Source organism: Aptenodytes forsteri, unplaced genomic scaffold (assembly GCF_000699145.1).
Source record: "Aptenodytes forsteri isolate BGI_AS27 unplaced genomic scaffold, ASM69914v1 Scaffold49, whole genome shotgun sequence".
NCBI lineage: Eukaryota > Metazoa > Chordata > Aves > Sphenisciformes > Spheniscidae > Aptenodytes > Aptenodytes forsteri.
In genome coordinates this window covers 5,751,981-5,814,687 of record NW_008795125.1, presented here as the reverse complement: position 1 = coordinate 5,814,687, position 62,707 = coordinate 5,751,981, and the positions used below count along the sequence as shown (strand labels likewise).

Sequence of the window (62,707 nt, the reverse complement as noted above, 5' to 3'; positions counted from 1 at the left end):
CTCCAGCACCTCAATGTCTTTCTTGTAGTGAGGGGCCCAAAACTGAACACAGTATTCGAGGTGCGGCCTCACCAGTGCCGAGTACAAGGGGCACGATCACTTCCCTACTCCTGCTGGCCACACTAATTCTGATACAGGCCAGGATGCCATTGGCCTTCTTGGCCGCCTGGGCACACTGCCGGCTCATGTTCAGCCGGCTGTCGACCAACACCCCCAGGTCCTTCTCTGCTGGGCAGCTTTCCAGCCACTCTTCCCCAAGCCTGTAGTGCTGCATGGGGTTGTTGTGGCCGAAGTGCAGGACCCGGCACATAGTGAAGGCACTAATTCTGTTGACTCTGATGTAATCCACAAGCCATGTTTCTCTGTCACACAGAAATCCAGGTGCCTGTCTCTCCAGGGAAAGTTCTGCCTCTTTTTGGAGACAGACGAAGCACCATCCCGCTGCCCAGCCACATGGGCACACTGCTACCACAAATATCCTCTGCAAAAAGTGCAAAGCTCAGCTTCACTTAGTTCTTGCCTGTTACCGCCTTGGTCCTTTATTATTTCACTTACTTCACTAGACTGAAGATTCTAATTGCCTCCTCCATTTAGCCTCAGTTAAGGCCCATCAGCTTCAACCAATTCTGTGGTTACCTTCAGAGCAAAGACTCGCATGGTGGTAGCCAGCGATAATGTCCAGAGTAGCAGTGTTATCAGTCTACAGCTGCGCTCTGCTGTGTGTGGTGTTTCTTACCTGGCATAATGTTTCGTCTCCTTTTCACCTTTTTCAGTTCTCCCCACTCCACCTTTCAGAGGAGAATGTCTGTTTATAGGCACCCTTTTGATAAGCCCTTTGTGCCTTCTCTGCATCCAGCCTGCTTGACCTTGCCGTGGCATAATACCCGTGCCTCAGTTTTCCATCCTGCTGGCAAAAGAAGGAAGAAATAGACGGAGACGGACTCCATTCATTAGATACCAAGAGATGCCCCTATCTCATTGCCTGGATTATGTTACCCACAGGAGTACGGTCCTTAGGTCTTCTGCAGGCAGTCAGTCCTGTTATTTACAAAGCTGAAAAGTGCCATACAATCCTTAATTTTTGTTAATTATACAAACTTTTAAACTCCCAGTATATATACTAAGTCAACCAAATTGATGAGTGGGAGTAGCACATAGTTTTCCTACTGATACACTATTTGCATGTTTAGCTAGACCATTTGCATGCACGGCACGATATAGTATGACTCAATCTGCTGTTTGTTTTAAATCCTTAATGGGTTGCACCTTCTGGGCTGCTGTATTTCACTCATAACCAGTAAAAGCAGTAGGATTACCAGTCTGTATTTGAGCTTATGAGTGCCCTCCGACCTGACAGATTCCAGAGAAGCCCTGCAGTTGCTTTCTCTCCAACTTTAGTATTTCCTTTAATGTCAGTTGGGACAGCTTTATTCCCAAAAATATTATGAAAGAAGTGGGTAGTTGCCAGCTCAGTAAAGGCTTTGAAGATGCCTTTGTATGTTACCACAAAGCATTGAATTCTGGGTAAAATTCTTCATATTCACATTTGATTTTTACATTGCATGTATTCAAACAACATAATCAAAGCTGATAATTTATTTTTGTGCTTGAATGGTAGTGAGATCTTTGCAGGAAAATACTGTCTGTCAAACCATTTAAAACCTAGAATTATTACCGCACTTTTGGTAACACAGTGATTTTCTTTTGCTTACTGTTTAGATAATCACATAGATTCTTTTTTCCCCCTGATCTGCTATAAATTCAAGTGTACTTGTTTTCTTCTCTTATTTTTCTCTGGGTGTCCTACCTGAGGTCTAAAGCAGGACCTTGGCTGGCTGCCAGGTGCCCACCAAGCTGTTCTCTCAGTCCCCCTCCTCAAAAGGACAGGAGGAGAAAATAAGATGCAAAAGCTCGTGGGTTGAGGTAAAGACAGAGAGATTGTTCACCAGTTACTGTCATGGGCAAAACAGGCTTGACTTAGGGAATTTAATTTACTTTATTGCCAATTAAAAATGGAGTAGGATAGTAAGGAACAAAGACAAAATTAAAAATACCTTACTCCCCCCGCTTCTTCCCAGGCTCAACTTCACTCCTTCTTTTCCAACTTTTCTACCTCCTTCCCCTGAGCTCCTTCCTCCTCATGTTCTTACCCTGCTCCAGCCATGGGTCCCCCACAGGGTCACAGGTCCTGCAAGCAAACCTGCTCCTGCATGGGCTCCTCTCCAGGTGCCACCGTTCCTGCCAGGAGCTGCTCCAGTGCAGGCTTTCCACGGGCTGCAGCTTCCCTCAGGGCACATCCACCTGCTCCGGCATGGGGTCCTCCATGGGCTGCAGGTGGGTTTGTTCTCCAGCGTGGACCTCCATGGGCTGCAGGGGCACAACCTGCTTCCCTATGGTCTTCTCCACGGGCTGCAGGAGAATCTCTGCTGTAGCACCTGGAGCACCTCCTCCCCCTCCTTCCTTACTGACATTGGTGTCTGCAGGGCTGTTTCTCTCACATTTTTCTCATTCCTCTCTCACAGCTGCTGTGCAGTATTTTTTACACTTTCTTAAATATGTTACCACAGAGGCACCACCAGCGTCACTGATGGGGCTCAGCTTTCTCCAGCGGTGCGTCCATTTTGGAGTCAGCTGGCACTGGCTCTGTCCAGCATGGGGGCAACCCCTGGTGTCTTCTCACAGAGACTACCCCTGCAACCCCCCCACTACCAAAACCTTGGCACGTAAACCCAATAAAAGCAGTGAGTTTTTGTTCAAAATATTTTGTAGGAGCTGAGGGTCCTCAATGACATATTAAATACCACTAAACCTCATAAGATCCAATATAAACTCTTCAGAGGAGGCATCCTTCTTTCTAAAATGTTTGGAAAGCTTGTGTTGGGCACTACCGTAGCTATATGTTTTAAATCATTGTAATAACAATTAGATAAATGAGTGTGCATAATCTCAAGCTTATATTTTGAAATCCTGATTTTCCTTGGAGAAACGAGCCAGCTCCATGACCCAACAGATGTGATGTTAGATAGTGGGGATAATAAAGCACCATGTAATGATGTATGCCCCACACCCTACCAAAACCTTGGCACGTAAACCCAATAAAAGCAGTGAGTTTTTGTTCAAAATATTTTGTAGGAGCTGAGGGTCCTCAATGACATATTAAATACCACTAAACCTCATAAGATCCAATATAAACTCTTCAGAGGAGGCATCCTTCTTTCTAAAATGTTTGGAAAGCTTGTGTTGGGCACTACCGTAGCTATATGTTTTAAATCATTGTAATAACAATTAGATAAATGAGTGTGCATAATCTCAAGCTTATATTTTGAAATCCTGATTTTCCTTGGAGAAACGAGCCAGCTCCATGACCCAACAGATGTGATGTTAGATAGTGGGGATAATAAAGCACCATGTAATGATGAATATGCCCCACCTTGAAATTACTAATATTTAAATAATGTCAGAAGTTACTGATTAATCCAAGGTTGGGTAGGATTTAGCTGCTCTAGTAAAAGTTGACTGTTCCATCTGAATGCTTGTTTTATTGAAGAGCAGAAGAATTGCATCTTCCACACTCAAGCTAAGCAAAAATGGGCAGTTCACATGTAAGTAGTTACTTAATTTGGATTGTCAAGAACGCAACAATTTCCTGGTTTTATTTTTGTCCATTTTCACTTTAAATGACATTAATACAGCTGCAAATGAAGATTTAACCTCAAAATCTACTTTAAGTCTGGGTGGGACACTTGTATGTAACTGGTAACATTGCTTAATTGCAGTACATGAATAATGAAACTATTACTGTAACACAGTGTTTTAACGCTCATTGTGGCTTAGTTAAAAAGGGCAGCACTTTAATTTTGAGAAAAAGAAATGATGTGTAGGATGTCATGCGAAAACTAATTTTAGTTTAGCAAATTTGTGTTGGAACATTCTGAACACTAAAATAATTCCCTAAAGATGTATGAAAAACTTCCTGTCCCAAAGGCCAACACTTCCAAAATTCGGCTAAGTTTATCACTGAATAGTAGGGACAGGAGTAATCTCAAAGTGTGGTGCTCACAGAAGGGCCTGATTAAAATCCAGGTGTCAGGATTTACTACCTCAAATTACCATATGATTTTTGACGGAGACAATTTTGGCTAACATTTGGGTGTTTAATAATAAATATCTAAATTTGATAAAGATACTTAACCGCAAAACAACCTGATTGTCAAAAGTTTGTGTGTGGTAGCTGTGAATGATCAGTCCTTCTGAAAGTTAAGTAGCTTGTGCTGAAGAAGTTGGGGGTTTTTAGCTCCAATTTTAAAACTAATGGATAAAAGGCAATATTTATTCAGCAGCACATTTTCTCCTTGAATGCTGAAAACCTGCACTTTTACAGTATGTATCAATAGAAGATAGCCTGTTTGCTGATACAGGCTAATGTTACGTTAGTTTCTCTAAGATTTATATTCTTTTATTACGTGATTATTTTTTTAATTCAAATTCAGCAAGGCCTTTAGAGATGCCGAGCATCTGTTGCTTTTGGACCATCTCATCAGGACATTTTCTCTGCCAGACTGAGCAAGAGAGCCTGTACCATTTGCACAAAGCTCCAGCTACTAAGCCAAGGAGCTTTTTGTTTCCCTGTGAAAGGGTAGATGGTCCCATCTCCTCACCATCCTTTTGTGGCCTGGCTGCTTGCGTAGGGGGAGAGAAGTGAGCAGTTCAGCAATCTATCTTTGCATAGGAAAGAAGGCCAAGAAGGCTCCTGGTGCACAGCCCCGTGTGTCCGCATAAGCTCACATCACAGGGTTGTTGGCAGGGATCTCCTGAGGGTCCTGACCCTGGAGAGCCTTTCACTGGACACTGCACTGAATGCAGTGTAGAGCATAGCAACTAGCCAGTTGAGGTCTATCTATGGCAAGAGAGATCTCAGCACTGCATCTCAGGCAGGTTTAGCACTTTTATGAGATCCATGCTGGACTAGATAGCCTGGATGTAGGTGCAGTACACCGGAGTTGTGCTGTAGGCTTCAGTGGGAAGAGGTGTGAGCCCCTGTTGGAATAGAATCCCACGATTCTGCCCATGACTCATCTGGAAATTGCACCATTCTGTGTTTGTCCCTAGGAAATTACGGGTAATCTTGGAGAAATGCCTGCATCTGTATCAGAGAACCGCTTCTGGAACAGCCTGAAAATATTAACTTCTTAACAGAGCTTTTCAGCTGCAGTTTGTTCTTTCTCCTAATCTCGTGTTTTGCAACCATAGGTTCATGAGTGTCTTATGTATTGTGTTTTTTAAACCTCCAGAGCAAGTCTTACAGACTCGCAGAGGATATACGGAAAACAACCTTAGGGACTACCAGTTTGTCAGCAGATGAGCCAGTAAGCACTTTTTTTATGACGGATGAAAGGGGCACTGTGGTGTTGCAGCACATATTGCTGTGGTTTATGGTGGCTTCGGGAGGCACTGCAGTGCACAAAGGCAACTCCTCTTTCATGGTCAAGGCTGACACTGGAAAACTGGATAAAACTGGGTTGTTTCATTCTGTTGAGTACTGCATCTTTCCAAAATTCTGTCTGCTTTGAAATTTCAGAAGTGAAATTTTTTTGAATAGCCCAAATTCTGCTGGGAGAAATATCAACTTAATCATCTGTGTCAAATGAGGTATTTTATTTGGTTCAATGCATTTAGGTTTTAAAACTTTTTTAAAAAATGTCATTATTAAATGAACTTTTCACTGAAAGCTAAGCATTATTCAAAGAAAAGATTCCATTATGTGGATGTTAAAATGAAACTTTTCAGCTATAGCAAAATGTCTCATTTTAAAGTGGAGCTTTCATCAAAATTAATATCTTCCTGAGCATGTTAATATGAACAAAAGTATCAAATTTTACTGAAAAAAATGCTTTCAACAAAAAATTTCTAACCAGCTCTAAAGTGTACCTTTCTCTTAGAAACTGAGCTCTCGATTAAGAGCTGCACCTGATGCAACATTACAGTTCCAAATCTGCATATTTCCACACGCTTTTTGCTCTCTGAACTCAATCCGGTCCCTTTTTCTACAATCAAAGTTTTTGACTGCACAACCTTAGAGATTTAAAGTCTCTAATTATTTTCTCTGTTAGCAGTCTTGCATCAAGCTTGTCTGGGCTTCTGCTGTCTTCAAAATTACCACAAGTAGAATCAATCCACCTGAAAATCTGGGTAGCTGCTGTGCTGTAAGCAAGGTGCTTTGGGGACATTTTGGGAATAGCAGCAATGGTTTTGATGATATGATGGTTTGAAAAGTTTGATGGATTTTGACTTTTGTGAAATTGTGTAATTGCTTTTTAACCTTTGTCTCTCAAGAATCCAAGACGTCTCTTCATGCATTATTCTGTTGTTCTCTGTGATGTTTGTGACTTGAATTAATCTGGGGGGTGGGTGTGTTCTTTGCTTTTAATTTAAACCACTTTTTGGGATTCTCTGGAACTCCCTTGAGTTTCATCTTCTCATTTTAAAGCAGCCCAAACCTTCTGCCAGGGAGGACTATAACGTAAGAAGAGGGTGGCAGGTTGTCATGGGCCAGATGGTTTGAGAACTTGAAGGTAAAAAAGTAAGTATAACCTGGAGAACACATCTGCCTGAGGGGTCCTCTTGGAGATAAGCTCACAAACATCACAAGGGCCTCTGTGTTGCCTATGGATATTTCTATCCTTGTAGAAATGTTTCCTAAGTACAAGTATTACTTACCACAGCATGATTTTATTATCTCATCACAAAGCTCAACAATTGCTATTTGTTGCTTCCCCTGGCATATTCAGTGACAGTCGATTCTTGTTCAGTCCCTGGCCATAAGCCCACAGTCAGCAGGAGACAGAAATACGTTCTTGTTCAGCCACCCAACACTGGGGAAGAGCTGTGGCAGATTCTTTTTGTTTCCATGGTCCCCTTTTATCCAGGATATTTGGTGTTCCTTTTAGGTCTGAGGCTGTCCTGTGAGTGCAGCTGTGGTAGGTGTTAACAAGCATCTGCCCATGAAAACTTTATGATGCGTTTGTGGCAAAAAAAAAGAACCCATCTGAAGTATCAAAGGGTCATTACATTTATGTTTTACATAATGTAAACAGGTAAAAAAATTATGTTTTACAAAAACATAAAAAATTCCAAAATATCTGGACTCTAACATTCTTCTTTGTATACAACATTTTTAGTGTATTCTACCAAGTTCTGTTGTATAATTAAGCCATGTTAGCTTTCATGCTGGCATGCACAAGAATTTACTTCAGTTCCATCAATGTTAACTTACCAAAACTCATCAGAAGTCTTAGCTGAGGTAACAAGTGTGAATTTTTTAATAAGACTTAAGAACACTTGAGCTATCTCTGTATCAGTATGCAAGTCAGAGATTTGGTATCTCAGCTGAAAAAGAGGCAGAATATGCCAGTTTCCAATCACTTTAGTTATCATTATCCCTAATGGCCCAGCATTCAAAGTGTTTTCCAACTAGGCATTATGATCAATAAAATAAAAGTAGGCAAGTCCACCCCAGGGTAACAGAGAATTATAACAGACTTGGAATTCTAGATTTGTCCTAGTGAATAAAGCCATTTGTTTGCTTTTTTTTTGTGGCTTCCATTTGCAAGGTAAGTATTAAAAGGAAGTGATGTGAGGCATGACTCATGACTAAACACAGGCATGGTGTCTCTGCAGATTTCTAGCATCCTCTCCTGCCTCGGCTTCAGCTGCCACAGCAGGGGAGTCAGCCCCGTGTCACCTCTGCCAGCCCCACACAGGTGCCGGGTGCTCTGGCACATCTCAAAGGTGTCTGTATTTAAGCAGATGAATTGAGCCCTCTAGAAATAAAAGCTGCAGTTTTGCAACTTCGGCATTCCCACTGCGTGGTACCCTGCTAGCTAGCTGATTTTAAATGTAATCTGCGTTAAGAATTTTCACCAGCCACAAGAGGGTTTGGACATACTAAAACCAGACAATGTAAAATTCAGCCGTGAGACAACCCCCTCCAAACATTTTTTTCTCTTCATTGTGGACTTCTCTATCGTGGTGATGAGCATGAATAAATTGAGTGGATAAAAAATTAGCCATAAGCTATTATGAGATGATATATTAACAGATACTTAGAAACAGGAGGGACATTGTAGGAGAGAGATGGTTTTATTTTGCAGTTTAAATAACTGTCAGAGCAATTACTTTCACTGTTGCCACTTGTTTATAATAGGAAAAAGTAAATGTGACTAATTCTATTAGGATCTTCTTGTCACTGTAGTTTTAGTCTCAGATGTAGAAAATAAGGTTCTTTGCACCTCTCAGTTTGGAAAGAGTCACTGAGTCATTGCAAAGGCTGTTGAGTAATGAAGTCTAATCTACATGACTTACATATATTGTGTTATCCAATATAGACTTCATATAGAAATTGTGTTGTTCTTGATAGCAACAAACTGTCAGCAACAAGCTAGCCTGACAGTGCGTGTTGCTGTCGTACAGCTGTTAGACCTAAAACAGCCGTAAGGATTTGGGAGAGTGACAGCCTGCCTGGCAGATGGCGGATGGCATTCAGAGGCGCTGATACCATTCTCTGAGCAGTCAAGGAGGCAGATGGCAATTTTCCAGTTATGTATTGTAGTTGACTGAGAAAATTGCTCAAACAAACAAAAATGGCAGGTACGTTTTACAAAAGAGCAGAGGAAGAAACCTTGTGGTCAAAAGGACACCCGTAGTCCTTAAGGTAGTGCTTGCCAATTGACATACGTCAAAAAGGTGTTTATCAACCCCACCTTTTTATTACCATAGCACAAACCCTGGTGCTTGCTGATACTGCCCCCCTGCCAACATGCCGCAGCTGTTCGCTTCTGTTTGTTTTTAAATGTTAGCGCCCATCTACTCTCACCTGTGTGCTAAAAGCCTTTACATTTCACATAAATTCCTGCCAAATAATTGAGCCCAATTATTTGAATTTCACTGAAGAAGAACTTGCAAAAGAACATCTTTCTTTGATGCAAGGATGATAGGAGATTGTGAACCCACCATCCGCTAATGACCAGATATCCTCACCTCTGAACAGCCTTTCCTAGTCAGATGAGACCTGACCTTGCCTACCAGTAATTGCTCTTTGTTTCTTTTGCTTCTCCACTATATTAAAGAGCTCTAATATTTGGAAGTTTTTCTCATGGAAGTACCTATGCACAGAAATGAAATGGGCTTTATCTGCTTTTCTGCCCTTTCTGATTGATGGTCTGGAGCTTTCTGAGCAAGTCACCCTTTTATCCCCCAGGAATATTTGCAGCCCCGTGCCAGGCTGGCTGATGTGGCCAGGAACAGGGCTGTGCCGGTGTCCCAGGGCCTTGCTGCCGCAGAAAGCAGCCACAGGTTGCCAGGCCACGTTGCCCGCTTGCCCCAGGGCTCTCATACATCCCACAGCAAAGCCAGAGGCTCCCGGTGGAGGGATGAACCTCTGCCTGCTGGCTCCGAGAGCTCTCCCACCCACAGCTCTGAGATGTGTGATACATGTCTCCAGGCTCTTTGCCATGGGTGAGGGAGGTATGTCGCTTGTCAGGCAGGTTGGATGCTACTGCTGAAATGGCTTTTCCTCTCCTCTGTTGATGTTCATTCCAGTCTCAACTACATTTTTTAACTGACATAAGCAGGAAGATATATCTTCTATGAGGAATGCATAGGTTTAAAATAGGGTGACATTATTATATAAGAATAATACACCTTATATAGTGGTAGGAGGCTGTGACTATTCCTGTTATATTCATACCTTCTGCTATGATCCAAAAATTGACCCAGTTCAAAGGGGCCTAAGGTAGCATTACAATAGGTTGAAAAACATTTTTATGACTGGAAATGTCTGTTTTAGTAAATCAGACTATTGATGAAGTACAAACGTAGCATCATGTTTTCAGTCTGTCTTTGGAAGTAGATCAGAATCAAAATACAGCAGCCTACTCCCATGTTTGTTCTTGTGTTTTATTCTTAACACACGGAAATGCTTGAAAATGAGTGATGAGATTTGGGCTGTTTGTCACTAAGACTGTCCCTTTGGGTGGGAGTTCAGAGTTTGTTCTGCTAACAAGATGTTATCCTGACAATGTGTGATGTACTAGAAGACTAAAACCACAAGATCTAAGACAACATGCCCCCTTTTTTTTTTCTTATCCAGTACTGTTAGTCTAGTTAACCTTGGATTCCAGTTGCATTACAGCGTGTTAAAGGTTTCTGCCAGGATAAATAATTAATCTTGAGTATATGTGTGTTGATAAAAAATTAATCATGTAGGTGCTGATTTGCCAAAAGCTTTCTCCCATGATCATAGTATATTAGATACAATTTAACTCATGAGATGAACACCCCAGTCCTGTTGTTTATTATGCTAACGAGGTGACTAGATGGTTTGGGACATTTCTTGGTAGACAGAGAAAATAAATTTTCCTCTCCACACAAAAGAGGAATACAGAAAATCATAGAATTGGAAGGCACCTTGAGATGTCAGCTCACTTACCCATTGCCTACAGCAAGATCAGCTCTGCCCAAACCAGTCCTGACAGCTCTAGCAGTGCTGACCTGGAGGAGAACTGGTTCATTAGTCGGAGACAAGGCTCCCTGAAGGTCTTTGAACTGGTGACTCAGTGACTGTGCATGGTGAGAACTGAGAAATCTCAACAGGTTCCACAGTTTCCGATCTCTGATGGGTTTTCAATTGTTTTGGCTTGTCTGTTTGTTTTTCTGGCATTCCTGTGCTCACCTTCAGGACATTATGGATCGTTTGGGGCTTGGCTTGGCAATGTGTATATATCTGTTATCCCAGTTAAAAATATTTGAACCCACTGGATACTTTTTAGATGAATTTACCAGCAGGGTGTTAAGTCTCAAAGCTACTAGGCGTCTGTTACGTTTCTTGAAAATCTTGAGAAGAGACTGTTAGATATCCCCTGAACAAAAGACTGAGGCATGAGCTCAACCCTTATTAGACACTAGAGAATCCACACAGTCATGGGCCATTATGCCTGTACCCATCACAGGAATCACTTCAGCTGCAGTAGGCAGTAGAGGCACTGAAATCAGCCATCCAGGAGATGTAAATCTGTGGGAAACCAGGCAGAGGGGTTTCTGGTGCTCACCTGCTTGGTAGAAAGGAAAGCTCAGATTGTTGTATATGGAACTGGTTTATGTAAATTCTTTTTAAAATGTTGGTTTTCTCCAATGCATTTTTAGAGCATAATTAAACGTATGTGAAGAATAACAAAACTAGTGAAATAGCTGGGGCTTGATTCTGTTGCCCATCTCCAATAACCACTGGAGATACCTCAGGTATGTCAGACATCCGCACCAGGTTGACAGATGCAGGTCCCACAGGAGACCACTCATTTCTGACAGGCAGCAGGCAGCTTACCCTGGAGCATCTCTAAAGGCACCAGATACCTACGTTTAGATAACTGAATACTGCCCTAAATTTTATTCCAGACCCCACTCAGGTGCAGTAGTCAGTGCCGTAAAGAGCTTGTCTGCCCTTTGTATGTGCTGCCATTTTGAGATTTAATTTTTATTTCTGTTAAGCCAAAGAAAAATGAAAACAGCAACCAAAGAGAAGCTCAAAATTAGACATCCACTAAATAAAGCACATAAAATGAACCTGGCAAAAATGAAGGCTGGGGTAAGGACTCACCATCCCTGGATCAATCCAGCCCTTTTTAGAGCTCTGCCCATCGCTATTAGACCTGCATCTCAACTGCTCTGGTCAGCAACCACATTCCTGCTGGCTCTTCCTAGCGATTTGCTTGTAAGGATCTGTGTTTGCATTTATCCATGCACATCATCAGCATTGATCTGTGTTAGGGCTGCAGCGGGTGAGCACTGTCAGCAGCATCCCGAGCAGCTACCTTTTCTGTTGTTTTGACGTTACTCCTCCATAAACGGCTGTTCCTGAGCATGGTTGTGGCATCTGCTTGAGATGATGGAAATGGAAAAATAGCTGTGATTGCTCAGCTGTATTATCAGCTATTTTCAGGTAGGGTACATTGTCTCTCTTTTGCAATACAGGAAGCTACCTGGCGTGCTCATGGTAGTGTTTCTTCTGTTCTTGTCTTCTGAGAGATGAGCACTTTGTATCTACTGCAAGCTTAATTGTCTTTAGCTCAAGGAAGATACTAGATTTTGTCTTCAGAAATGTCTGCAATGTATTGCAACATCCCACCAATTCTAACTACTGATGCCTTGAATCCACCAGAGCTCTTATTCCCCCTCCCATGTCTTTCTTGGTTTTGCTGACCTTTTTGTTAAACTGTTTATTTGTGCACCATAAGGGCTCCACATGCTGAAATATCAAAGAACAGTCTCCAAATGCTTCTCTAAGCATTGCAGACCATCTTCAACTATTAACTCATCTTACTTCTCCTTAAAGTCAAATGTAATTTACAGTCGGAAAAACTACTTGGTGTGGTTTATAACAAGGTAGAAGTGTTAGTTTTAGATCAGTTATAATCTATCCAGTTTAATAGAAATAAATCTGTCGCAATTCTAGCCAAAGTTGCAAGGGAAAATGATTGTTATCTTAAAATATGCTTGCGTGAGGCAAAAACTGTTTAAGCTAAGGAACACTGTTGGCAGAAAAAACAAGTGGACACAGGCCATGAATACAGCTAGGCTGGAAGTGAAAAGAGGATTTCTTACCACCAGAACTCTGGTTACACTAATTAATATAGAAGTATTGGAGAGAAATGTAGAAGAAAATGAAGTAACAGAGCAGATGGAGCTGGACCAATTTATGAGAGCAAGTTCCCTTACACCCTATGTCCAGCTGCAAAATTTGTATGCAGTCTCTCCACCTGATATTTCAGATTCCACATCATGCTATCACCAAAATTGCTGTAACCTTTGTAAGTCATTAACTACTCTAATCTAAGATACTAACTCTAAAACAAGAACTATATTGAAGTGACTCTGCCCATATTACAAATGTTACAAATGGTATTCAACATCAATTTCTTTTGCCATTTGTCCCTTGCAGGAAAATCCACCTGTCAAAATCCACAGGGTAGGAAGCAGTACAGTTCTGAAACAGCTCTCCCTCTCCTGCGTGGGAAGGCTGCGTCAGTGGGCAAGAACAAGGCTGGGACCCAGCAGGTAGTGAATTTTAACCAGGGCTTTCCAGATGACTCAGGAGTTGGCCTTGACAGTAACTTACCCAGAGTATCAGATTTCCTATCTATAAAGCTGATGCTAGTATTACACACAGTACTATAAAAATTGTATCTCCCAGGCGCATCCTTTAATGTTTTACAGTGATTTATCTGAAGATGGAGACTTCCTCTGGTGCTTTAAAACAAACATGTCCTGAACATCATTAACAAACAGACCTTCCTTCCCTTCCGCATGATTTTCCCCTTGAAAAGAAATATGTTTCTTTATTTATGTCTTTATGAATCCGCATAAATCCACAATGTTATTTCAGTTGTTGGTGCTACCATTTTCCTATCTGTTGGAACTGTGCTACACATGAACACAAATTGCACCTAGGAGTTAGGCACTCGCTAAAACCTGAGCATAACTGACCAGCCATCAAGGCATAAAAGAGCAAACCACTTTTCCAAAGTCCTGTAATGACATTACCAGGACCAGGTGCATCTGGACAGGGTTGGGGCAGTGGGAGCTGCGGAGGCGGCAGCATTAGCATGATAAGGGCAATACCCACAGCCCAGCACTGCTGGTGGGTAAGGCAAAGCAAAGTACAAACCAGCTCCTTGCCTTTGGGTGTTTGTGTAGGTGTTTCTGTCCGGGCTGAATGACTGAAAAGTGGGAGCGAATGCCAGATGAAGCCTTTTTCCTCTCACTTCTCACCAGTGCATCTTCTGTCCCAGGTCAGGAGGAAGTAAACGTGGAGCAACAGTTCTCAACTCATGTTGTTGGAGTGAATTTGGGGGTCTATAAATTAGAATAGCACTTGGATACTACTACAAAGTAGTCAAATCTATGCATTTGATATGTTAGCACTTTTCTCTGTATTTTGTGCTCCAGAATTGTCCCCTTTTTTGCTGATTTTTCAGCTGTTTCCCTGGTCCTTACCCTCACAAAGAAATGCTTTGCAAACAACTCTAGAATAACTTCAGTAGTGGCTGCCTAACACAGACAGCAGGATCAACTGTATGAGTGGCATGAACATCATCTGAAAAGCATACTAACACTATAGAGTCAAAATAATGATAGCTTAATGTCACCATCATTTACTCCATTCAGATATTGTACCCTGTTCCTATGAAAAGCTTTCCACATGGTGCACGGGAAAGGCAGGGTGCATGATACAGATATACTGTCTCTCCAGCTTACAGTGTCCCTTGGGATTGTTCCAGGGTGCATGATACAGATGCAAGAAGTAATCAGGAGCACCTTACCCAACATAGTGGTAACTCTGACAATACTGCCAATCATATGTTAAAGTATGGACTGAAGTCTTTAAAAACAATTTGCATGTTAAACTTGGTATTATGGAGAGGGGAAAACCATACTAGCACCACACACTGCTGTCTACGGGGCACGCTCAATTGAACAGGCAGCAGAGCATCCTTCTCCATGCTACACCATGATGCTCATTGAATCTGCCACGCATTGAGGAGCACCTGGACCATATTCCTTGTGTCAACACTGTGCCTGTATGACTCTCCAGCAGAGAGGCCCATTGTGCATGCAGAATTGGCATCCTGGGTCTGTATATCCAGAATAGACCTTCATTGTATTGTGGGATCCTGTTATTCTGTTCCCCCAAATTCATTACCCACTGAGTCTGGTTAGCTGTCATTGTTTGTTTTGGTATTACAGAGAACAAAGGTGAATTTTATTCTCACAAGAATGGGAATGAGGGGGCAGCAATCAGAAAAGAAGAAAGAAATTAGATCTGCTTAATTTTCAAGCATGTTGTGCAAAAAGATATCTTTTGTACATGATTCCATCAAAGGAGAAGCACGTACACCCTATCTTAATAGAAAAATGTGAATGCAATTCATTTTGGATAAAGACCGTGATCAGTGCATCTGTTTTCTAACTTTGTGCTTATCCCTTTCCTTTTTGACAAAATTTCTGAGAATTTTGACGACTGTTAAATAAAATCTCTTGCTAGAAAATATTAGTTACTTATATGCATCTATTTCCACCTTATTTGAAAGGTTTAGAGAAGTGTGTGTGTGTCAGAACATACAATAGGATACATGTTTACAAGCAACATTTGTGATAATGATGTGGCAATGAAAGTGTTACCTTGTGCTGTGGAGGCTGAGAGAAATTATTGCATTGTTATTGTACCTTACCACTTTCTATTGTTGTAAAAATAACTTTCCATTTCAGTGAGATGGCTGCACTGCAGCAGCTACCATCAGCAGTAAGTTGTATCCTAGCTGCTGACTGCATTAGAAAAGCCAGGTACCTAAATGGTCTTTAGTCTATCACAAAGGTACATTGATAAAGCAGTGTAGGGACTGGATTTGGGTTTTCTCCTTGAAAAAAGACCCTTTGTCTTTTGACAGAGGACTTCTGTATCCAGAGCTGTAGCTCTTCCACCAGAGCTAGTAGATCACAGCATGAAACTTTTGAAGATTACCAACTAACAGACTTCCAGGCTATATCTATACTTGTAAATAAAACAGTTCATTCTCTGGCCAGATGGGTATGTGGCAGAGCATGGCCCACAGCCATATGGCTAAATTCTCTTTATCCCACAAGCAGAATGATCTTGTGCCTAACGTCTTTCAGGAATCGTCTCTGCCCTGTGCTGTCCCCAAAGACAAGGAGAGTAATCAGCCATTTAGTCTCTTCTGCTCTTCAGTAGGGTGGCGGCATTTTCAGAAGGGCTTAAAAGCAGACTGCCATGCCCTGGGGTGTCATAACCCTTAATTTAGTGGAGAGCAGAGTGCCATGCCCTGGGGTATCATAACCCTTAATTAACAGTGGTGGTGCCAGTGCCTGGCAGCCCTGCAAAGCAAGTAGCCTGATCCACTTGTTGCTATTTGAATGGAAATGCCAAAGCACTTGCAATGCCCACTTAGACCCGCCACCCCGAGTACGTGGTATGCATTAAGTTCTAATTGATTTGGGAGCCTAGGACCTATTTTCCAGTATTATTTTAGAGTTTAGGCATTTAAAAGATCTGATTCATGATATTACAGGGGTTAAAACATTGCTGACCTCCTGGTCTCAGATATTTCTACCCTTGTCTGAGAAACAGCAGAATAGAAGAATAGAGGGTGTACCAGCATTTCAGCCCTTGTGATTCATGGCTTGTCAGATTAGTAGGAACAGGCATGGTTTTCTGTTTACGTTGATATGTAAGGCTGTAAACTGCTGCTGCGGCTGTGGACTTTGAGTTATTATCCCAGATAGATTTAGCTCAAGGTAACCAGATGTAATATTTTGCCAAAAAAAAAAAAAAAAAGCCAAACCACCAGCTTTATCATGTTATTTATCTCCAATTATCTTGTTTGCATGAATGCATCAACGCAAGAAGGGTTTGCACAACCAGTTTTTATTTAGCCAATTGGGATTGTAAGCTGCTAGTACGTACAAACGTACTGCAGAGACGGGGCATGGGTCTGTATGCATCTGACAAGGCGTTTATATTGGCCTATTGTTAAAGTGGTGCAAACAAATAATATTTGATCTGGCATGAAGATGCCTAGTGTGAAGTTATTACCTTTAAATTATTTGAATAAGCCTGAACTGGCAGAACAAAGTTATATAGGATCAGCACCGTGTCATGTGGTGACAGCTATTTGTGGACTGATTCTAGGAGCCCTAGTGACAGATACAGTATTTCAGCAAAGCCCAGCATGAACTTCACAGTTTAGATGATATGAACAAAGGTCAAGCAAGAACCTGGCCCAAACTGCTGTCATTCAGAAAGACTAATGCAGAATTGTTTCCCATTTATCTGTTGTGTCTCTGTTCTCCTAGTCAACCAATAAACACCATCATCATGGGTTTGATGCAGACCGAGATGCCAAGAAAATACATAGCGCCTGCAAAGGAGCAGGTAGGAAAGCTCTTGTTTTTTATACAAAGGGCAATTCAAGATTATAAAGGGCATATACATAAACTTAGGGCAAAACAACTGTTTCAACCAGTTTCAGGTAATCTTTATGCTTTCTGTCATTTATTGACTCAAAGAACATGCACACCCATGAAGTTTTACATGATTAAAATAAATGGGAAGGGAAGCCAGTTTGTTCCTCAAAGACTGGTAAGATCTAGGTTGAGAATTGCTTGGCTCCAAGGGATTGGGGTAAACATGATATTTGCTCCCTGCAATAGGAACATCAAGCTGTCGAGGCTGATATGACAGTCATGGGGTCCAGCTAGTCAGGTCAGATTAAGGTCATGGTTATATGTCCTTTCCCAGGCCTTCAAGGACCAATCAAACACTTCACCATCTCCGTATATGCTCATCAAAGCTCACTGCAGCTCCATCAGCTGAAAGGAATATATGATGGTCCTCAATCTGCCTCAGTGATTTTTAACCAAAAATACTGGCTCCCACCATCTTCTAAGGTAGTTTAAAGTAAGCTGGCTGACTGTGCACTGGTGTGAATGAGGAATGCACAGTGTTCATGGGATCCTCAGGTCTGTGGAGGTGACAATGTCCGACAGAGGAAGAACAGCCAAGCAGCACATGAGAGCAGTAAGTTATTAATCCACTCCAGGCGTTTGCACAGTAAACATGTATTTAAGCATTTCTTCCTGGCGTAGCACTGACATTCAGGATCAGCTAGTTAAGTGCCTGAATTTTAGGAATTGTTCTTGTCCTATCAACTAAGCCCCCTCAAGACAGTTCCCCAGAGAACTCTCCTACTGAGAGTTTAACCCCACATTGTCAGATAGAAGTGCTTTTCCTTGTAAAATTGGACCATGCCTTCTCTCTTGGTTCTAAGCAGGAAGAACTGGACAAGATGCCCTAAACTTGTCCTATATGTACCCGGTGGTGAAATGCAGGGATGAAAATGCATCAGCTGCTGCTGAATGCCAATATCATTTGTATTTTTATCGTTTGTACTGGTAGCTCCTGAGAAACCCTTGTTGGTCCCTGATCCCAAGAGCATGAGATGAGGCACAGCACAAAGCCCAGTAGGTCGATGCAACAGACAGAAGACCACAAGTAGAGCATGGGGCAGTGTCCACCAGTGTGACATGCATGCATCAGCAGACCTGGCATATGGCTTGATGCCTTTCATCAGCCATCTAAACCCTTTATATGCTCTGGGCATTTTGGCAGTCTCCATCACTTGCAGGGTCATAGATCCCTCCTGAAACACACTGTCCATTTCAAAACCTGTCTTGAAGAAATAATGCCTGAGGCAAGCTGCTGGCCCTGAAATGAAAGTGTACCAGGACATGTTTGTTAATGCAATAGCTATTCTATTGTGTCTTTTGGGCATCCAGGTAGCATCGCTGCAGTCCTGTCCCATTAGCCACAAACATAACGAATGCCTTCCAACAGCTTTGTTTAGTGCAAACATCTGTTTATATGGCTGAGGGCAAGAAAAGTACAAGAACAAGGCCATTGCCTTTAGTAAGCTGCTTCCACCCATTGCATAAGGTACAGCTCAAAGCTGCCCGAAAGCTTTCTCCCGGCGGGGTGCTGTGTGTTCAGTTCCCCCGCGGGTTCCCGGGAGATGCAGCTGCTCTGGTGCCCATCACTGGGGCATCCCGTGCTCCCACTTCACTCCCACTTCCTTTTGCCAAGCAAAACAGCATCAGCAGAGACTCAGACTGTGAAGGCTGGTTCCTGCTCCTTTTCCTGACTCCATTTAGCGCAAAGCACAACCCATTTTGTACAGGCTGTACATTCAGGCTGTGGGTTAATGAAGCTGATTTAAACACATCCTCACCTACCCCGGCCTCTCGCCCCATGCCATTCGTTCTGTTGTGCCAGCACAAGCATTCACATGCTTAATGAACTGGATCTGGTGGCTGATCCCTCGGGACTACTCAAACATGCATTACCACCAAAAACATGTATGTCAGCCTACATGTATGTCAGGCATAAGCCTGATTTTAGGAGCAGTGTCTCACCTTCTCAAACAGAAGACTCAATTTCCCTGATAAAATATGAGCAGCACGAGATAGTGAACTTTTATTTTATGGTCTGAACATTGTAGCTGACTAGAGTTAAACATATCCTTGAAAGAATCTTAGATGCTACAAATCCTAAAGTTGGCACCAGTGGGGATATATGTATAGCAATTTTTTTCTCTTTAGAGATCATGTGTTCTTTCCTCTGCATTAGATTCCTGATTAAATAATTCCTATGCACAACTTCTTTTTCAGGAACTGATGAAAAGAAAATTATTGAAGTCTTGTCGAGTCGAACATCGGAGCAGAGACAACAAATAAAACAGAAGTACAAGGCTCTATATAGCAAGGTATTTTGAAATAAATGGCCTCTCTGTTTCAAACTGCATGCCTGCTAAAATTATAGCCTACAGGCCTCTGCTTTTGAAAATACCAAGGGCACAGTGGATTTAAGGAGGACACCAGTTAGTGTCTGATTCAGCAATTTATTTTATCTCCTAAAATACCAATTATATTTCTAATCTTAGACCTCAGAGTCTTCTTGAAATCAGCCTTAACCAGATCAGAGCATTTTAATCAAAGTTGGGAGAACTAGAACATAATTCATCACTGAAATAAAAAATACTTCAGCTTGTGTTCATCTTCAGCACATTCAGAAAAAGGAATTAATGTAAAAGGGAAATTTTAAGTCAAAATCCCTCTCAGACCAGATGCAAATTCAGAGGAACTATTTAATCTTACATCATTATATTTTTGTTGAGTTTAATAGATGTAGTATTGATTTCTTCCAGTGATTAAGTAGAATACATATTGTAAAACTGAGAAGTGTCATTGGGCACTTGATTTCTGGAGGAGGAAACGTAGATTGCCATAATGATCTTGCATGTAAGAAAAATAAAGCTTCCAACATATTATTTAGGTAAACAGCTGAATACTGCAGAGCTTATTATTAAATTGGTATTTTCTTAAAGCCTGTTTGCTCATTAGTCATTAATTAATGTTAATAAGACAGGCAGCACTGAACCTGAAAGCCTTCTATATGTAAAACTTACAGCAAGCATGATAAAGATTTTGGTTACATAAGTACTATAGATTTAGTTCTATAATGAGGATTAATAAAAATAGGCATTAGAAATGAGCAAATGCCATGAGACTTCCCAGTTACATCAGCACGTAGCAACCCTTCTCGTTTGCCTGGGCAGCCTGAAGCTCTCAGGAAGGAGTCGCATGTTGTACCATTTTGCTCTCCTGCTGCTCCAGGAAGCAAGGTTCAATGTGCATGCCTTGAAATGGCTCCAACACTGACGTCAGCCTCTGACTTGAATAGATTGAGTGTTCACCTGTGATTGTGTAAGAGGGTATTTAAGAACAATAGATTTAGAGCTGGGCTTCTTTTTCGTTGTTCTGAACTTATCAAGTACTTCCCATACCACAGGAAATGTTAACTGCAGATAGGGCTTCAAATAAATCATCAGTAGGCATCCTTCCCAGCGTACATACACTAGCCAGCTCTTCTTCGGGGTCTTAATAAATTTTGAATTAAGTAGATCATATCACAGAAGGTTGATTTTTTTTTTTTGGTGGAAAAAATGCTGATTGCTTGGCACCAAAGCACTTTGTAGAAATTTTTGCTTTTTCCAGTAAGTCAATTTTAACCAAAACTGGAAGAGAAGTTTGGTAAGTTTGATCCCTTCTGCTGCAGCTCTTTCGAAGCAGGAAGTTTCTGCATTGTGTTTCAGAGTAAAGTCTCCTGTTAAGCTTTTAAAAACACTAGTTTGCATTTAATTAAACAAGTAAGAGTCAAAACTGGACTGATATCGGCTGGTATTTGAAGATGGGACAATCATTTCTTTCAATCTGAAACGAAAATTTTTAGGGAATTTATTTTGCAAGAAAAAAGTCTACGTATTTAAAGGCTTTTTTATGTTTTTGTCCCTTTTTGGTGCAGAAGAAGCGTTGAAATCATGAAATTCCCTGAAACAAATTAAGAAATCCTCTAATCCCACCTCAGCTTTTGCGCTAACCCTTCCGACTATCCCTGCAGGATTTGGAAAAGGATCTGAAGGGAGACCTGAGTGGGAATTTTGAAAAGGCTGTGCTGGCTCTGCTGGACCTGCCCTGGGAGTACGAGGCCCGAGAGCTTCAGAAAGCGATGAAGGGCGCTGGGACGGATGAGTCGCTGCTGATCGAGATTCTCTGCACACGAAACAATAAGGTTGGGACACCATGTGTGACCTTCCTTAGGTAGCAGGGCAAAGAGCTCGCCAAGAGCATCCCCCCAGAAGGAGGAGGAGGGATCAGACCAGCTTCTGCAGCTGAAATGCCTGTCGTCAGTGGTTGCAGCCATAAGGTTGCCAGACTGGGCCTGAAACTCTTGCAGGAGTTAAGAGCAATATAATTCAAATTCCTTCTTTGGCCTGACTCATACCTCCCATGGATGGCACAGAGATAACACTGATGATAGAGAAATCCCCGGGTGCCTGTTAAAGGCAGCTTTGGCACTGCTCTGACCATTCAGAGGTGGCTCCTGCCAGGTACAGGAACATGATCCCCTCCAAAAAGCCCTTTAGCTTACGCCTAAATGCAAGTGAAACCAGAGGGACACCTGCATGAGTCAGGCATCCCTCAAAATGCTGTCCTGAACCGGGCTCGGTTTGAGTTGTGTCTCTGCGCTGCGGTGAGTCCCAGCATGAGGGGGGAATGGGAATTCGGCTTCTCCTGCCTCCACGCCTGCTATGCCTCAAGCAACACGGGCATGGTACTGACTTGCTGGGGTTTTGTTTGCTCGTTTATTTATTAATTAATTTAATTTAATTTTTATTATTTATTTATTTATAAATATTTTACCTTGTTTGTTTATTAATTTGCTTATTTATTTATTTGATTTATTTGCCTAGGAAATTGTAAACATAAAGGAGGCATACAAACGGCGTAAGTAGTATTGTCTTTCAAATACCTTCATTTAAAGCCTTTATCGCTGCGTGAACCCTCACAGATTTTTTTTCTCCACAGTCTTTGATAGGGATCTAGAGTCTGATGTTAAAAGTGACACAAGTGGCTCCCTACAGAAGATACTAGTCACTGTGCTAGAGGTAAGGCTGGGGGCTTTCCTCTTATGCATCTACCTGATAGAGATATTTCCTTTTCTCTATCCTGTCTACCCTGGGTAATCATAATAAGTATTAGCTGGTAGTTATAATAATGTAATTATGATATGTAGTACAATAATGAGGTAACTATAATAAGCAAAAGGCATTCTTCAGGATAAAAACATTCTATATTTATAGCTTTTTAATATAACTGAAGGAGTTATATAAAATCAGAAGTAATTTTATAAATTCCAATAATTTAAAGACAACAGCATTGTTTTATTACTATTTATACCACAGTAATGACTAGAATACTCACTCAAGGTCATGGCTACATTATGCTGAATTTGGCCTAAAACAAGCAGATTCTGATTTCCATCTCAACTGAGGAATTTACAATTCAGAGAGATATAGAAAAAGTAAGAAAGAGATGGCTATTAATTTTCCGTTCAGGAAAAAAAAAAAGCATATTTTCCAGTAGGACACACTTTACTTTAAACCAGCTACACAGAATCATAGAATACTCAAGTTGGAATAATTTAAAGACAACAGCATTGTTTTATTACTATTTATACCACAGTAATGACTAGAATACTCACTCAAGGTCATGGCTACATTATGCTGAATTTGGCCTAAAACAAGCAGATTCTGATTTCCATCTCAACTGAGGAATTTACAATTCAGAGAGATATAGAAAAAGTAAGAAAGAGATGGCTATTAATTTTCCGTTCAGGAAAAAAAAAAAGCATATTTTCCAGTAGGACACACTTTACTTTAAACCAGCTACACAGAATCATAGAATATCTCAAGTTGGAAGGGACCCACAAGGATCATTAAGTCCAACTCCCTGCTCCTCACAGGACTACCTAAAAGTAAATCATGTGACTAAGAGCATTGTCCAGATGCTCCTTAAACTCTAACAGGCTTGAAAAAAATTAACATCTCCATAAAGACACAGTACAGCTATGAAGAGTAGGATCATGCCTAGGAATGCAATGTGGTGGCCAGTCTGAGCAGACAGCCCTTAGAAATGAAAAGATTCAATAAATAGAAGAAGCTTTAAAGACCTAACAAACAGTCCCATTGCTAAATACACCACAGTTAGATTCCCATTTTGGAAAGCATGGATACATCTCTCTTCAACCTCTTGGGCTATATTTTCAGGAGTGAAAAATACATATTACTCATAGATTATTTTCATAGATTAGTCCTTCATAATTTCTACCAGCAATTACAGTGTTGGTGAATGCTCAGAGTATATAGGTTAGTCAGGAAAATATTTTGCAGTTATCAGGGCATATCCAGCACCACGAAAACCACCAGCACTTCACTGCAGGTACTGGGAACCTTTTTGCAGTAGCTGGATGATGGATACACCAGCTGCTTTCCTAAGAAACTTTGCAGTTTGAGCCCAGGGAGCGGTACATACCCAGCAGCTCAGCCCTCCGGGGGTGAAACCAAAGGCCGTCTTGGGGCAGTCCTGCCCCAGCTCTGCACATTTCAGCCCCATTCCCACCCCAACATCTAGCCATGCACACTACCACTTCCCACCAGTGGAAAAATACCCACAAAAAATGGCAGAAAGCAGAACGAAAGAACAAGCCAGGTGGGAAGGGACCTCTGGTGCTCCTCTGGTCCGGCTCTCCTCAAAGCAAGGCTAACTCCAAACTCAGATCAGGTTTTCCTCTGATTTTGTTTTCTGCTCTGGACACGTGCTGGCTGAGGGAGGGAGCGGGAGCACCCATGGGATGGCAAGGAGGCTGGGCTCAAGGGGGACCAGCAGGCCACCCTGCTGCAGGGGGAGCATCCTCAGAGTATGGTCTAATGCCGTGCAGCTGCCCAGCCCCGATAGTCCCTTCCTGCTCCAGAGGCATCAGAGTTGCAATCTCATAAGGGTCCCAGCACACAGCAAATAAAACTGGAAGATAAACCCTACGATACAGGCTTCACCTCTAAAGTCAGCAAAACCAGGGGCTGTGGTAAACGTGAACAGACCATTCAAAACTGTACCACCAAGTCCCACCGTGCCCCATTACTAGGCATTGTCAGCAGATGGCAGCAAAACTATAACCAAAATACTTGTGAGGCCCGGGAGCTGACAATCTTCCCTCCCACTATGAAATGTCACCAGCACTTGGTTTGTTTTTTTACTGTCATGTCCTTTCCTGTAGGCAACCCGAGATGAGACCCAACAGGTCAATGCAGAGCTTGCTGCACAAGATGCCACAGATCTGTATAAAGTAAGTGCAATTATGGAAAAATCCCCGTTTGCCCCGTGCTGCGCAGCAAGGACTGCCTCAGGGGTGACTAAACACACCAAGTACGGGGGCAATGGCAGCATAAGGAGATGAGCGAGGGGGTCACAGGCTGGAGCTTGGTGGATCAAGGGCTCTGGCTGACTTTTTGTCTCTACTGTGAATAAACAAGCACTACAAAAAAATAACATGCAATCTTTAAGGCAGGAGAAGGCCGCTGGGGAACAGAGGAGCTGGCTTTCAATGTGGTCTTAGCAAAGAGAAGCTATAGTCAGCTGAGAGCTACTTTTCAAGCCTATGAAAAGGTGAGTTAATCTCTTCTGTGATGTGGTTGCATAGGGCCCAACATGTAGTTTGCAGACCCTACAACAACATGTAGAGCAGGCAATCCCTTATTTGCCATTTTAAAACTTCTGAATGCTTTAAGAATCTTGGAAAAACATTTCTATATGGCTGGATCCTGATCTTATGGAAAGACACATAGGGGATAAAAGCTGTATCTTCTGCCAGTGAAGAACCTATTCTCCTTCATAACCCACACAACACCCAGCCAAATAAATGTCACAATGTCGTTTCCTTCCCACAGCTGCACGACGGTGGGTGTCCCCACTCCTGCAGGAGGACCAGCAAAGGGACAGGTTCACAAACTCCTGCCCTGAAGCAGGGTTTTGCTTTTCTGGTCTTTTCCTCTCCTTCTCCAAAGCAGAGCCTGCAAGGTCTCTCATCCTGATCCCCCTGCTTCAGATGGGGGATAAGATGCTCTTATTGGCTGGGCAGAGGCACATCTCCAGCCTCTTCCTCTCTGCCCACGCTGGTCAGACAGCCTGTGCAGGTACTTTGTTGCACTTTCCTCTGTCTCCAAGCATAAGGCAAAGTAAGTTGCAGGATCCCAGCTGTCTGGTACTTCTCCCTGTGTCACCCACCAGGGACATTTTACTCATGCCTGGACCTGGAGCCGACCTCCACTGAGACCTCTCACCTGGAAATGACCTGTGAAAGTCAAAGCAATGGGAGATCCAAGGTCCTTCTCCTGGCAGTGAAGTGGAAGCTCAGCAGAGATGTTTATTCTTATCAGCCTCTGGCTGCTAGTCCTGAACTTCCCTAGGATGACTCTGAGTTCATCAGAAAACTGTAACCCTAGGCGCTGAAGATGAAAAAAACTCCAGTCAAGGCCATATTTCAGTGTCAGCACAATAAGGAACCCATAGTTGGAAAAATGTTTGCAGCTTAATCCAAGTTTTGGTTTGCTGCTGGCAGGAGAACAAAACCAGTCACTAACTGATACTCTCTCCCTCAGAGTGGCCCAAACCCTGGGGGTTCAGTTAAATGCTCCAATAGCCAAGCTACCTTGGTTTTTTGATTCCTAAAGCCAAGCAGATCAGGTTGCCCAAACCGACCCACCACATCCTGCCTTGCTGTATTTGAAGTAGAATTGGGCCAAGATTAGAGCCATGCAAACATCAGTCCTTCTCTGCATTTGGAAAGATAAATAGGGACAGATCTAAACCAGGTTGAGGGTTTGCAGAACTTAAGCCCAAATCCTCAGAAGGTACCCCTTCCCACCTTGTACCTGTGGTCTCCCAGCTCTGACCTAAAAGTCCGCTAGAGTCTTGAACCATGCAGGGCCATCCTGATAGGCAAAACAGAGCAAAGTAAAAGGCTTTGAGGTTCACGAAGCTCACAAAAGTCAGGATAAACTCTGTTTTGAAATGGCAGTCTGTTTTTCCCCTTTCCTCCAGAATAATACAAAAACTCGGGAACAACTGCAGTGCTTGTAAACTTTCCCTGGGAAGCCAAAGATAATAAGTAACAAAACTTCATAGAGCTGGTAAAGCTCCAAAAATTATCTTATTTGTGTGGGAGCCATCCAAAGCCTTTGATAGAGGTGTCAGAGGAAGCTTGAACAGTTTCTCCTGACTAGGGGTCACTCAAGAAGAAGCTGAAGCTTCTTTGTCCTAGAAGCCCTCAGATACATGCGACTGCTTGATTTAGGTTGTCCATCTCTTAACCATTGTGCCTCACCTAGCCGCATAGACCTTCTTCTCTTGGTGCCAGTGGATCTGTGAGCACTTACACCAGAGGAGATCTTAATTTGCCCTTGAATTACTCCCTTGGAAAGGCTCTAAAGGATCTGAATTGTCCTTTTGCCATTCAATCCTAAATCTGATGTTGTTTTTATGGCAGTGGGATGACATGTACAGACAGCGGCTCTGATGGCTCATTTTTGTTGTCCTCGTAGGTGTGTGGGAAGGACATAGAAGAATCCATTAAAAGTGAAACATCTGGAGATCTGGAGAAGGCTTATCTCACTCTTGGTAAAAAAAAATTGTCAAGAGCTTTCTTTTCTAGTTCTCGCCATCATCTGACATTGGTTGTTGGGGGTCTGTGTACAGCCTGGCAACAGACATCGAGATAGCCCTAAACTGAGCTGACATATCTGTCAGGAAAAGAAGAGCCAGTTTTCAGCAGTGATTTGGACCCCTTGGTTTTAGAAATAAAACTTGATAGACACAGCTCCTCTCCATGCAGCTAAATTATTTGCCCTCTAGTGCAGGGTGGCCACCTCCAAGCTGCCCCTGAGGCCATGGCTGTTGATAACTTCCAGCAGATGCCTGGGCATCATCAGAAGTGTGCTAGCCAGCCACCAAAAAATGTACAGGGTCCTCGACAGCAATTTAGCATTGAGGATGACTGTGACAGATATTTAAGCCTGTGCCCTGGCTCTGGTTAGCTTGCTGGTATTGCTGTTATCCATCTGGATCTGGGCTTTCCCAGATCTTGCCCCTGTGAGCTGTGGAGTGAGCAGCTACCCCAAGAATAGATGGGCAAGTGGAACTCCAGAGGGGCAAATGCTCGTTCCCATTCATTTCATTTTCACTGTGGAGTGGCAGAGTACCCAGTGCTGACCATCTCACTGTGTAAAATGCTTTCCCTGTGGAGAAATGTACGTCCCTGTTCAGACTCCGAGACTTCTCCTTGCATACTGACGGGACCAGTCACAGAATGAAAGCCCTACCAGCTCATATGTCTGAGCATAAACCCTAGAGAGTTTCCTTTATTTCTTCCTTATTTATTTCCTTCTCATTGAAGATGTATCACAAAGTGTAAATATACAAGTATAATGAAGCCTCTTACTGATTTCTCTAGTCAGCTGTGCCAAAGACTGCCCAGGTTACTTCGCTACACTTCTGCACAAGTCAATGAAAGGAGGTGGGACTGATGAAAAGACCTTGATTCGCATCCTTGTGACCAGGGCTGAGGTGGGTACCCTGCAACCTGTAATGTCTCACATCAGCTCTGGGAGAAACACAACTGGGTATGGAGTGAGTCCTGGTAGATCATGTGCTCAGTCAACCCATTTCAGCCCAATGACATCAGTGGCCACACTCTGCTTTTGTACCCAGGCAACACTAATTTTGATATTGCATCTATTTCTGTTTTCAAAAGAACTAAACCAGAAAGCATGCAGGCAATTTCAAGTGGAGTCAACTGTACCTGGTTAAAACTAACCCATGGGGAGGTCTGGCCCCAATAGGATGTGTAAAAGTAAATTTAAGTAATGATAAAGCAGCAGTTCCCAAACTGAGAATTGCGTATAAAGATATGTTGCCAATTCTTTCTGATTCCATCTGGGAAAAACAGATGGGGAGGAGGGAAGAAAAATAAAGAGCCAAAGGACATAATTGTAATTTTAAAAAGGACAAACTGCACAAGACATTTGAGACCTTAAACAGAGTCTTTAAGTCTTCCTTCCTTGTAAGCTGTGTAGGTTGTAACCCCAGGGCTGTTTCACTCTTGGTGCAGAGGAGGAGTTGTTCAGAGGGACGAGGAGAGCATATTTCTCAATGATCGACAGCGTGAGAAATTAGGCTCCAGGGTAGTCTCTCTGTTAAGACACGGTCCAATCATGATAACATTTAAAACCCCCAGTGATAAAGATCAGACCCATGCCATTGGTGCCTTTTCACAAGAAAGCTCAAGACACGGCATTTAATTCTCCCACCGTAGTAAAGGCTCCAGGGTAGTCTCTCTGTTAAGACACGGTCCAATCATGATAAACCCTAAACCCCCCAGTGATAAAGATCAGACCCATGCCATTGGTCACAAGAAAGATCAGACCCATGCCATTCCTTTTCACAAATTCTCCCACCGTAGTAACCAGAAAATTACTTTTGTGGGTGGAAAAAACCTCTCTTTTAGCCATATTCCTGGAAGTGCCTCTTTCCCTGCTTGCCACCACGGAGTGGCCTCAGGAGCTCGCAGCGACCTGTGTGAGTTTGTCCTGTACCAAGCCTGTGCCCACATGGCACCACTGAGCGCCAGGCAGAGATGCCGCTGTCCGTCCCGGCACAGCTCTCCACATAGGCCCATAGCCCTCTTCGCAGCTAGCATCCCTCACCACGCCATCTGATGTGGGCTTACCTCAAATCCGAATGTTAAGCTGAAAGTCCTCCAAGATTTTTAGACCTTCTGCTTTCTCCTCTCCTTCTCCCACCGGGTGCGGTGGACCTTGGATCAGACCCCAGGGGTCCTGGTAGGAGCAGGGCATATCACTCAAAGCACGTCCCACTCTTCTAAAGAGGCTCTTGGTGTCTCCTCAGAGCGACCTGCCAGCAATAAAGGAGAAGTTCCAGCAAATGTACAAGAAGCCATTGGCTGAAGCTGTCCGATCTGATACCTCTGGGGACTTCAGAAAGTTGCTGCTGGCTCTTTTGCACTAAAAAGCCATCAAGAATGAAGAGGCATGCTGAGCAGCCACCTCTTGATTAGTTTCCAAAATAGCATCCAAAAAATGTGGCATTAGCACAAAGAAAAAAATCCAATTTATTTTCTTTCCAGCTGGGAAATGTGTTGCCAAGTAATGCTGGACGTGAGGTTTATGTTATGGCTATCTCGCCAAATGTCCTTAAGCAATAAAGACATGTTAAAAAAACTAAATCTAAATTGACCTCTTTGTGTTTGCATATGTGGAGGAATCTTCTGTCATTGTTTCTTCTGGGTAGATTTTCTGTCTTTCTCTTGTTCTGAAGATTATCCCTGTTCTTTCCCCAATTCGATGGGTGCCATGTCATACCGTTACAGTCCTGCCAAGAGAAAATGGATAGTAATTTCTTCTCAGCCCATTATCACAGCTCTTTAAACTACCTGAGGGCTGTGAATTAATGATTTAAGTCAGGCCCTGATTAAAATCCTGCTATCAATGGGGATTTCCCTGTCTGTGAGTTGCCCTCTCAGCATAGTCACCTCCTAAGTTATCCCATGAAGGAGAGAAGGACTTTCAGTCCCCATCGGCACCACCTCCTGGGATATGGTGCAGGAGCATAGCTGGGAAAGAGATGGGGCTTCATGAGGTGGATCTGTCAGGCAGGGAAATGCTGTTCCCACAGAAGCAAACATGGGCCTCAGGACAGCTGCATGGTCTCCATCCTTGGAGGTTTCCAAGATCTGACTGGCTAAAACCCTGAGCAACCTCGTCTGATCTTATGGCTCACCCTGCTTTGAGCAGGAGGTTGAACTAGAGACCACTGGAGGTCCCTTCCTCCCTGAATTACCCTAAAATCCTATAATCGTATGAGAGAAGATATAGATGAAAAATAACATGACAGGGCCTGACAAATAAGAAGAGAGAGAGGAGAGTCTGGGCTCGTAAGCATTTTTCTGTGTCTGGCCCCTTCCCCCTTTTGAGTGTACCGCTCTGCAAGGGGGAGGGTCTTTCAGAGCTGGATCCTTTGAGGTATGATGGCTGATGGCCTCTAATTCCCATTGAACATAGTATTTCTGAAGCACTGGACCTGTTTCTCCCTGCTTGTATCAATGTCACAGCAGTAGTACCTGGCCGTCTAGTTATAGTCTGTAAAGGTGGGGTAAAATAACTGGGAGATGGGAAAGATGGAGGGCTTTTAAGAATGATGATCTGTGTGTCACACAGGTGTAACAGGATGTTCTGATGTTTAGAGGCCTGATCCTCCTTTGGCAACATTTCTAGCAACCTAAAAATATCAGGGGCAGATCCCGAACCTGAAATGAACCATCTGATTCTGGATTTGCCTTTGTCAAAGGCATTTTAATGTTCAGACCCAGAGCAGAGCAGTGCAGGATCTGCATATCTTCTTGTTGCTGTTGCCATGGGGCTCTTGTAACCAGAGACTGTAGAAAGGATAGATGAATAATCTACTTAGGTGTCCAGTGTTCCTGGTGATATTTTATCCTCCAGAGGTCACACTGTATATTCAATGCAAGATAAGCTGGCAGGTACGCATTTTCAAATGATGTAGTTTGAAGAAAAAGCCAGCGGGTGTCTGAAATGCACATGAAGGAGCTGGTTTAGGCAAAGGATTTGTTTTAAAATATTCCAACAAGAGTGCCCAAAGCTATATGAGTGGTTTCCGTGAAACCTTTAGAAGCTCAGCACACTTTATACCCAGCTATGTCCTTATTTAATGTGAAGCGCATAACTTTGGCAGCCAAATTTATTTTTGCCTGAAGACTGTTTTAATTAACGCTAGTAGGTCATTCTGACTAAAGAAGGAAGAGTACAATTGCTTTCATCTTAATCTTTCACTCTTTAATTAGAGATTGGCCTGAAACCAAGCCAGGAGCCCACACATCTTCACACCCACGCACACTGGGCCAAAGTCATTATTGAATTACATGCTGTCTCTCTCTATCTGTACACAATACAGACAGTGATGGCAGCGACACTTGTGAAGTTGCTCTGTGTCTAATGCTGTAAGAGTAAAACATGTCCCTATGCCTCTATAACAAAAGTTTAGGTCAGGGGTTCAAAATTCAAGTTCAGATTTCAAGACCAGTGTCTACAGATGTAGTCTGTTACCTTGCCTACAAAATCAGAACCAAACCCAGATTCGATCAAGTCTTAAACTAAGCCTTAGTTCAGAATTAAGTATCATGCCAATGTGAACGACAGCTGTGGTGATAGGGCACTCAGGGAAATCATGTTTGGTGAGCAGCTAAATAGAAAATGAGTAATGCAATAGTTACAGAGGAATGAGAGAGAAGGATCATAAGGGTATCTGGACTTAAAGAATAGGAAGAAGACCAGATAGTTGGCAACTAGTAGCAGCAGAAGGAAGTTAGCAGACTTCTCTGTGGGCAAGAGGCAGCATGCACAAGTTGCAACAAAGGAAATTCCTATTGGACATACAGAAAAAAGTCTTCACCAGGAGAGCGGTTCAGGACTGGAGCAGGTTGTCCAGAGAGGCTGTGAAATCTCCATCTTTCAAGATTTCAAAAATTCAACTGGACAAGTCCCTGAGCAACCTGATCTAACTCTGAGGTTAGCCCTGCTGTGAGGAGGAGGTTGCACTAGGTGAGCTCCCAGGGGCTCCCCAACCCAATCTTCCCATGACTCTAGGAGAATTAGGTAGTTTGTGAGCAGGAGACCACACCTGGCAGCGCCATGTGGAATAGTCATTGTATTTCTGTTGCCTGAAGTAACACAAAGGACTTCATCTTATTGTCACGTACGATTGTCCATCAATTCCCCATATTCACACTGGATTCTGTTTACTTTTCAATGTCTTCTCCACTACTTGCTAGCTTGGGGAGTTTCATTGTCTTCAGTGAACCTGAGATGTCAACCAGGGAGCTAGAGGACAGGGTCAAAGGGCTGTTTTCCCAATCCAGTGAAGCAGATAGTAAATCCACACTGGGCTCCGGCTGAGCATGGACAGGACTCGGGGAGGCTGCTTCAGTGGGGAGTATCAGGATGAGTCCAAAACCGGGTGCTGGGTGTGGGGAAACATTTCCTTCACAGGTTTGACTCAGACATCACATGTGGAGTTAGGTCTCCTGGTGGTGATAGCAGCTGGGTGAGATACAGACATATGTGTTGAGTAGAAAGGTCCCTATGCATGCTATCTCTTGATAGTGATTTGCTAGTATAGACATATCTTTGCTCTTTCAATGCACATATTCATTATATACGTTTACATGCATGTGTAAATATGCAATACATAAATCTAATAATTCCCCAACACATTTGTCTTCCTTTCTACTCCTGTATTCCTCTCCCCTCCAGTTTATCATAAGCAAAATGGTGTGAGGTGCGCATCTTACCCTGGTCAGGGCCCACCAATCAAGCTCCACACTGCCAGAGCAGGCAGCATCCCAGGCGGTGCTGGCTGCTCTCCCATCCTGGGCTGAAGCTGTCACCTCAGCCAGCCACCACTGCTGCTTGGGGCATCTTCCCATCCTCTCCAACTCGTGGCATCTGATCAATTCTGATCCCTGTAATTGTCCCTTTTTACAATGAGGAATGTTAATCCTGGTTTTTGTTCCCTCTCCCAGTTTTATAAAGACCATAATAAGAAATATTTTTTTTTTGTTCCCCTGTCTATTTAGACTGCAAATTTGGGGAAAAGGATGATCTCTCTCTTGATAATTGTGGGGGCTGGTAGTCATCAAGGCAACGCACGTAACACTGAATAAGCTCAGTGAAGTCTCTGCCTTGAACAGTCCTTTTTCCTTATCCATATTTGTTCATTTTCACCTGAACTGTAATAGGATCAGTGTATGAGTTTTAGAAGTTGTCTGACATCACCAATCTTCTCTATGCACCTGTCTGCTGGCCGATTAGATTACGGCTTTTTTCCGCTCTGCTGCTTAGTGCATGATAATAGACATTTCATCATCCCATTACATTAAAACATAAGAAGAGCTGCTGTGGGTCAGATCAAAGGTTCAACCATCCTAATTCCAAAACTGAGCAATCCCAAACACTTAAGGAGAGAGACCAGAAGGAGCAGGGTGAGTATACAGCATTGCAACAAAGTGATTGTTCTTTGGTAGACATTTCCATTTTCTAGAAACTGCCCATGGAGTTCACACAGCAGCGGTTGCAGAGGATCGCTGTTTTTAGCAGCCCCCAGTGGCTCTAGTCTCCCTCAAGGGCTATGGGGGACCTGCAGCATCGCGTCCCACAGCGCTGCTGGGTCACATAACCTGCGAATGAGCCCACTTTCCCACTTGCACATGGTGCTCAGACCAGCCTGTTATCCGTGCAACATCGCACTCCCGTGGTTAATGCAGTATCCTGTCCTCCCAAAAAAGACCACTTGGACCTGGTTCGGTCAATAGCATGCCAACCTAGGAAACCTGCCTCAAGAAATCATTCAAAAACAGACTTTCTTAGACAAGTTACACTGTCCCACAGAAGAAACAGCTCTTCCCTCTCACCGGGGGTCATGCTGCAGCAGTAGGGGCCTTATAGGACATACTGTTCTAGGATATGCCATGAAAATTATTTCTAGTATATTTATAAAGGAAATCCTAACTAAGCAGTGCTGATGTGCCCACTTGGTTCGAGTTGTGTCTGAAACCATAATCTCTGGGAAAGAAAGAAGAGAGAGTTATAAAGCAGGCAGCAGGAGCTTCATCGCTCAGGAGCCTTGGCCCCAAATTGGCAGGGACCTGTGCAGGGGCTCAGCAGGGAGCAGCAACCCCCCCAAAGAGCAATAAGCTGTTTAAACAGCACACGCTGTACTCTTGGTTAGAAGGAGTTTGCATAACTGTGCAAAGCTCTCGAGCCTGGGATCTTCTAAATAAATGCCACGTTTATCAGCATCTAAAGCAGAAGAACATCCTACCTACCCTTCCCCGATCCCATAAAACAGTGTCATTAGTGAAGTCAGATAGCATCATTTGTTTCTTTAAGGGTTAAAAAAATAATCCACAGCCACTGCCAGGAAGAGGCAGAACTAAATAGGCAGTAAAGAGTTAGAGCCAGAACAGAGATATAAAGCTAAATCAATCATCAAAACAGACCGCAACAAGAGCATATACATACAGAGCAAGAAAGAAAGAGAGAGGGTGTTTTGTTTGGGTAGCTAACATTCTCTGGACAAGGAGAGAGAAATTCTCCTTTGGGTTTTTAATGCCACTCTAAATATTTATAGCAAGATCATGGCCAGCTGGTGAGGCAGCGGCAGCGGAGAGTAGGGAGGGGAGGGCGCATTTTCCCCAGTGCCCCAACATCATCCTTTTTACTCGAGGAGAGGGAAAAGGCTGCACATTGCCATGTTTACCCTCAAAATGACTCACCTGCAGGAGTCAAGTCCAGTGGCTCCTGCGTTTCCCCTCCCTCACTTCACCGAGCCGTTCACACACGCGTGTGCACACACACACGCAGATTGTGCGGAAAGGGAAGATGCCACAGCCTCCAAAAAGCTATGCCAGCCCAACTCCTGTCTTTAACATGGGTCTGGGCCTTCAGGGTTTTGTCTAGCCTTCAGGCATTTCACCATGCTGTTCTGCTGCATTGAAAAGTCTCTGGGAAAGGTCACGTACAGCACGACCCATGATGCAAAGCTGCTGTTTTTAGAGGAACAGGCTGCCCCCATCCCTGCAGTCTGCTGGGCCGCGGACATGGGGGCAGGAACATATGGAGGACTGCAAACACCAGCACGGCACGGGAGTTGACATAAGGGCACTGTGACTCCCAATGATTTTCGCTCATCTGCCTTGTTGTGACTAGACGTAGACATGACTCACCCGTGAGCTTTGGCTTTGAAAATATGAGTTTTGCTTTAACCTTGTGTTTTCCTGTGGTAGTGATGCTTAGAAACAACATTTTGGATTCAATCCCATCCCAGAACAAAGGGAGGAATTTCAGCACAGATGAGGGGCCCAATCCTGTTACCCAGGCATGGGCAGCCAATGCCATTTTTCTTGAAACACCCAGGAAACTGGCACAGAGCTGGGACACATCACACTGCTGGAAACCCCAGCTGGGGGCCAGCTGAGGTTGTGGAGGATCCTCCGCCAGCACGAGGTGTTTGACTGATCCCAGCCCTGGGGATGGATTTAGGCTCGTCATCACAGATACCTACATGGGAGTATTAAAAATGGACACCTACATGTGATTGAGACAGCTGAGCACCTATGGAGACCTAGCAGTGCCTGGAAGACTGTTCACCTGCCCAAATATAGGTGGTACTTACTGGTGACCTGAATAACTTGGCAGACTTGGTTGTATTGACTAGACCTCACTGGCTGCAAAAGGAGCTCAGACACCTTGTTCATGTGCAGGTGTCTGCAGTTAGGGACCCCATCAAGGTGTCTGCCCTGGAGAGCTAAGTGCCACCCTGGGACCTGCCATCCTGGGACCCTGGTTTCCAGCTTGCTGCACTCACTTCAGCAACCCGCTCCAGTCCTCCCACCCGTAACACTGAGTTTCCTCAGGCCACCTGCTTGAGAAGTTCTGTGCTAAGGGGTTCAGAGAGCTGAGATCCTTACACAAAAGGCCACGACCTGATATTTTCTATATGAAATATCAAGCAGCATCATAAAGATAAACTGCTGCAAGAGTGAACTTCAGTAGCTACTCGGCAGAGGTAGCTGGGCTCTCCCTGCCCACCTTGGGGCAGCCCTGGGCGCAGGGGTCCCGGTGCATCAGCATCTCCCACCAGACTGCAACGGGGCAACACTCCCCAGATCTCTCCATAAGGTGGAGTCACAGTCCGTCCCACCGGGGTCCCTGGAAGCCCTTCTCTCTCCCTTTTTCTCCATGAAACTACAGTGACAGTGCATTACCTAGCACGAGGCGTTGCAGACTGTTTACGGTCTTCTAGAGTTCCCAGGCACTTTAGGACAGGGTTCTGCCGCTGTTTCCAAATGGACAGCCAGGACTTTTATAAGTGAACTTTCCTCTCTGTGTCTATTTATTATGTGCAAACATTTGCCAGAAAAACACCACTGGGGCATGCTCAGTACCGGCCAGGTCATTGCAAAAGGCAACGGCGGCGTCACATGTGATAACAGCGAGAAGCCCATGTGCGCCTATTCTTAGCGCTGGAATGTATACAATGCCCCACCGCCTCGCCGCTCCTGCGCACAGCTCCTGAAAGCGGCAAAAGTGACTTCAGAATAAACACGTCCAGAAATCACCCTCTATGAATCACTTACCTACTGAAAGAAACGTCCTGTGGGTTTATAGGTTTTTATCCAGGCTCTAGCTATGGAAAATCTCAGCAGAGAATAAACGACAGAGAGTAAGTGCATGCAGTGAAGGACAACAGAAGGTAAACATTTCTACCCTACCGTTTCACTGCAGGTTGAGCAGTTAGCCATGACAATAGATACTCATCATATTGTTCTGCCTGGCACTTAATTTAGTCATTGTGTGTCTGATTAACATAAAAAACCCCACAGCTAAGCAGAGTTAATAAATAACCGTTTTAATGCAGATTCCCAGTCTCTAGGGTTTCGTTTGCCCTGCTGCAGAGTTCAGCTCTGCCAGATTTACATTCTTTGGGAGTGACTAACTCTAGGGGAAAGAGGCGCAAGCTACTAAATTGCTAATACTTTAAAATAGTGAATAAATGTCTAAGCACATTTATTCAACATGATTAAAACGAACAAACCAATTGCTTCAGCTGTCCAGCTTTCATCCCAAATCAGTGAGATAACTTCAGTGCTTTTGCTTCTTGCCAGGGACACAGGCAGTGCTGACCTCAGAACTGCAACTTATCTGATAACTTTATGAAAATTTTAAAGGGTCTTAGCGACCTTTTAGCTTCTTTATTATTTTCCCACTGTGCTTAACCCATGTTCCATTTTTATGCATAACAGTGAACGGATATTTAGAGCAACATCAAAGTCCCGATTTGTTCCCTTGGAGCTGGATATTTCAATAAAAGCTGCTAAGAATCTGTTTTTTTCTGCCAAGTCCAGAATTCATCTCTCTCCTATTTTGCTATGGAGGAGGGATCCACTGAGGAGTTTCTCTTCAAAGACCAGGACTTCTCTTCTGAACTGCTGAGGCAGCTGAATGCTCTGCGGCAGAGTGGGATGCTTACTGATGTTACTCTCTGCTCTGGGGGCTTCGAAATCCCCTGCCACCGAAATGTGCTGGCTTCCAGCAGTCCATACTTCAAGGCGATGTTCTGTAATGACTTCAGAGAGAGTCGCCAGGCTAAAGTCATCCTGAAGGGCATCGACGCTGAGGTTTTGGATCAGATTATCCTTTACGTTTACACAGGGGAGATTCTTATATCCACTGAGAATGTCCTGTGCCTCTTGGAGACGGCCTCCATGCTGCAGTATGCTAAGCTGTTTGAGGCCTGCTCTGCCTACCTCCAAGACAAGCTGACTCCTGACAACTGTCTGAGCATGATCAGACTGGCAAAAGTCTTGAACTGCCAAAACCTGAGCAAGAAAGCCAAGGCTATGGCTTTGAAATGCTTTCCTGAGGTGGCCTCTTCTGAGGACCTGAAGGACCTTTGTCCCTTGGAGCTCATTGATTACCTTGGGGATGATGAGCTCTGCGGGGAGGAGGAGCAGGTCTTTGAGACACTGATGGTCTGGATCAGGCATGACATCCAGGCAAGACAAGGCTACATCCAAGAGTTGTTCAAGAAGGTCCGGCTTCAGTACGTCCATCCAACTTTCCTCTTCCACTTCATTGCCAATGACTCCCTCGTTCAGTCCTCACCCACTTGCAGGAGCATCCTTGAGTCAGCCCGGAGACATATGTTTTCCTTGTACAGCACCAACGCGCCTGACATCAAGCCCATGCTGCATGTTCCTCGCAGGTACTCCAACCAAGAGTTCCTCATCATCATTGGTGGCAGGAAGGACAGCCAGCAGACCACGAGGGATGTCCTGCTCTATGATGACAAGACAAACCAATGGCTAAGCCTGGCCAAACTTCCCGTGCGCCTGTACAAAGCTTCTGCAGTGAGCCTACACAGCAATATTTATGTGCTCGGAGGGATGCCTGTTAGCAATAAGAAAAGCCCGGTCAGTGATAATATTTACATTTACTCCCTCAAACTCAATCAGTGGAGGTTGGCTGAGCACATGTTAGTTCCACGTTACTCCCACAGAAGCTTGACATATAAAAATTATATTTTATCATTCGGTGGAATTGGTGAAAACCAGGAAATCCTGAATTCTGTGGAAAGATACGATAGCATCTACAACACCTGTGAGAGCATGGCAAACATGCCTGTTGCTGTCCTTCACCCTGCTGTTGCTGCCAAAGATCAGAGGGTCTACCTCTTTGGGGGAGAAGACATTATGCAAAACCCTGTCCGGCTGATCCAGGTAATGGTCAGTCCTGCTTGTCATAGGCCGTTTCATCTAAGGTATTCAGCAGTTCATCACCCTCATGAGGAAATCAACCCCCCAAAAACCTTTATTGTGAGTTGCAGCAAGAGGCAGGATGAGTTGACATGTGGCTTCAGAGAAGTCTTGTCTGCAGGGAGCATTGCAACTCTTTCATTTTCCCCTTTGAGTGTTTTTCAGGCACAAGCCCTGAGGTACTTCTTTGGGTGTCAGTCAGCTCTGCCGCTGGTAGGCACTGGGGCCAGGGCTGCTGCAGGTGATGCTATGGCAGGCAGCGGCCGACCCCCCTGCCTGGCTTCATGCCTGTAGCCAATCTCACCGAAATCAGCGCTTTCCACTTGGCAGCCAAGCTGGGGTCTCAGCGGCGCACCTGCTCACTCACAGCAAAATCAAAGATTCACAATCATTAGAGTGATTAGATTCTCACTCATCAAAGGGCCAGGACTTAAACTGACAGTTATTTCATATAAACAGTTGTGTTAAAAATGTGGCTCCTGCCACATGTTGCTGGCTCTCTGCCTGCTTTCAGCGGTTACACTCTATTAGGAGGAAAAAATATATGAAATCCTTTCTTATCTGATTTGATGCTTTAGCAACATTGTAGTGTTACTTTCCCCATGAGTGTTTTTCACTGGTTTAGGTGTTTTAACTAAAAAGGATCATTAAAGGCTAAGATGGCAGCCAGCACATGAGCAATACTTCTTTACGGGGATAACGCTACTTGATTATCAGGAGGAAGGAAATATATTTATCAGTTAGTGGGGAGATGTCCTGGAGATATTTGCTATATTAAGAAGCGGATGATGTGACATAAAAGTTTGCGTCGCCCAGATACAGGTGACTGAATGATCATCATCTGGCAACAGCTCTTTTTCTCACATAAATTGATGACTTAGATACTACTCTAAGTCCCATCAACAAGTCCCTTTGCGAATCTGAGTGCATACCAGCCACCAGCACAAATACAGCAGCTGGGCAAACACGGTGGCTGCCAGCAGAGCTAGGTGAAGTTGAGGTTTGTTTGCCCAGGAAATTGCTAAGGCTAAGGCAGGAATACACAGAATAACTGGAAAATGAAATTAAATGGCTTGCACTTTGGGAGAGCATTATCCAGGAGTTACAGTGATTTAATGGCCATGCAAAGATTGACAGCCAAGAAGCTTGCATATGACAGATACACTCTGCCCTAGTGCATGTGCTAGCATCTCCTGAGCAGACAAGCCTGGAGAACTAGAACGGTTTCCAAGGGGACATATTAGGAAAAAAAGTGGGTAAATTCTCAGATTTCCAGCAGTTCAAGCCAGAGGATTGTATTTATTAGGACAAAATAAAAAACATAAGTTCCTCTGTAATTACAATTGCCAGTTAAAATGCAACATAAATAGCTGCGTGTGTATCTTTTATTTATTTGTCAGGTTTACCATGTCTCCAGGAATACGTGGTTTCGGATGGAGACCAGAGTGGTGAAGAATGTCTGTGCACCAGCTGTCATGATCGGAGACCAGATTATCATCGTAGGTGGTAAGGGCTCTGTTTCACCCTCCCTCCCGCCTCTCCCTGCCAGCTCCTGTGGGATTTCGCAGCCTTCCTTCTTGGGGTTCTCCCTCAAAAAGCACATGTAGCGTGGGAAGGAAAGGAGTGTGTCCACCTTCCATACACATCTTTCATGGGGTCTCATGGCCATGGAATTGGGGACAAGTTCTCCACGAGGCACCTTCTTACTCCAAGCAGCAGGACCTGGGTGGGAGGAAACTGGGGAAAAGCCAATGCAAGTTACCGCTCTGCAGAAGAAGGGAGGAAGCCAAGGGCGTAGGGGTCCTGCTCCTCCTCTGCTGACTCACAGCCTGGCCCTCCCTGACTGCTCTTCTTGGAAGGGTGGAGAGCGTGGTTACCACAAGGCCATGGGCAGCTTGTTGGGATGGGTGGGCTACAGGGCTATGAGGGATCGATCGGTCTTGTAGCTGCCTCCTGGGGGTAATTGTGAAATGTCCTGAGAGGGGCGTGAAACACTCGGAGAGGGGAAACTTCTCAGTGCCTTTTTCAACCTGAGGATCAGCCTCTGCCCGTGGCACTTTGATGGATCACATCATTGGTAGTTTGGCACTCTACAGTCTTTAATGCAACTCCCCTGACCACAGGCTGGCACGAAGAAGTATGTATTAGATTATTTAAGGGAAAATGAGACATAGGGAAGCTTTAGCAGAGCAGAGGACTGAACCCAAATCACACAGGTCTCAGACATGGTGTCATCTCTCAGCAGGAGGCCACTGCTACCCTTTGCAGTGAGAATAGGGGAGACCTGAGTCAAAAGGTCCAAGACTATCAGGCTCCGGTGTGGCAGATTACCCTGACCTCAGACCACAGCGCCCAAAATACAGTATTTTCAACTTTCTTATCTTCAAATGCATTAATCTGAAGGGCCTGTATTGACCCAAGTCTGCTGCTGCTGAGCTTAAGTTCTCAATTTATTTTTTATTTATCTAACAAAAGCAACAGAAATTCATGTTAATTTTAAACATCTTTCATTTTGCTTGAAAGTAAAGAGATTCACCATGGTCAGGTTTTATTTATCAGCTTCCATGCCAAAACATTGACCAAACACTCTTAGTTTATCAACAACAGTAAAACCCACAAAAATAACATTTTCTCTTAAAAATAGCTTTCATCACATTTCAGGTCCTCTTCACATGACTGGTCACGTCATAACAAAGGGGAGTGGGTTGGCCTAAGCAAGACAGGCCTTGATTTTTGTTAGGGAAAGTGGCTTCAAGGTGTGCAAAACATGGCCCAAAGCAGTTTGTTTGCCATGGGCACTCTTGATTATCTACAGGAATACATGGGCAAGGTACTGCTGGGTACCAAGCTTCCACACCTCCATTGCTTCAGGGCAATGGCCCTGGCACCAGCCCTTACCTCTCAGCAGATGCGAGGTTACATCACCCCTCAGTGGAAGAGCTGTCCATTGGGTCACTGACATGGTGACCAGCACAGACACGGTGCCAAGGGCTTTGGGAGGGGAGCGAGCACTGATGGCACTGTGCTGTTGAGTACCCAGCTCCATTCAGTAGACAACTACGACTCCAACCCAACAAGGCATTGTTGCTCCTGTCCCATGTGCCATTGGTTTCTGTATTTCCAAGTTAAGCTCTAGAAGTCTGTTGGGTGAAAAGAAATACTTTGGGACATTTGAAGGCACGTGCAGAAAACTGCAAGCTCCAACTGTGACAGGTTGCTTGCCTGATCTGATGGGTTTTATGGTGCTCGTCGAGCCTTGGCTGCCAAGGTGCTATGAGACAGGATGAGGATAAACAGGAAGGGGAGATAGACAGACAGGCATTCTTGTGACACATCATCACTTCCCAGCTTAGATATCTTAATTCTGCCAAATTATGTACCAGTATAATAGGTTTTATTGAAGACTAGCAGGAAATATATTATCACTCCTTCTGCTGGCCATAAGCTCTAATTCCCATCTGTCTCTTCCACCTCTGGCTTTGCATTTAGGGTACACCCGGAGAATAATTGCTTATGATACAAAAGGCAACAAGTTTGTTAAATGTGCAGACATGAAGGACAGACGAATGCATCATGGCGCCACTGTCATCAAGAACAAGCTGTATGTCACAGGAGGACGATGTCTCACCGTGGACAATGTCATTGAGGACTTGGATTCCTTGGACTGCTATGATCCAGAGACTGACACATGGACACCAAAGGGAAAAATGCCACACAAACTCTTTGACCATGGGTGCCTTACACTCCAGTGTGTCCCCTGCTCTAACCTTCTCTAAACAACCTTTGGTACTTCCCAGGACGTTTTGTGCTTTCCTTCCCAGAAAGGACCCACCTTGCTCTGCAGAGAGCACATGGGGAATCCTCATGGGGTCCCACAAACTCCTGACCTTGAAGGCACCAGCGGTGTTAGTCATTCCCCGAATGCTCTGCCAGAAAGGTCATGAGCTTTGCGCTCATGCCGTATTTGCCTGACCAGTATTGCATATGGTGCTGGTAAGTCCAGCCCAGAGGCCTTACCCAGAGTCTCAGCAGAAAACAGGAAAAAGATACTGGGTAAGAACCTGGTGCAGGTTTTGGCCTTGTACAGACTTTAAAATGAAAGGTGAATAGGAATGCTGGTATCTCCAGGGAAAGTAAGATCTGGGTAACCTGCATTTGTTAGCATGCGAACTCAGCTGCATGCCGCGGCCCTTTGCTGCTCGGTGCTGACAAAGCTTTCCATTTCGAGTGGTGGCAGCGTTTAGAATAGGAAGCCCCAAGCTCTAGTCTTGTAGCCAGCCCAGCAGCAGCTGCCTGCGTTAGCTATGGTAGTCATCTCATAAGAAATAAAATTTTAATGTTCCTGACATCAAATGAGAAATTAGCAAAAGGCTGATCTGAACTCTCACATTGCGCCAAGATGCAGATTTGACTTTACTGAGCTACGGCTCTTTCACAGTGCAGGGAAGATTTTTGTTCCATATGCCTGCTTTCCGAAGGAGCAGGAGAAGATGGGATGGAAATGAAGATTGTCTGCATCTTCTTTTTCAAGGGATCTTGGTTTGCAGGGAGCTTGCTTTACCTTTTGCATCAGGGATAGCAGTGGGATTAGTTAAGCCCTTTGCTGATGGAATTCCTGAAATCTGGAATAGCAGAGAGGACACATGGAGGAAAGGGGATGTAAAAGAGAAGAGGTATTTGGGAGGAACAATTTTTTTTTCCCTTTCTCCTCTCTCCAAACCACTGGAAAACAGCGATGAGAGAAAGCCAGTGACAGGAAACCAGCTTTCCAAGAAGAGCAAGTCTAACTCTGCCACTTGGCAAAGCAGCTCTGGCTCCACCAATATTTTTGTGGGGTTCTGCCACTAAGTGCATATTTTTAAAGGGAGGGGATTAATCATCAGATACTGAACAGGCTGTGAACTGCTGTGAGGTCATCAGGCTTGGTAAGATTGCTGAGATAGCAAGGAGCTTTAAAGATAGCACTGATGACCATCCAGAGAAAGGATGGCAGAAACAACACCCCTTTTTCCTCATATTTGAAAGAAGGTGGGACTTTTCCAAGGGTACAGGGTGGCATGAGGAAACCACGCTCAACCCTCCTCTTCACAGAAGGCTGCACAGCCACGTGGTCACCACCACGTTGCAGGACACCAACTCCAACTGCTAAGATCCCCTCCCATAAATCTGTATCTGGGAGCAGAAGGGCGACAGAAATAGTTAATGAAGTGGGGGGCTGGAAGGAAGAATCGCATATCAACTGCTGTTTTAACAATGCAAAATAAAATGCTTATTATTGTTTGTATGAGCTTTGTGTTCAGGAGTCCCCATTGTTCTCTCTGCATTGTTGATAAAGGGAATTGTTTTTGTACCAGCGTTTTTTGCCAGGGTTTCCTTCTAAGGATCTGAGTAAACCTGCAAAAAATGAGTGGGAACCCAAAGTCATCTCCCAGCTCAGAAGCCTTTGGCTACGTTTCTCCTCTGTCTTTCAGTCTATATCATCAACTTCTCCCCGTGCAAAGCAGGGCTAAATCACAGCACTTGCCAAATTGGACCGGAGCAGTGATTCATTCTGCTTCCTCGCAGGCCAGCTCCAGCTCTCTGGAGAAAGAAGCCTTGCCATGGCCAATTATGGAAAGTCTGCCCCGGGGAGATGTTTATTCCTAACACTGCAGTGCTGCCTTCCCAAACTCCTTCCTGTTGTGACCCCACTCAGCTCCAAAACTCCAGGAGACATCAGTTGCTGCCATGCATTTTAGCTGACACGGATTCCTGCCAGGCTCGTGACTGTACCCAGATCCAAGGAAAAAAAGCTGACTTGAGGCCATAACCCCATGTTTGCAAACCATTGCCACAGTCATTGGTTTATGCTTGGAAGCAAACAGACTTTTTAAATTCCCGTATCATATAACTAGCGATTTTCTCAGCATTCATGCAGGGACCAAATAGTACCCTGCACAGCCGTAGCTGGGCAGGAAATGGGAAGTGCAAAGAAGAGGCATGGTCGCAGCAGCGTTGAGCACAGCATCCTTACCCCGGCCCTCGGGGAGCCCTCACGTCACCCCCAAGTCCTTGGAGATGCCAAGGGCTATGGCCAGCTCTGCTCTGGCTGCAAACCTGTGCTCCTTCCCTTCACAAACGCCTCACCTCGTGCCCATAATTCAAGGAAATTGGGTTTGCTGGGCAGTAAATACAAAGCCTGGTTTCTGATAGACTTCTGTCTTGTGGTCAGTTGGCTTTGATGCAAACTCTGACCAAAGCATTTGGGGCCCTTTGCAAAAAGGGTTGAAACCAGAGAACAGTATTGAGCCTTACAGAGGCGGACGAGGGACGTCAGAGCCGCTTAGTCACAGGGAGGCAGCAGCACACACAGCTTCATGGCAGGGGATATGCAGCCCCGGGGCAGACGCTATGGGGAGAAGGGATGCTGCCTTTCTAATCAGGTGCTGGCCACCATCTGGCCCACCTAGAGTAATACCTAGTACCGTCCTGAGTGCTTTGCAATTGTCATACCCAGTGGTGCTACAGGTGAAAGCACTTCTAGCAAAGGTTGACCAAGGTACCCCTTTTCTCCAGCGTCAGGAGGGGACTTTCCTGAGCGGGATCTGCAAGGCCACCGCTACCTGGAATATTTTCTGAGTCACCACAGGCTTTTCCAGAGGTCTCATCATCCTAATATTCGAGCATTTGAGCGCTCGCTTAGATGGGAATCCCCCATGGAAGAGCAGCAGGGTATTTCACAAATACAATGATGGCCCCATGAAGAGATGGGAATTTGTTGTTCTTTATTTAATAACCATGGAAGCCAAGGAAAAGAGGGTTTTAAGAAAGTGTCGTTGATTTGGGGGTCAACTTTTAGAAGGGCTGAGCACCTGCTGCTTTTTTTCAAGCCAGGGAGTGCTGTGAAGGCTCATCACCTCCAAGGTCTCATTCCCAGGTGTCCCAAAACAGTCACCATATCATGGAAACCATAGGACTGCATGGCTGAAAGCAGCCTGCTCCATGGGACAGTGAGTTACCCAGTGCTTCATGGCAGGTACTTGTCCAACACATTGAAAATCTCCCATGAAAGACACTCTGCTCCCTCCCTAAGTAACATACTTGAGTTTTTAATAGTATCTATCCTAAGTCTTCTTTGCTGTACCTTCTGCCATTCCCACAGAGATAAAGGGCAATCGATTACCCTTTTTGATACCATATATTTTTTTACATCTTTAAAGTTTATTAGTATGTTTCAAATTCTGTAGACTAAACAAACCCAGCCCTTTCAATCTTTCATCATAAGTCATGTTTTCTAGACCTCTGATCATTTTTGTTGCTCTCCTCTGGACAATTTCCAGTTTGTCTGTAGTTTATTTTTTATTTAAGTGCAGAGCCATGGCTCAGCCTCACAGTGCTGAGAAGGGCAATAAACCCCTTCTGCGTCTTACCTACAGCACTCCTGGTCTCGCAGCCCAGAAGGACTTTTGCTTTTCGCAGCAGCAGCAGATTACTGACTTGGGTTCGGCTGTGCTCGGGATTAAGGAATGCTTGCAAGTTTGGGCAAGGTCACATGGAAAGACTGCAAGATATCCAGGATCTCCCAGGGTTATGCCGTAACTCCATCCTTGCTTTGGCTCACCAGGATCCCAAGCCAGATCCCATTGAAAACAGTAAGTCTCTCCATGGGCTTCAGCAAGGGGCTTTGGACCGGGCCCTAATTATTGTGTTCTCAGCTGGGTTCATCACTAATTCTGTTAATTTTAACAGCAAATGTTTAATGTTTGAGTCATTTTTTATACTAGGGGAAAAGTTTCAGGCAAAAAAAAAAAAAAGGAAGGGAGGAGATTGCATTTTCTTTTTAACTTTCTTCCACTTCCCTTGCTGCAAACTCAGAGCTGAATCCTGCTGCACAGGCAGCCTGTGGTGGCAGGCAGCTTTGCTTTGATCTTAGCAAAGAGCTTCCTAGGTTAAGCCTGTGTTTTTTCACTGTAACCGTTTATCAAACAATACAATCCTTTCCAAGGGCAGCCTTTTTCTTGCGCAGTAATATGTTTATAATTATAATGCATTTCCTGCTTCTTTTTGATTAAACACACCTGACAAAGTAGGAAAGATGTCGATGCATAAATAAACGGGCACTCCGAGTTCATTGCTTCATCAGTCCTTTTCTTCCAAATGCCAAGGAGTTCACTGCGAGGTGAATCCTCTAGTTCAGAAGGAAACAATTGGGGAGAGCATATATGAATAGCATACAGGGTAATTTATCCCTGGCATTGTTCCTTAGCCTGACCTGAGAGCCATTAATAATTGACAGCGGCAAAAACAATCCCTTTTTAAAAATATAAACATCCATACTTTTTTTCCAGCTGCTTGAAAGCTCCCACACAGAAGTTAAACAGTCATATTCTCCATTGCACAAATGAGCATGAATTCCTTGGTGCAAGCTTGCACCAACAAAGGAGCTGAGACCTGCTAATTAGTGGACTGCTAATAATGTTTTCAGTGGCTATTTCTGATGAGTTTGCCCGGGGTCCAAACGAAGCACAGTGCATATGGAGAAACTGGTGTCTCAGGCTGCCGTTGCCATCGAAGTCAACAGGGCTCCTTAGCGTTTGTGCTGGAGCACCGAGGGATTGATCTGGCCTCTTCTGTTTATTGAAGTTTCCAAAATAGTAGCAGAGTAGCGAGGTTCCCAACTGCTCTGTCACTCGGCAAGTCACCCGCCAGCTCCAGCTGCCAGTTGTCACTTCTCTCCCTGGGGCTCTTTGTTTGCCTGCACTTCTTTTATGTTGCAAGAACCCTTTCCGAGAAAAGCAAGGAGCAGCACATCTTGAGCAGCCCCGGGCTATTAGGTGGATGCCTCGTGGCTGCTTTAAACACAAGACGTCCTCACAGCTGTTGGAGACATTTGGCTTTAGGCTGGGGGTCAGCCATGGGGTAAAATACTGGTGGAGGTGGGAAAAGGTGGCAGAATCTGGTCCACTTCATCTGGTCAGGAAGATGTCTATAAACCATCCTCCTGCATCTAAACCTCCCATGTCTAGTCCTCTGAAGTTTGTTTCTTATCAGGATGTGTCTTCTGATGCATAAGTCATGTCTCACCACCCCTCCCTAAAGCAGGCATGCTGGGACAAGGGCAAAGGCATGTCCCCTTCCTCAGGTCCCCCAGTGCCACAGCTGTAATGACATCCCCTGAGTTTTGCCCTGGTCTTGACATGTCACTGAGTTTTCTCCCTGCTTTCAGACACCTTCTCAGGCCAAACAACTGGGCAGATGTGCTCTGCAGGTGCCCTGCACCCACGTTTGGAGGTGGCAATGACTGCCCAGAGCACTGGGAAGTGACATCAAGGACTCTCAAGTCCAAATTTTCAAGCTGATGGGATGCTCCTGGTCTGGCAAATCAGCCAAAACCATTCTGAGCCTTAGAGCAGAGCCTTGACACCTCTCTGTGACAGCCAGGGGACTGCAGGGGAACGTGTCCAGCCCCAAGGAGCAAAGAGCAAACTGCAAGGAGGGTGCTGCAATGTGAAACTTGACTACAAAGCTACAGTGCTGGGAAAGTGCAGTGTTTTATCCAGATCAGCAGCAAGCCCTGGAATTAATAGGGTTGATTAACCATTTTGATGTGCATGGTATGTGGAGATAAGGGCCCAATTCCCAAGGGCTTCCAGTGAAAATTAGATGTTAACCATAACAGTACGTGACATCCCCTGACAGGGGTGAGGAAGGCTGCTGGAAGAAAAGAGACAAGTACAAACCAAGGGGGCAAAAGAGGCAGCTCTTGGGAGAGCAAAGTTACCATGGACTTGCTGGATCTGTTTTGATGCTGAAATGACGTGGACCCTGGCACCAGGCAGATTGAAAGCAAGGGAACTATGCCTGCTTTATGTTGTTATGACACATATATTTCCCTGAAAATTACATTAAAGAGTACCAGAGGCTCAAACATTGTTCTGTTTATCTGTTCCCTGGGTAGGGCTCTTACTCTTAGAGACAGCCTGACCGCTGCAGAACATGGCCCCTGTCAAGAAAACTGCCTCTGGCATGAGGACCGTTAGCAAGCGTGACACGGGAAGCCAGCCCAAGGGGTCAGGGCATGCTGCCACCTGCATCCCCCGATGCTGCTGGAGGACACTCCTCTGCCATGCACTGAGGTTCGTAGATAGAAAGCTGGTGGCAGAGGACGATTCCTCCCCAGGGTGTTGACCCAGGGTTCATCCTGTGCAAAAGCATAGAAAAAAGGCTCCTTGTCACCCAGGCTGTGTCCATGGTGCCTCCACATGCTTCAGGCCACATTTCAGCCCTGGGACTCCCTTGCAGTGGAGCTTGCACCTGAATTAGCCATTAATGGGATCCCAAATTCCCCCCACCCACGGCGTGAACTAACCCATGCTTGTGCAAGCAATGCACACATAGCCGTGGCATCCTAAGGAGAAGACTCCCAGCAGCACAACTGGGCACCAGCTCAAGCCTTGACCAAGGAGGAAAGCAGAGAGGTCCTATGGACATTCTTCAAGGCACTGTGATATTTAATGGATAATTCAAACCTTTTTAAAAGAAGGCAGTCTTTGGGCTTGGGAGGTGCTGAAGGCCTGAAGGCTTCTAGCTGAGAGATCCTGTTTAGAGCCTACAAGAGTTGTCTTTCTGCTCATTATAACTTGGAACAAATGTCAGTAAATAGAGTCTGTTTCTTTTCCAGGCATAGGGGGCTCTGGAAATTTTCTCAAGAGAAAAACAGCAACTCGCAGTGAAAGAAGTGGTGCCTGCAGACTGAAATACAAATGACAGACAAGCCAAAAGCATGTTCGCCCTTCCAAGTTTGAGCTTATGTTTTTAATGGCATGAAATGTGACATGCACAGTCAATCACGGATTTCAAGCCGAGAGTCCGTTATTTGTGATGGCAGTGCAAAATACACGGGTCCTTACTCCAAAGAGCTTACGAGAGATTCAGAGCAGAGGACACAGATGACCCTCAGAGCATCATCAGCTGGAGTTTCAAAGCATCCAGCTCACTTGTAAGGCAAGAGCAACACCTTATGCCATAACCTGGATAACTGAAGTACACCTCAAAAAAAAAATTCAGCTCTTCCCTGTGGCTCCCTGGTCCACAGCCCATCCCACAGATCAGCACACAAATGTGATCAAACAAGTGCCAAGGCCCAGGGCTTCCTGGAAACTCAGGTAACATGTGGCAGATGCGCATTAGCTGTCTAACACCAACCTCTTCTGTACCCAGGTGCCCTATAGCCAGAAGGGCATCGTTACCCTAAAACATACTTAGGAGAAGAGTTTTTTCCCTGGTTTTCAACATCTAGATTTTCCCCTTGCCCAGGAAAGGTAGCAGAAGGTTTGGGACAACTCTAGGAACGGGCACACAAGTGGGAAAGTGGATCCCTTCTGCTTTTAAAAACAAATGCTTTATAGAGTGAGGAGAGAACATTCAGGCAGCTCAGGGCTCTCTGATTTCCAGGAACAAACTATAAAAGCCATTCAGATTGACTGAAAATACTTTGGCACTTCCCTTTCATATTTCCAAAGCAATTTCAAAGATAAGGTGATAGGTAGTGCAGACCGACCTTCCTAGGACTGTCACCAGGGAAGGGAAATGCAGCTGGGGAAAGGATTACATGGATCAGTAGGGTTTTGCCTTTATCATATTTGTTTGATTCTAGAATACATTCTCCTCTGCTGATTTGTGGCTGGACTAATGTAAATACATGGATTTTCATGTAAATACAACATACCGCTTTGTGGCTGCAGGATGTTGGTGAGCTCAGCTTGATCAGGAGAAAATCCCTGCCCAGGTTTTAGCAGAAATCTGCAGACACACTGCTAGCAGAATCGTGGTACTGCCAGGCTCAGTGGGATATGGCACTTGCAAACAGCATGAGTCATTTGCCCTGGAGCTGTAGGAGCAGAGAACATCTGAAGATCTAGATCAGATTGGTGAATCAGCAGCATCTGACACAGTTTAAGAGGTTAAGCCTATTTATAGACAAATGAGGGTAATTTTCATAGCTGAAGGGATTGGATTTTTTTTTAATAAATTCATAATAAACTCTAGGGAGGAGAATACTGAGATCCGTACTCATTTAACTCCTTGGAGACGAGAGGAAGTTTGTCCAGCTTCCAAGAGGAAGGAGCCAGAAACTCAGAGTGCATTATCCTCACTGCTTTGCTTTTTATCCACTCGCAGGATTAAGTTATGCGTTTAGGACAATACAAAGCATCCCTGTGGAGCCAGACCTTGATCTCCCTGCCTGGCACATGGGTGGGACTCCCTGGGCACCCACGCAAGCGCATTTGATGGGGGAAACTGGGAGGGACAAATCGGATGTGCACCCATGGGGAAACAAGTCCCTTCTTTACAGGGGACTTTCTGTTCATCGTTTCTTGCCTTACTTCATACTTTACTCTTGGTTATCACTAAAGGTGGACATGAGAGTTAGTTTGCCAGCGTGTATCAGCAGTGGAGTTACGTGGCATCATCAGTCAAGTGAGAAAGGATGGGACTTGCTGAGTGACTGTGGGTAAAACGTTATTTCTTTTATGTCTCCATTGCCACATCATTAAAATAAGGATGATACCAACCCCACAAGGGCATTGCAAATGAATCCACTAAAGCCTGAAAAATGCTGTCTTTTGTGAATTGCCAAAGACTGCTGTTGTACAATCTCACTGCAGCTACTTGCTCTTTAGGAAGTAACCACACCTATAGAAACAGTGCTTTTAAATTAATATAATGATGATCTTAAATGAACTGGTAATCAGCTGGATAAGTACAAAGACTTATAAAATTAATTTGGGTCTGATTTTGACTGAGGCTACCCCCCCAAAAAAAAAAACCCAAACTTAAATGCTCCTTTAAAGACTACCAGTGTTAAGAAAAGCCTTTTATAAATAGTAGGGCTGAAGTTAGCCCCCACCTCCTTTTCCTACAATGTGTTTTTGTACAGTGCTTTCCATAGAAATCAAGGATGGATTGAATATAGAGTTATAGACCCACTGGGAGAACAGGCCTTATGAAAAGGACACAAACGCTTGCGAGGTTTGCAGGTGGATCGTGCCCATGGACTAGTAATGCTTTTACTTAAGCAAGGGCTCTTCTGCTTGGGGGCAATCTCCCAAGTAAGTTCAAAGATATGAAAATCATCCCTTTGAGGTCATCTGAAACTTTTTTTTCAAATTCAGAGTAATGATGTATGGAGCACTCCATGCACTCATTTCATTTCCAAGTCTGCAATTTCAGATCATGCCAAAACATGGCATTTCCATAACATGTGTTTCTACATCCAAGGTCTGTAGGACCAGGTCCTTGCTTGTTCTCTTGGAAAAAGCAAGTTTTTCAGTTCCTTCAATGTTTTTGCACCAGCCTTTCTGAGACGCCTTCTTATAACCTCCCCTCAGCATCTGTTTTATTTTAAAAGGATAAAAATGCATCAGTCTCACACATTCTTGCTACTTTCAAGGTTCTCCAATTACATTATTTATATGAGTCCATTCCCTTTTTTTTGTCAGGGTTTTTTTTTTTGTAGTTTAAATTTCATATACCCAGTGGCAAGGACAGAGACCTGCAGGGTGTGTTGTTTTTAAAAACCATTTTATTTTGTCTGTTCTGTGATGAAAACTGCCTGCAAATGTAGGATTGCAAGGATGTTTGGGCACCCGCCATCACTCTATTAACTTTAAGCTGATCCTAGGAACTGGCAGTACTTGACTATCTGGTTCCCAAGTAGCATTTGTGAACTGCAGGAGTCCTTCAACCTTGTCTTCCAAGCACGACTCCTTAGGTCCCTGCACTCACCACCTGTCTTGGTAAGCTCAACTCATCCTGCAATCTTAAAGCTGACATGAGGCATCTCCATTCTTTGGCCTCTGCGTGCCTGTCTCGGCACAAAATGGGACACAACGTGGAGATGCCCAAGCTGGCAACCCAGGAGACTCAACAACGTTCGTGTCATCTGCGCTTGTCAAAGTCAAAATTCCCTAATTTATCCCCTGGACTTTGATCTGACAGTAGATGGGTCAAATGCTTCAAAGCAGCCTCGGGGCGTTGGTTAAGTCTCCCAGGACTAGCGTGGGGCTCCTTGGTGCTCCACCATTTCTCACACCTTCCCAAAATCGGCTCTGCTCAGCATGCTTCAAGCGAGGCAAGCAAACCAATTAACTGCTTTTGAAAATCCTGGCCTCAGTCTGTTATGACGAGATCATCGTGATAACAGCACTGCCTGGAGTGAGCAAAGAGCTTTCCTTATTTTCCTCAATCCAAATTCAAGCAAACTTCTGCTGACCTCCTCATTTTGGCCATTTGATTTCAATGGGAAATAGACTGCACAGGGACCCTTGACCTCAAGCCTTGTATATTTTCTCTAATATTCTTTTATCTTCACTAAAAAACATTTACTAATATTTTAAGCTAATGTTTCTCTTCAGAAGGTCAGACACAGTTCAGCATGCATCTTGCATCCAAAGATTTCTCCAGGTTTCTAGTGTTACGGTTTTCTAAACAGGTTGGGTATTTACTTGCTGTTGCTGAAGGGAGCAAGCAGGGCCCTTCTAGCTGACATCTAAAATAATGAAAGGAAAACCATATGTAAACCATACTTTCTGGAAATAAACTGACCCTTCTACATTTACGGGGTCAGGGGAGTACAAGTGACCCCCACATGTCCCCACGTGACTGCCCAAGTTTCTACATAGCAGGAGAGAACAGGTCACACAGATGTAGTTACAGAAGTTGAAATGGGGATGCAGAGGAGACAAGGAAATGCCGCCAGATTTAGAGCAACAGGTGGTTCCTCCGTGGCACCCGCGAGGGACGAGCGAAGCTGGGTGCTGAGAGCAACCTCTGCTGAGGCGCCTGCACGGCACGGGGTGGAAAAGTGTCTGCAGGGATGGGGCACTGTCAGACAAACAGAGGAACTGGCACCCGCAGCATCAGCCCTTTCCTAGGAATGGTCCTGCAAGGAGCTTTGGAGAAACCCAACCCTGCGATAAGGGCTGTACCTTAGGACTTTGGAAACACGGGGTTTAGGCACCTGCTGTCCCAGACTGCGTGTGACTATCAACAAACCACTTGGCCATGATGTGCAGATCCCAGCGAGTGCTTAAATACCTTCATAGATGTGGGCATTGGTGTCTCAGTTCTTCTGTTTCCTTTCCATGCAGGGGAGAAAATAGCTCTTCCCCACTTCACATGTTGGAGAAGACAAACGTATTCAGCCACGCCAAATGCTATTTGAAATGAGGTCCTTATTTTAGGGAGTCCACTCAACTCAGAAGAAATAACCCATTCCCGTGTTTCCAGCTCAGCACGGGTACCTCGCGTGACCCTGCAGGTTTCTGCCTGGCAGAGGACAGGTCACACAGAGGCGGTGACAGAAAGCCAAGCAGAGCACTGCGATCCGGAGGAGATTATCAAGCCCTGGGCAGCTATGGGAGTGAACTCATAGCAGGTCAAGAAGAAAACAATTAGTACAAGATTTGAAACACAGTCTCTGGGGAAGCTCAGAAAAGCTTCCCATAGACATTTCAGTGTCTCACGTGGACACTGGGCTTGGTTCTCCACCATCCTACCCATCATGTGGGCACTGGCACATAAAGTGCACGTGAAATACCATAGAGCTTTAAGTCATAGCTTACCTCCAATTCATGCTCTTGAGCCTGTCCAAGAGAAGGAAGAGCTGGATTTTTACATACTAAGTTTACAGGATTACACTGTGGCTATGTGGCTGGGGCTTTCAGAAGTTAAAGCCAGATGCAGCCAGACCCTTCCTAGTCCCACTGACCTCTTCCCATCGATGACTAACATCGGGTCTGCCTGTACGACAGAGAGCAACCACCATCCTACCCATCATGTGGGCACTGGCACATAAAGTGCACGTGAAATACCATAGAGCTTTAAGTCATAGCTTACCTCCAATTCATGCTCTTGAGCCTGTCCAAGAGAAGGAAGAGCTGGATTTTTACATACTAAGTTTACAGGATTACACTGTGGCTATGTGGCTGGGGCTTTCAGAAGTTAAAGCCAGATGCAGCCAGACCCTTCCTAGTCCCACTGACCTCTTCCCATCGATGACTAACATCGGGTCTGCCTGTACGAGCAGAGAGCAAACAAGTCCAGAGTGGCGGTTCCTTGGCAGGGACTTAGTTTATCTTTCAGTGCCACATTCAGTAACACTGGATAGCACTTATCGGAATAGATTTTCCAGCAAGTGGCATGCCAAAGCCTTGATGAAATCAAGCCTTCTGTCTGATGTCAATCACCTACCCTTTGCCAGTTCAAAAGTGCTATCCATGCTGGAAAATCAAGACCCAAGGAGCACTTTAGCCTAGAAGCACACAGCTAAACCTGGCCTAGCAATACGCCATAGTAAAATGAGGTCATCAGTGCATGGCCTTCAACCTGTTCTTCTACACTTTGTGTTAAACAACAGACTCCCTTAACTACTGGATGTGCTTCCACATGTCTTCCTATCCTTTTGATGAGGAATCTTTCACAGCCACTGCAACTGGAATATCATAGAATCATGAATCATAGAACCATAGTAAAATGAGGTCATCAGTGCATGGCCTTCAACCTGTTCTTCTACACTTTGTGTTAAACAACAGACTCCCTTAACTACTGGATGTGCTTCCACATGTCTTCCTATCCTTTTGATGAGGAATCTTTCACAGCCACTGCAACTGGAATATCATAGAATCATGGAATCATAGAATCATTAAGGTTGGAAAAGACCTCTAAGATCATCGAGTCCAACCGTCGACCCAACACCACCATGCCCACTAAACCATGTCCCTAAGTGCCGCATCTACACGTCTTTTAAATACGTCCAGGGATGGGGACTCAACCACTTCTCTGGGCAGCCTATTCCAATGTTTAACCACTCTTTCAGTAAAGAAATTTTTCCTCATGTCCAATATGTGCATAGACCTGGCTATCTACTGAGGTGCAACAAAGTGGAAGTGCATCCACCAGCTTATTTTGCAGACATACCCTAGTCTTTACAATAGATTGACCCAAATAGCTGATTACAAACGTGAAGATTTTAGCGTGTAGGCAAAGCTAATTCTCAGCTCATGGCCCAAGTCTATGCTCGCTAAATATGCAAAAATAGACATTGTTCTCACCCTAGATTAGGTTATAGTTTCGGTTCTTGTTGTTCCCTGGTGTCAATAGGAAGTATGTTCTCTGGCATCTGCATGAGGCCCATTTGCACCAGTCCCCGACGGCTGCAGAGCTGCAAGTTCTGCTTGTGGGTGGCGACTTTGCCTCCTGGTCTTTTGTTTTCAAAATGCAGCTGCAGAGGAGAGGAACGTGGCATCATTACTGCTATGAAAGGTCTTTTCATCCTCTGTGGTTTCCGGGTTAGAGCTGTGTTGGCTGAGGATTCCTCCCCCAGGGTGGAGGAGTAATGGAAACGCAGCCTAAAACAGGATCAGGAGGAAGATGTGAAAATGAGCGCAAACATACAGTGTATGAGTCAGTGCCACAAGGAATCTCTATCCCATAAAGTCAAGATCACACCTCCTCTTGGTACAGCAGAGCTGTTCCTACACAAGGAGAAAGCATTGTGTGGCATTCAGCATCTTAAAAAGGACTTATGTCCTGATTGAAAGTTTAATAGTGGGAAAATGTTTTCAGGTCAGCAACACTGCAGCTTCAGTGAAGGGTAGGAAAAGCAAGCATGACATGCTGCATTCATTATCTGCTGTAAAATAATATGGACTGGATGCTGAGGCCAAATCTTCTGCTTGTGCAAATCAACAAAGCCTCACTGATACTAAACTGATGCTGAACTGATTAACTCCAGCCAATGAGCTGGCCTTTGTCAACAAAAGCAGTCCTTGCACCATGAGGGGTTTCTCATGGGGTATTATGTTTTTAAATTTTCATTAACAGCCTCACCTCAGACTGTTCAAAGGAATTAAACTGTAGGTTTAGCACAAGGAGTAGGCAACACAAGCTGAGAAATACCCAGAACAACTGTTTCACTGTCAAGTGACTCCAGACTCCCAGGCCCTAAAGAGGCAGCCCATGGCAGCCTGGGGCTGCCGGTGGCTGGAGCTCAGACCTGAGCTTGTGGGTTCTCCAAGGCAGACACCAAGTCCATCAGAGTGGGAAGAATTTGTCCCCCAGGGAAAGAGCGAGGACCCAACAGAGAAAGACCTTCTCCTCTCAGGTAAGCATGAATAGGGCAAGGCCCTATATAGAATCAAGCCCAAAGAGTAGGGCCAGGTTTGAGCCCAAGCAGGATTAGGACATCAGCAGTGAAGTTGAGGCAGCCATGAGGCAGACTAAAGAAGCTGCAGTCTGCTCTGAATCAAAGGTCCAGGGGACTGGCATGGTTGAGGTCAAGGAGCAATATAAAAAGAGTTGTTTGTATTGCTGTTTATGTCTTGAGGAGCAGACTCCTACCTGAAGCAGAAGTGGGATGTAAAGGAGCAGGATGGAGCACAGCTACAGGGAGTGGGACTGCTGGTGGGACTGCTATGTAGACCTCATCATGGGGCAATGGGGCAAACATCAGCCCCGCTTCAGCTCCTCTTGGTGAAGCTTATCAAACTCTGCCTCTTCCCAAGGAGCTAACTGCAGTCACAGAGCAGAGCTGATAGCCCAGGTAGAGCCTCATGGTCCATCCAGCTAGACATCTGAGCACACATCGTGCTTGACACCAGCCCTCCACTACTCCGGATGGGCCCCACCGATAGCTGAAGAGCAGCGGCATGCCACAGCACCTGCTCATCCGTCACGTGGCAGATGGAGCAATGCACCAGCCATGCAGCCGATGCAGTGCTGAACCTGCCTGCAGGCTGCCTCACAGCCCAGGGAGGCACGTCACATTCTTCTGCCATGAGTGTGGCTCATCCGGCCGCACCCAGCTGCCTGCCACATCAACAGCGAGTGTTGCAGGCCAACCCTCCCGCCAGCAGCTCTCCTGGGGGATGCAGGAGGAGCTTTTCCAGATGCTCACAGAGGTGGTGGACCGCAGGTGTCACCCCCCACCAGAGTGGGCTTTGCGGACAATCACCTCCAAGGAAGTGCAAGAGGAGGGTGCCTCAGGTCACCCTGCACACTTGAGCTTCCTACCAGCCTGGGAGACAATCTGAGGAGCCCAGGACAGGGGAGGCCCAGGACTTGGCCCAGGACGGCAGCAATGGCACCCATTTCCCAAACGGTTCCTCAGAGGGGTCCATGCAGATGTTCACCTGCACAGGCAGAGAGGACACCTCTGTCACCCCTGGATGACAGTAGGACGTGGCCAAAGGCAGGCCCTGCGCCATAGTGGGTGCACATCTCCTGTTTTGGAGGGGCTGTGACATGGCACACTGTATTATAAAAGCCTCTGTGTAATTTCTCACAGTAGCTGGTCTCTGCTGCGTTCAGTTTATAAGTGCAATGACTATTTTCCTAAGTGCTGGACTGATGAATGCCACTGGCATCCGAGGTTCAGGATGTTCCCAAATAAAAATCCTGTTTCCAAGGGCACATGCACATCTTCCTCTCTTCCATGAATTTGCATGGCTGGAGCCCGGTAAACTGCTGACAAGGCACGAGGAGGAGCAAGACGCAGGTCATTCTCTGGTATCCATCCTGGCTTATTTGAAAGCAGACCTTGTTTCAAATACAAAGTGCTGAGTAGAAGGTGCCATTTGTCACTCTTGGGAGCAGATTTTCACTGTAAAGGCCCCATTCTCATTTACAATAAATCGCCTCATAATGTGCAGGTGATTTATGCCATTCTTCAACTATAAATTAAATTTACATCCACTCTACGCTCTCTTTACATTGTTAAAGTGTAGTAATGTGACTGTGGGGTAAGTGTAAGTGATAACTTGTCTACAAAGAGAAATTCATTAGAATAACTGTGTGCCTGAAGAAGAGTCTTTTTCATCTTGGAAAAATATTCTGCCTGGTTTCTGCATGTGAAAAAACATTCACATCACAGATTCGATCTGCAGGCATCATTTCCCTTGACCTGAACACCACAGATATGTGCTCTGTCTTCCTCTGAAATGGGGTCAGGAATTATGAATCTCTTCTGTAACTAACATTATTTTTATTCACAGTATTCATCCAAAGATCCCAAGCAGAAAGTAGAAATCTTCCATCAGAAACGATCTAAATTGTGAATGAGGATAAATTTGTCCTGTTTGCTTTTTTGGTTTGCTTTTCCAGCATCCGGAGAATATATCTCTTCCTATTATAAGCTATTTTTCAAGGGTTATTTCACTTACAGTCAAAAATGAGCATTGTGAAATCAACTGTTAAATTTAGATCTTCAGGCTGTTTTCATCAGAACAAAAACATGGGGATTTGTAGCTGTCAGCTTCCCTAAAACTGATTCATACAGAAAGACCAAATCCTGAGCTCAGTTACCTTAAGGTGGTTTCCAGTGATACCAGAGCCACAGGCATGAAATCAAGGTCCCTTTGGACCTTAGGATGAGGGATCTTTTGAGCGTTTCAGGCGATGACCAGATCAGGAGAGGTAATTGGGAGAGAGCCATTTCAGTGGTTTCTCACTGCTAGCTTCCTACTGAAACTTTTGAAAGAGGAAAACAACATTTCTGGTTTCTCATTTTTCTTTCTATTTTAAGATATTACTTTGGCTACAGTTGGAGCTTTCTAGCTTTGAGAGCCAAATTCTACCATTAGATCTGCAGGGCATTTTATCTGGGTGGGGAAGAAGAAAGTTGGCTGGAACAGGTGATGGAGGACCAGCAGAATTCTTCTGTGCTCCAAATACTGGTCTCGGTGGATCCATGCCGCTTGTGTGCTCGGGATAATGTTGTATTTTGTTCAAGAGGGGGCAGTTCTAGTACTACCTGCACCACTAAAACACACACTGTGATTGCCTGTACTAGGGGCTAAATCCTCCCATGCACTGTCTGGTGACTTTTGAGGCCAGATTGCTTAATATGCTAAATTACAGCCAATTACCTTATTATTATGGATAAAGTATTTTCATCCAACATGCCAGGGAGATGAACACTGCACATAACACGATGCCTCTGAAATTCACAAGAGTGTTTTCTGAGGGGAGAAGTCCATCTGGTTTACTGGTAAAAGTGATGTCTTTTATCGCTTCCCAGCAGAGGGAATCAACCAGTTACTGGATGAGCTCCTGCATTCAGAGCTGTAAATTCTTGGAATTTAGTCCAAGAACTAAATTCTGGGCCGAAACTCTGGTATCTGCCAACTTGAAGTTTTATCCTCCTCTGTTAGTCCAGCAAACCAGATCAATGGTCTGACTGATACAGCGTCAGATTAATTGCAGAAATCGTGGTGCACCACTTAAAGCTTTTATGTGCAGGCTCATTTTTATGTTCTTTTGAATGTCCTTTACATCAGGTTAGTTCGTCCCAGCCCTGACCCTGTACATCACCTCTGTGTTGCTTTTTCTAGGGGAAAAACACAACAGCTTGCTACCAGACTGACTGCTGCTGATAGCCTGTACAGGATAAAGTAAATTAAAACCATGCATGTGGTTGGTCAGAAAATTAGGTTTACATGTGAAGAGGCATAACTCCAGTGCTGACTTTTTTGTATCCCTGTTAAACATTGCGGAACCTGTAGTTAATGCACTTTATGCTGCCAGCCGTATGGGCCATTTCACTGATAAAGACCAAAACCCCCAGGAAGCTCTGAAGTCTGTCCTCCCGGAGAAGGAAAATGGTATGTTATGAGAGTCATTGATGCTGGTGCACCACAGAAGACCTTCTGTGGCTGAGAAGGACAGTCCATAGAAAAGGATAAAAAAGCAGAGAAAAAAAATCCTGCCTCCTGGGGCACACTGAGGTAATATCAATATGACAGCTGATTCTTAATGTTTCTAAACCCACAGTTTCCCTGGAAAGCAGACACTTCATGAAAAATGTCATAAAGTTGAATTTAACCTTTTCCTGCTGGAATTATTGCAGCCAGACCTTTTGTCTGCTGATAGAGGATGCCGCTTTTCCTTTTTCTTTTCTTTTGTTAATGACAGAAATATTTGCACATTGTATGGACAGTCAGGACATGACCAGGCTACAGCTGGGGAAAAAAAAAGATGGAATCAGAATTTGGGAGGCGATGTCCTCTCCTGCCCTTTGTGCTATCCATGCCTGGGGAACAGGGGGATATTTTTGGAATATTATTTTAATAGCAGGGAGGGGCTATCAGGTTTCGTTTCATCTGTTGGTTCTGGTCTGCGGTGCCAGTCAAGCTATAATTGTAAATTATAAAATGGAGTCCCCCGTAGCGAGGAGCAAAGGAAGAGACAATGCCCTCCCTTCACAGCTGGGGCATACCTGTGGCGATCTGCATTTTCACCACTAAGCCCATGTTACTGCAATTACTGTCTGCCTCGGACTTATTTATTTGAAGCCTATTATGTCAGCTTAGTCAGATCAGTGCAGTAACGCTCTGCTCTCCGTACTTCAGCCCCCGGGGGGAGAGAAAATGGGTTCCTCTTTCTAGAGGGAACTGTGGTTTTTCTGACAGTGTGCGGTGGAGCATGAATTCATGGCATAGCTAACATCATCTAAATCCTGAAGTCTTTACCCAAGGCCCTCTCGGAAGATCCATCCAGACCCCATGCATCCCAGTGAAGGAGGATCAACAGGGAGCACGACTGCTCCCCCCACACTCCCCTCCTCTCTGGGAATAGCATCCATCTGTGCTTTGCATTTTGTCCCTTCTTTACAGCCTACAAATCTTTCAGCCATTTTGTTTTTACACCAACTTCTGCTGCTGAAACAGCTGATGATTGTACAGTCTGACCACGTGGGGAAAATGGCCCAGAGATGCACTGAGAATCTCTGTTTATATCCAGATAAGGCTGGGTATCTGGGATGGGGGATGGCTTTGAAGATCCATCAAGATAAGGGAGTTGAGTGGTATCCCCAGTTGACTTTTCTTGAGAAATACATTTGAATGTAATCTCGCACAAATCCCAGCACCGGGGAAGGATGAAAAAGGGATCAACTGTTCTCATGGTATCAGACATTCTTGTAAGCTCTCAGCTACAGTGAAACCACACGAGAAGATAAGGTGGCTTCTGATTGTGATGACATGAACGCTTTGGGGCTGATCTTGGGTTTGAAGATTTTAAGTTGAATTTGCCTTCTCTTTCTTCCTTCAACTTAAACACTCTATTCAAAAGAGAGCAGGAAGGCTTGTTCCAAAAACATTGTGAAATTAGTTTTATGGGAAAAGTAATAAATTTACATTCTGGCTGGCAGGGTTGTATATTGTCCACACTGCTACAATGATCTAATTTAGCTGGAGAAGTTAGACTCCGATATGATGACAAAGGCTGTTTCTGCACAGGCTAAACAATAACAGCTTTGTACAAGGTAAGTTGCAGTGCCTGGGAACAGGAGGAAAAGACTGGGTTCAGGCAGTTTAAGGTAGGTAGCTGTCTTATGATGTATCTCTCTATTTCAAATAGCGCAGAGACCTACAAATTCAGCTGTTTAATCAGCTGTCACCTGTTCAAGGTTTCCTAATTCTCCTACGCTACGCACACTGCCTTAGATGATACGTATTTTCCACAGACACATGATGAGACCTCTGTTAGGCCCCATATGTCATTACCCTCCCACACCAGAGCTAACGTCCTTCCCGTAATGGACATAGATATATAGATATATACAACACATCCCCTTCCAAAAAAGCTTTCCAAGCTTTTTCTCCATTAAGTTAACCTCAACTGTATTATCTGGAATTAGTTTTGCTGCAGTACTTGTTGGATGTTCAACAGAAAGATGAACAAGTTTCGTGCTTGATGGAATAGCTGATCCCTGAACTTGGATCTAGAAGTGTTTTCTTTCCTTGTGCTCCAGCTAGTGTACTTACAGTGGTCCCACTTTAAAATTAGTCAGCATACTCTGCTCAACACCCTCCAATAAAGAGCACGGTATCTGCTAGGAAATGTTTTTTCTTGGCCACCAGCTCTGCCTCCAGACAACAGGGCTGGAGGAAGAGCACTACTGGTCCGCTGCAGCCGTCAGCAAAAAGCCTCATTTGAACCACCACAGAGTTTCAAGCTAAAGTATTCCTTAGGGACACAGACTGCAAATTTAAGAACAAAACCTGCTCCACTAATATCAGTGGGAAAGTTGCCAACAGCAGCTGCAGAGGCCAAATTAGCTGTTCTGGCAGCAGCAGAGGAAACTATTTTGCACTCTCAGATTGATACAGCTACTGTGTCGCACCTAGCCTGGGCAAACCCCTGGTGAGTTAGAATAAAAGAACCTTAAAATTAAATGCAAACTTA

General features: G+C 44.5%; 2 protein-coding genes across 3 annotated transcripts; both read left to right on the top strand.

The window, feature by feature from the left end:
* The first annotated feature begins 3,543 nt into the window (after positions 1 to 3,543).
* ANXA13 (annexin A13) lies at positions 3,544 to 29,316 on the top strand. The gene is made up of 11 exons (XM_009277228.1): positions 3,544 to 3,602; positions 16,921 to 16,999; positions 19,291 to 19,385; positions 21,080 to 21,250; positions 21,933 to 21,966; positions 22,048 to 22,127; positions 24,296 to 24,364; positions 24,583 to 24,684; positions 26,619 to 26,694; positions 27,527 to 27,639; positions 28,981 to 29,316. Exons 1-11 carry the CDS (start codon positions 3,588 to 3,590, stop codon positions 29,098 to 29,100), a joined length of 954 nt encoding a protein of 317 aa, XP_009275503.1. The 5' UTR covers positions 3,544 to 3,587; the 3' UTR covers positions 29,101 to 29,316.
* A 6,938-nt stretch (positions 29,317 to 36,254) lies between these two features.
* Positions 36,255 to 43,505, top strand: KLHL38 (kelch like family member 38). 2 transcript variants are annotated; one of them, XM_009277227.2, is made up of 4 exons: positions 36,255 to 36,420; positions 37,073 to 38,446; positions 39,883 to 39,988; positions 41,972 to 43,505. In XM_009277227.2, the coding sequence occupies exons 2-4, from the start codon at positions 37,097 to 37,099 to the stop codon at positions 42,256 to 42,258; spliced, it is 1,743 nt and encodes a 580-aa protein (XP_009275502.1). In that variant the 5' UTR covers positions 36,255 to 36,420; positions 37,073 to 37,096; the 3' UTR covers positions 42,259 to 43,505. The 2 variants fall into 2 exon arrangements, with proteins under 2 accessions (XP_009275502.1, XP_009275501.1); XM_009277226.2 differs by having other exon boundaries at positions 36,971 to 38,446.
* Positions 43,506 to 62,707: the final 19,202 nt, after the last annotated feature.

Bases quoted from the DNA above. Each gene is read 5' to 3' on its own strand.
- ANXA13 (XM_009277228.1), top strand. The intron at 24,365-24,582 runs GTAAGTGCAATT...GCAATCTTTAAG, and splicing joins ATGCCACAGATCTGTATAAA to GCAGGAGAAGGCCGCTGGGG. The intron at 26,695-27,526 runs GTAAAAAAAAAT...TGATTTCTCTAG, and splicing joins GAAGGCTTATCTCACTCTTG to TCAGCTGTGCCAAAGACTGC.
- KLHL38 (XM_009277227.2), top strand. From the start codon at position 37,097: ATGGAGGAGGGATCCACTGAGGAGTTTCTCTTCAAAGACCAGGACTTC. The intron at 38,447-39,882 runs GTAATGGTCAGT...TTTATTTGTCAG, and splicing joins ACCCTGTCCGGCTGATCCAG to GTTTACCATGTCTCCAGGAA. The intron at 39,989-41,971 runs GTAAGGGCTCTG...CTTTGCATTTAG, and splicing joins CCAGATTATCATCGTAGGTG to GGTACACCCGGAGAATAATT.